Source organism: Poromitra crassiceps, assembly GCF_964638095.1.
Source record: "Poromitra crassiceps genome assembly, chromosome: 9".
NCBI lineage: Eukaryota > Metazoa > Chordata > Actinopteri > Beryciformes > Melamphaidae > Poromitra > Poromitra crassiceps.
Genome location: NC_139630.1, coordinates 27,850,829 through 27,922,917, shown reverse-complemented (window position 1 = coordinate 27,922,917; position 72,089 = coordinate 27,850,829). Strand labels below are relative to the sequence as shown.

The 72,089-nt window shown below is 42.5% G+C and overlaps 2 protein-coding genes and 6 long non-coding RNA genes across 10 annotated transcripts in view; 7 read left to right on the top strand and 1 right to left on the bottom strand.

The window, feature by feature from the left end:
* LOC310781924 (C-C motif chemokine 13-like) overlaps positions 1 to 13,560 on the top strand; it is a 15,934-nt gene extending 2,374 nt beyond the window's left edge. Inside the window, exons 1-3 of one of the 3 annotated variants that reach the window (XR_014552990.1) lie at positions 10,165 to 10,297; positions 11,630 to 11,741; positions 12,405 to 13,560. Coding sequence is in view for 1 of the 3 variants with exons in the window: in XM_083642566.1 (XP_083498692.1) it covers positions 12,405 to 12,492 (88 nt within the window). In the remaining 2 variants the exon portion in view is untranslated. Of the gene's footprint in view, positions 306 to 10,164; positions 10,298 to 11,629; positions 11,742 to 12,404 lie in introns of those variants that run through there. The other 2 variants (XM_083642566.1, XM_083642565.1) reach the window with 2 other exon arrangements.
* A 12,978-nt stretch (positions 13,561 to 26,538) lies between these two features.
* Positions 26,539 to 30,834, top strand: LOC310782525. The gene is made up of 3 exons (XR_014553029.1): positions 26,539 to 26,699; positions 28,039 to 28,150; positions 30,618 to 30,834. It is a non-coding gene; the product is annotated as an uncharacterized lncRNA (long non-coding RNA).
* Positions 30,835 to 30,981: 147 nt separating this feature from the next.
* Positions 30,982 to 40,608, bottom strand: LOC310782526. Its single transcript, XR_014553030.1, has 2 exons — positions 40,237 to 40,608; positions 30,982 to 31,330 (listed from the first exon to the last, which is right to left on the bottom strand). It is a non-coding gene; the product is annotated as an uncharacterized lncRNA (long non-coding RNA).
* LOC310782524 (C-C motif chemokine 3-like) lies at positions 37,774 to 40,022 on the top strand. The gene is made up of 3 exons (XM_083643201.1): positions 37,774 to 37,938; positions 38,482 to 38,596; positions 39,275 to 40,022. The coding sequence occupies exons 1-3, from the start codon at positions 37,851 to 37,853 to the stop codon at positions 39,360 to 39,362; spliced, it is 291 nt and encodes a 96-aa protein (XP_083499327.1). The 5' UTR covers positions 37,774 to 37,850; the 3' UTR covers positions 39,363 to 40,022.
* Positions 40,609 to 45,045: 4,437 nt separating the features above from the next.
* Positions 45,046 to 48,310, top strand: LOC310782711. The gene is made up of 3 exons (XR_014553040.1): positions 45,046 to 45,204; positions 46,493 to 46,604; positions 47,284 to 48,310. It is a non-coding gene; the product is annotated as an uncharacterized lncRNA (long non-coding RNA).
* A 3,099-nt stretch (positions 48,311 to 51,409) lies between these two features.
* LOC310782583 lies at positions 51,410 to 56,072 on the top strand. The gene is made up of 3 exons (XR_014553033.1): positions 51,410 to 51,575; positions 54,627 to 54,738; positions 55,425 to 56,072. It is a non-coding gene; the product is annotated as an uncharacterized lncRNA (long non-coding RNA).
* A 3,274-nt stretch (positions 56,073 to 59,346) lies between these two features.
* LOC310781929 lies at positions 59,347 to 62,964 on the top strand. Its single transcript, XR_014552992.1, has 3 exons — positions 59,347 to 59,512; positions 61,920 to 62,031; positions 62,708 to 62,964. It is a non-coding gene; the product is annotated as an uncharacterized lncRNA (long non-coding RNA).
* A 7,013-nt stretch (positions 62,965 to 69,977) lies between these two features.
* LOC310782033 overlaps positions 69,978 to 72,089 on the top strand; it is a 3,369-nt gene continuing 1,257 nt past the window's right edge. The window contains exons 1-2 of the long non-coding RNA XR_014553009.1: positions 69,978 to 70,138; positions 71,518 to 71,629. This is a non-coding gene — a long non-coding RNA (uncharacterized lncRNA). The remainder of the gene's footprint in view (positions 70,139 to 71,517; positions 71,630 to 72,089) is intronic.

Genomic DNA, 72,089 nt, shown 5'->3' with positions numbered 1-72,089 from the left:
CCTGAGTTTTAGGTGTGTGTAGTCATGCTTATAGTCATGATGTCGGGGGACTCAATATAGATACATTGATTTATTCTATTATGCAAACCCAATGAGTCCTCTATAAGTTTTTAGCTCTTTTTGCAACTGCTGCGCCTGTTGCTTAATGCACTTTTTATACTCTTTTTTAAAGTTTTGTTGTGATGCTTTTAAATGTCCATTTTATTCTCTTCTTTTATTCTTTTATTTTCCTGTCATCCATTTTATGTGAAGCACTTTGAATTGCCTCTGTGTATGAAATGTGCTATACAAATAAACTTGACTTGACTTGACTTGACTATATATATATATATACGGGAGGAAACACACACAACCATGGAGAAGCAAACTTCACACAGAAAGGACCTGGGACGGAACAGGGTTTGAACCCGGGACCTTCTTGCTGTTAGTGTGAGGTAATAGTGCTAACCACTGAGCCACCTTATTAACCTCATATGGGAAAATACATTTCTTATGGAGAAAATCTGGTGCCAAGTCCCTGTGTCTGTTTGCAATACAGAAAATATAAGAATAAAAAAGCTGTCATTTCCAAGGACTATTAGATCTTTTAACATGGCTAATAGCTAACTGACTAATACAGTACATAAACTTCTGATATATAGACTACAATCAAACATTTTGTAATTTCAGTACTTTGATGAAAATTGATTTAGTCTCACAGTTCAAATACAAAATGGAACCCAAGTGCACGACTCAAGAGGCAGAGTTCAAAGTAAATACGGTAGTCTTGTTGATGCCACTTGTTGGTAGAGCTACTGGTGAAGATACAGCTGACTTGGTGTTGGTGAATAACTTGCATTTACAAAAGAAATATGTCAGTTTCCCAAATGTCCCTCCATGAGTTATCCTAGACCTGGTTTCTCTACATTGTTTATAATAATACTGTATAAGTTATGATCCTATTTACCCCCTTCAGTTGGTGGCTTCTTGGCCTTCTCAAATCCATTGAGCTTCCTGGTGTTGAATGTGAAGGATGACACACAAACGCAGTGACAAATAATGTTAAAAACAAAAAGATCTTTATGTAATTGTGATTGAAATGCAGAGAAAAAGAGAAAAAGGAGCCAAAGAAATGCCTTCTCTTCTCACATGTGTCTCTGGCACCACCTAAAGGTTGCTCAGAATAACAGACTTGATCATGTCCAAAAATGTACTGTAGATGCAAACTACATTGTATTTGAGCGTGGATTGATTGTTGTACACATGAATTCACTACATCTACATATCTGTCAGTAAGATGCATAATTATTTTATGTATTGTATTTTTATATTTATTTTACGTATTAATTTACCATGGATCCATTTGGAGATTCTCATGTATTGAATGCATGGAACTGCAAGTGTCATGTCTGTGAAATAGGTCAGCCAAGGGGGACATTTTGTCGTAGCATCAACTGCATGCTATATTCCCCATACAAATGTATCAGCGGTCTCAATAAGCACAACAATGACTTAACGTGCTGCTGAAGGATGCACAATCCATTTCCATAGAGCTCAACAGCTACAGACAGTCTAATGTCCATTTGGTTGAGATGAAAATGGAAAGATTTGCACCTTAGAGCATACATGGGCAACGTGTGGCCCGCGATAGAATTGCAAAAAAAAAAAAAAAAACATTTTTTTTTACAGTCCACTTGAACAATATACCCACTGAATAAGTGTTCAAATGTTCATGTCATTCTGGGTAATACTCTTCTGTTATAGCATTTCAGTCTGAAATATGGAATATTTTTCAATAATATTTATGACTAAAAGGCTAAAAGTTATCTCATGTGTAAGAAATGACTGTTCTACATTGAAGTAGAAATTTAAATAATTAACTTGTTGGTTTTGGATTTATTTAGCTCAGGGGTGGGCAACTATTTTTCATGGGGGGCCACATGAGAAACCCAGATTGTTGCCGGGGGCCGAACAAATATTGTCATGCCGTAACCCATGGATGGGCAACTTTGATGATAGAGAGGGCCACAAAAAAATGTCCTCGCTACCAGATTTTGCTGAGGGCTGAATGGCGCCAGCACGAAAAATTTGGGGCATTTGAAGCCAGGTTTAGAGGAATAACTCATTTTAAATTAACAATTGTGATGTCATTATTCAGTCTTAACCACCATATTTGATCCTTTTCCTCACTCACTCCTATGTCACCACCTGCTCTCCCTGCAGGGCTTGAAATTAACTTTTTTCACCACCTGCCAATATGGCTGCTAGATTTTAAAGTTACCAGCCAATTAGAATTTCCACTAGCCAAAATGTTTTTCTTGAAATAAACCAGAATATGAGTGGGTTAATTTAAGCATAAGTATCAATAAGTGGCCCGGGATTCTCAAAGCCTGTGTTGAGGGTCACACAAGAACAAAAATGCACTTGAAGCTAAATAAATCCAAAACCAACAAGTTAATTATTTAAATTTCTACTTCAATGTAGAACAGTCATTTCTTACACATGAGATTACTTTTAGCCTTTTAGTCATAAATATTATTGAAAGATATTCCATATTTCAGACTGAAATGCTATAACAGAAGAGTATTACCCAGAATGACATGAACATTTGGACACTTATTCAGCGGGTATATTGTTCAAGTGCACTGTAAATTTTTTTTTTTTTTTTTTTTTTTTTTTGCAATTCCATCGCGGGCCACACAGGGGGCGCCCGCGGGCCGTATGTTGCCCATGTATGATTTAGCTTCAAGAGTGCATTTTTGTTCTTGTGTGACCCTCAACACAGGCTTTGAGAATCCCGGGCCACTTACTGATACTTATGCTTAAATTAACCCACTCATATTCTGGTTTATTTCAAGAAAAACATTTCGGCTAGTGGAAATTCGAATTGGCTGGTAACTTTAAAATCTAGCAGCCATATTGGCAGGTGGTGAAAAAAGTTAATTTCAAGCCCTGCAGGGAGAGCAGGTGGTGACATAGGAGTGAGTGAGGAAAAGGATCAAATATTGGTGGTTAAGACTGAATAATGACATCACAATTGTTAATTTAAAATGAGTTATTCCTCTAAACCTGGCTTCAAATGCCCCAAATTTTTCGTGCTGGCGCCATTCAGCCCTCAGCAAAATCTGGTAGCGAGGACATTTTTTTGTGGCCCTCTCTATCATCAAAGTTGCCCATCCATGGGTTACGGCATGACAATATTTGTTCGGCCCCCGGCAACAATCTGGGTTTCTCATGTGGCCCCCCATGAAAAATAGTTGCCCACCCCTGCCTTAGAGCAACGTTCTGGTTCTAAATCTAAACGTTAGAAAGGACATGCAAGTATATGTTCTATCATTCTATGATGCATAAGGTAAGACAAGGTCAACTTTCTTCATCATTTTGCATATTAGACTATTAGAGTCATACTCTATGGAGGTTCATAGCAATGATAAAAAGTGTGTGTACAGCACAGCTACATCTCACACCTGCGTGACTTAACATAGTCAATTTTGTCACGCGTGCACACACACACGCGTTCGCAGTTTTTGATTCTACGCCACCGGATATGAAGTTCCAAACGACTCAATAAACATGCGCAGCTATCGACTGAACGTGTCACACACGCATGCTTTGATGCCTGTGTAGCAAAGCAACGCTTGACGTGTCATGTAGTTTCCCCATTGACTTGTAATGGTCACGCGTGTACGCGTGCGCTTACGCGCTCTGACTGCGCACCCCGCTACATTTACGCGTAAAATTACACGTACATTTACGTGTAAAATTACGCGTTCATGTACGCGCACTGTTGTGCGCAATGCAGAAACACTTCCGGTGGCGTAGCATCAAAAACTGCAAACGGGTGTGTGTGTGAACGCGTAACGAAATTGTTCTATTATCTTCATGCGTGCGTTTACGCGCTCTGACTGCGCAACCCGCGTACATCTACACGTGAGGTCTCCAGACCATAGTTCAAGCAGAAGGCCACTCACGCATAATCCGATCATCCCCTGACGACAGTCAAGTTCTAGCATAACGTGGTCAGTCAAAAGTCCTAGTATGACGTCTGCTATGACGTCAAACATGACGTCAGTTAATCCTCATATATATAGCAAGGGTTCTACGTCACCTCTCTCTCTCTGGCCGATCATAGCAGCAGCAGCTCACGGCAGCCCATCTCCCTTGAAGCCGGCCTCCGAAGCGTTGTTTTGCCCCACCCACCTCCCCAGTCCGCCACCAACGAGTCTTGACTCCTGATCCCCCACGGGGGGGGGGATCTCCTAGCCTATGCAGGCGCCCTCCTCTGCCTCAAGAGCAGCGCCACTGGCCAATGGAGTCAAGCGCCAAAGCATTTGCCATGCATGCCCGTGGATATTCCCATTCCTGGCATGTCGAGTTCCGAGCCAGAGCAGCCCATGGACTGTGACGGCAGCTTAGTCATCGGTCCCCTGTCCCGGACCGGCCACGGAGCGTACTTGCCTTCCGAGGTGTCTGACGAAGACGTTGGCGAAGCGACCGGACCACAGGCTGCCAGCATAGCCCCCCGCGCGCCACTGCGACGGCCCCGGTAGGAGAGCAGAAGACGAAGCGCCGCGCCGTGGACGCCCAAGAACGCGTGCGAGCGTGCCGGAGGGAGAGGCCGATCGGCGAGGACGTGCGAGAGGCCGCGGGCGAAGACCAGTAGAGGCAGCCGCCCGAGAGCCGGGAGCCGCTGGGGAAATGCAGGCCGCGGGGCCGCCGCGAGACGCCACGTACTTCCTGGTCGCACTGACCTCCAGGCCGCCGGGCAGATTCACGGTGATTGACGGGAACCGGCTTGGAGAAGCGCTGAAGCCGGAGCGCCGTGGCATCTCGGGCACTCTGGGCAGACCGAAAGGTCCATGGGGCGAACGGTTCATTCTGGCGGCAACAGCTGAAATGTAGTGCAATTTGCTTCCCTTCCAAATCCAGCGACGTAAAATAATCCATTCACGAAAAGAATGAGCACTCCCAGGAATTCATGGACGATAAAAGTTTAACGTTACATGCAGTTAAGCAGAAAGTCGCACTCGGCAGTAAAACTCGCATCCATGTAACGTTAATCCATCGGGTGTCCTGTTCTTTCTGTCACGAAGACTATAATCCACCAGATCACATGACGTTTTTCATCAAGTCTTTAATCCACCGTCACACTTCAGGACATCCTCTTAATCCAAAACAGAGTGTGAAAAGTAGCTGTCTCTCTTGTGGTGTTTGTGAAACGGAGGTTCACGGTAACCAGAGACCTTTTATCGTAAAGATGCGACAGCACACAGCCAATCCGCCATTTTGGAGACTAAGCTTCTGCCCCAGCAAGGAGCCGTATTTCAGGCCAAAATGGCCGCAGCGCTGTTTTCAAAAAGGCACTATATACTCTTGCCTTCTCATTCTCAATTATCTTTGCTGTTACACGCAGCTGAGTTTGTTTATTTTCCACCTCTGGGTCCCCAGTGACCCCATGTGACTGATGGTGACTGATAAATTAAATTAGGAAGCTTCTGTGATGATGACAATGATAATTTCTTAACTTTAGCCGATCTGAGGGGGTTTATTTGAACAACAATCTTAAAAAAAAAAAACTCCACTATCACCCCCCTTCCTGGAGCCCGACGACACCTTCATAATACCAGACTCGCTCTGTTAGTCGTCTTGGACATGGACGAGGGGACGTTAGGTTTCATAGCGGACGGACATGACCTAGGGGTGGCGTTCGGAGGACTTAAGGGCAGGAAGGTGTACCCCGCAGTGAGCGCCGTGTGGGGACACTGCGAAATACGAATCCGGTACATAAACGGACTCGATCCGGATCCCCTCCCTCTGATGGACCTGTGCAGGCGCCCCGTGCGGGCGGCTCTAGGAAGGGACCGCCTGAGCGGAATCCACGGACTGCCCCTGCCCGCCTCTCTCAAGAGCTACCTGCTCTACCAAGGACGGGGTTGACGACCACAGCACACCGAGCATACCCCGGAGGACCAGTCACCCGTGGACGCGAAAGGACCCGTGAGGAAAGTATCAGTACTTCAGCATTTAAACGGGCAATCTACCAGTCCAGTAAAATCAATTCAATTCAATTAAAAAAAAAAAAAAAAAACTTTATTAGTCCCGCAAAGGGCAATTTAAGGCATGAATACTGCAAACAAGCTGTACTCTGTACACATCCAAAAACAATACAAAAAACAAGACAATAAATACAATAAATGACACTGATAAAGCAAGATCCCTGATTACAGTGTATCCAACACCACAAAGGAATATAGGTGTCAGATCAATACAAATTAATTTCAGTCAATACAATCCAAGTGCATATTAGACTTGTTCAAGGGTTCAAATCAAAAGGTCAAGGTACAGACCTACTCTAGATAAACTGACCACTTCTCGTACTGTGGCTGTTCACCAGTCGAATGGCCTCTGGAACCAAACCAAACTTCCTTCTGCTTGTTTCGCAGGCAGGCTGTCTAAAGCGCTTTCCTGATGGCATTAAGTCAAAACAGACATGAAGGACATGCGTGGAGTCATTGATTACCTCGTGCGCTTTCTTGAGCACTCGTGCACTACTAAACTGTACTAGGGATCTTTGTGTTTTGCCTATAATGCCTATAATCAGACGTATTCTCATCTCTTTAATACTCCGTCTGCCCGCAACGGCCCGCCCCACCAAACAGAAATACTGTCTTACATTGCTCTGAAAACACCACATGTACCGTAGGTGTCCCTCGTGCTTTGACTAAATAAAGCGAAGCTGACTGACAAGTTATTCGGCCTGTGACCTGACTATTCTACCCAGCGGGCATCTCAGCCTGCCTATTTCCGACGCCTAAGCGGAAATCGCTTTCTGGCAAATGGCCAGCGGGAGTCACAATAATAATAATAATAATAATAATTATAATAATAATAATTACAACAATAATAATAATAACCACGCAAGGGGCCATTCTAACACCCCTGGCCCACGGAGCTTGTCTGAGCATCAGCTAGAATGAGTGTTACTGCATAACTTCGGACCGAAGCCAGACGGCCCAGGGAATGCTGACGTCTTTCCGTGTTAAGCTACCCGGTCTTAATACACCACTTCCTGTTCTTAACAAATTTCAAAGTAAAATGCCTCTGGCATTTCTTCAGAAGCAGAATCAGAATGACTTTAATGATCCCCGAGGGGAAATCGGGACAGGTTACAGTAGCTCGCTCTCACTACACACATAGCTTAAAATAAAATAAACAGTAGTAAATGCAACACAAATGCAATATTAAGCAATAAGCAGGGGGAAAACAAAAACAAAACAAAAAAAAAAAACACAACATAGCATAGAATAACTAGTAAATGCGCTAGAAGAAAAAATAAGTGGAATGTCTAAGTAGCAAAATACAAAATACGTCAGGTAAGTATACATTCCGTGTCAATTATCATTATTGCACCCTGGACTATATTAAGTCGGCTTGCCCTATACGCCACACGTGGCTCAGCCAGGCACAGTTAACCTATCGGCTGGCTCAGTCTCAGGGAGACTGAGCGTCTCCGAGGTGCTCTTTAAGAGAGGCCTTAAATAGACCAATGGCCACAGGCAGGAATGATTTCCTGTGCCTCTCCGTACTGCATCTAGGTGGAATCAGTCTCTCACTGAACGTACTCCTGTGTTCGACTAGCACGCCGTGGAGTGGGCGCGAGTCATTGTTCATGATGGAGCGTAGCCTGGACAACGTTCTCTTCTCTGACACCGCAGTCAGAGAGCCCCGCTGCCCCAGCACACAATAGCATACAGGAAGGCACTAGCCCCCTTCTGCCCTTTCTCGTTCATGGCTCACTACGTCAAGCTCAGGCCTCGGACCGGCCCCTCGGCTCCCCTGCTCCTCATCGCACCCTGTCACCACATGACAAGGTCCCGGTTCACCCTGCACCTCAAGCAGACGCTCCAGCAATGCAACCTCCCGACGAAGGACTACTCCAGCCACTCCTTCAGGATCGGAGCGGCCACCTCGGCCGCCGAGCAAGGAGTGCCCTCCGCCTCCCTCCAGCAAATGGGCCGCTGGCCCTAATCGGCATTCTCCAGCTACATCCGCCCGGAGCAGGCGGCCATACTGGCGGCCCAAAGAACCCTCCTCCCTTAATCGGTGAGCATGGCAACAAACAGTGTCCCGGACTTTAAAATGTCTCGTTGGTGGCGGCTCCCCGTAAGCATGGCGCCCAGTAAGGCGCAGTAAATTCCCCGGCTCATTTTTGGGGGGATAGAGTCGGAGAAAGTCAGGGTAGTTGCGCCAAGGCAGCCAAGTAGGCCAAGCCGGGAAGCGCCAAGCTAAACTTTAATGTACCAAGATCGAAGACCCGACTGAGTTGGGAGCGCCAGCCGCAAATAGCTGTAAGTCGCTAAAAAGGTCGAAGGCCGGAAAAGTACAATCGCGAAGCGCCAAGGCGGCCAGGTAGGCCAGGCTGGGAAGCGCTATCGCGAGGTGCCCGACCGAGTTGGGAGCGCCAGCCGCAAATAGCTGTAAGTCGCTAAAAAGGTCGAAGGCAGGAAAAGCACGTACCAAGGCCCGACCGAGTTGGGAGCGCCAGCCGCAAATAGCTGTAAGTCGCTAAAAAGGTCGAAGGCCGGAAAAGTACAATCGCGAAGCGCCAAGGCGGCCAGGTAGGCCAAGCTGGGAAGCGCTGTCGCGAGGTGCCCGACCGAGTTGGGAGCGCCAGCCGCAAATAGCTGTAAGTCGCTAAAAAGGTCGAAGGCAGGAAAAGCATGTACCAAGAACGAAGGCCCGACCGAGTTGGGAGCGCCAGCCGCAAATAGCTGTAAGTCGCTAAAAAGGTCGAAGGCCGGAAAGTACGATCGCGAAGCGCCAAGGCGGCCAGGTAGGCCAAGCTGGGAAGCGCTATCGCGAGGTGCCCGACCGAGTTGGGAGCGCCAGCCGCAAATAGCTGTAAGTCGCTAAAAAGGTCGAAGGCCGGAAAAGTGCAATCAACTACTGGCGCCTGCAGATCTCAATTAACCTCCGGTAATCAGATCTTCCTTTTGGGGGATCTCCTAGCCTATGCAGGCGCCCTCCTCTGCCTCAAGAGCAGCGCCACTGGCCAATGGAGTCAAGCGCCAAAGCATTTGCCATGCATGCCGATTGCTAAATAAAGTTTGTCTAATCCTACCAACTGGCCTCTCCTGATTGAAGTGAGGTCTCCAGACCATCGTTCAAGCAAAAGGCCACTCACGCATAATCCGATCATCCCCTGACGACAGTCAAGTTCTAGCATAACGTGGTCAGTCAAAAGTCCTAGTATGACGTCTGCTATGACGTCAAACATGACGTCAGTTAATCCTCATATATATAGCAAGGGTTCTACGTCACCTCTCTCTCTCTGGCTGATCATAGCAGCAGCAGCTCACGGCAGCCCATCTCCCTTGAAGCCGGCCTCCGAAGCGTTGTTTTGCCCCACCCACCTCCCCAGTCCGCCACCAACGAGTCTTGACTCCTGATCCCCCACGGGGGGGGGATCTCCTAGCCTATGCAGGCGCCCTCCTCTGCCTCAAGAGCAGCGCCACTGGCCAATGGAGTCAAGCGCCAAAGCATTTGCCATGCATGCCGATTGCTAAATAAAGTTTGTCTAATCCTACCAACTGGCCTCTCCTGATTGAAGTAACATTACGCGTACACGCGTGACCATTACAAGTCAATGGGGAAACTACATGACACGTCAAGCGTTGCTTTGCTACACAGGCGTCAAAGCATGCGTGTGTGACACGTTCAGTCGATAGCTGCGCATGCTGCGCACACGCACACGCTCACGCACACACACACACACACACACACACACACAGATGATAATAGTGTTTCCTTTTTTCATAGAACCTGCAACGCTTCCTCCACCCCCCCCCCCCACACACACACACACACATCCGCCCCTTCGGCTGTTTCTCTCCCTCTCATTTTTAGATCAGTGTTGACCACAGTGTGTTTGCAAGTTAACTGTAGCTTCTGGGTTTATGGGTCTTGGTCCTTATTTTGTCATGGAAACAGTCTCGCAAGTTTTACACTACGCAAGAAGGGTACACGGACGCACGCACACACACACACACACACACACACACACACACACACACACACACACACACACACACACACACACTACATGATTGGTCAGAAAATGGTTTTTGCTTATCGCATTACAGAAGATGTTAGGGATGAGGCAGGATAAGAGGCAGGGCAGAAAAGGACATACTGACAGATAGAGCGGCAGACAGACAGAGACAGACATTTATGATGATGATGAAGATGAAGAAGACAGTCCTTCTGGTGGTCTGCAGCATCCTGCTTTTCTCAACCTTGGCTGAATCTAGTGTACCAAGTAAGTTTACTGCCTTGCCTCCACAGGCCAGAGTAATGTCATGATGTCAAATGTCTAGAAACAGCCAAACCTGCTTGCTGGTTGAATATGACATATTGGCAAATGGCAATAGACTTGATGCTATAGAATACATGCACTGTATTGTGGGGAAATTTTGCGCAGCTTTCAATTTTATTTGTTAGCTGTGGTAAACTGATTTGTTTGTTTTTCTGTTCTTGCTGTTCTTACTTATTAATGCCGAAGCAAAAATATTGATTCATGGCATAATCAAATCAAACCAAACCACAGCGAGCCTCAGCAGCCATTGAATATATGAGTCTAAAGCTTATACACCAGGGGTCCCCAATTACTTTTCACCAAGGGCCACATTTTGCTGAGGGTCGGGGGCCGAACCGTGCGACGGCCGCAAGGCGGCGGCGTGAAACATTTGGTGCATTTGAAGCCAGAGGAATAGAGGAATAACTCATTTTAAATGAACAGTTCTGTTGTCATTATTCAGTCTTAACCACCAATTTGATCATTTTCTCGCTCACTCCTATGTCACCACCTGGAGGGCTTGAAATTAACTTTTTTGAACACCTGACAATGGCTGCTAGATTTTAAAGTTACCAGCCAATTAGAATTTCCACTAGCCAACATATTTTTCTTGAAATAAACCAAAATATGAGTGGGTTAATTTAAGCATCAGTAAGTGGCCCGTGTGTCAAAGCCTGTGTTGAGGGTCACACAAGAACAAAAATGCATTCTTGAAACTAAATAAATCCAAAACCAACGAGTTAAGTATTTAAATTTCCACTTCAATATAGAACCGTCATTTCTTACACATGAGATTACTTTAGCCGTTTAGTCATCAAGATTATTGAAAAATATTCCATATTCCAGACTGAAATGTTATAACAGAAGTATTGGCCAGAATGACATGACCATTTGGACACCTATTCAGTGTTGATCAGTAATTTCTTACATTACATTTAGCCTGATTTAATCAGGATGATTGAAAAATATTAACAGAAGTTGACTATTAGAATGACTTGAACATGAACAATTGGACACTTCCTCAGTGTTGAACTGTAATTTATACACATGAGATTACTTTTAGCCAGATCTTGCATGTTGCGTTCAGGTACACTGTAAAAAAAAAAAAAAAAAAGCAATTCCGGCACGGGCCACACAGCTCGCCGGCCGCTATTTGGGAAACCCTGTTATACACTATACTGCTTTGTAAATGTAGCATACATGTATCATAGTATGAACAAGAGAAGCATACGGAAAGGGGAAGAAGACCAAAATAATGGTATTTGTGTTCATGTTGTTTCTCTGTCTGTTTCTCAGGCGGCGGTGGTCCAGGTGCATGCTGTTTCACATTTATCCCCAAACGCGTGCCTAAGCGCCTGTTGGTGAGCTACAGTTACACACACAGTCAGTGTGCCAAGAAGGGTGTAGTGTGAGTGTTGCATCTCCTGTTTTATTGATCTTCAGCCTTACAGACTTTGCTACTCCTGCACAAGTGTAGGAGTTATCATGCAGTTATCATAACCAGGCTTTTAGCCCACATTTTAATTGATCTGTCATTATAGACATACTATACAGTTCATATCAAGTTTCAGAATTAGCTGATAAAATGTAATATCTGCATGATGTTATAGAGACAGTTGTTTTTTTTAGTTTTCAATCACCATAATGGCAACTGCCGTGATTAAAAAGAAATCATCAATAAAATTGGGTTACTGAAACATTTAAGATAACTTGGCAATGAAAAAATAATAATCGAGAGAAAATCTGCAATTAATTAAAACATAATCTACTAAAGGTGCAACGGTTGCGGCAACACATCTGTCACTAAAACAACATTCAGGAGTGTTACTGCAATTGTAAAATGCCCAAGTTGAGCCTGATTGGCTGACTGAGTTGCTATTGGCCGACTTATTGACTGATTGATTATCTGGTTGGTTTGATGACTGTAAATGCAAGGCAAAATGCAACAACAGCAGGAATGATCTGTGTGTGTGTGTGTGTGTGTGTGTGTGTGTGTGTGTGTCTGTGTGTGTGTGTGTCTGTGTGTGTGTGTGTGTGTGTGTGTGTCTCTCTCTCTCTCTCTCTGTTATAGCTTTCAGATGAAGAGGAAGATGCTCTGTGCTGACCCAACTCACGACTGGGTAAAGGACCTCATCAACGTTGTGGATTCCAGACCATAGGCCCAAACTGCTAAAGTGGAGGGTTCTGGCTCCCACTGAGTACCTGTAACCCCGGCAAGCAATCTGATTGGTCCAAATTATGTTTTAACCACACCATATAAAGCAGAATCTCCCCCCAAAAAATGAGTAGTAACCCATGAGTTAGATTACCATCTTCATCGCTTTTCCATTTTTCTTTCCTTTTTCTCTCATTTGAATTGGTTTAAAACTGCAAAATAATTTCTCAGATGAACACTGTTTTAATGTGATGTCATGTGATGTATTGAATGTAACGTTTTCAGTGCTAAAGCCCCACCCCCCTCCCACACACACACACACACACACACACACACACACACACACACACACACACACACACACACACACACACACACACACACACACACACACACACACACACACACACACACACACACACACACACCTTTTTCTTCCATTTGATGATATTGTTTTCTATACAATGAAGTATTACAAATATTTGTTTTCAGGTGGTTTTCCTACACACTTTGGTTATATTTAGGTCTTCAAAATCAAGTTTCCTGTAGTGTCGTCCTCAATAGACAAGACTGAGAACTTCAACTCTGGCCTACAATCCATTGAACATCAGTCTGTTAAAGTCACGGGAGGTCTACCACAAACGCTTTATAGTCAGGCACAAACAATCTATTTATTGATTATTTATTAATATATACCCCCGCAAGGTACAAGCGGGGGTATGCTTGGTGTCCAAACTACAGTATAGAGGAAAAGAGGACACCGTACCCAGACCTGAGTTTTATGTGTGTGTAGTCATGCTTATAGTCATGATGTCGGGGGACTCAATATAGATACATTGATTTATTCTATTATGCAAACCCAATGAGTCATAAGTTTTTAGCTCTTTTTGCAACTGCTGTGCCTGTTGCTTAATGCACTTTTTATACTCTTTTTTAAAGTTTTGTTGTGATGCTTTTAAATGTCCATTTTATTTTCTTCTTTTCTTCTTTTATTTTCCTGTCATCCATTTTATGTGAAGCACTTTGAATTGCCTCTGTGTATGAAATGTGCTATACAAATAAACTTGACTTGACTTGACTTGACTATATATATATATGGGAGGAAACACACACAACCATGGAGAAGCAAACTTCACACAGAAAGGACATGGGACGGAACAGGGTTTGAATCCGGGACCTTCTTGCTGTTAGTGTGAGGTAATAGTGCTAACCACTGAGCCACCTTATTAACCTCATATGGGAAATTACATTTCTTATGGAGAAAATCTGGTGCCAAGTCCCTGTGTCTATAGTTTCTGTTTGCAATACAGAAAATATAAGAATAAAAAAGCTGTCATTTCCAGGGACTATTAGATCTTTTAACATGGCTAATAGCTAACTGACTAATACAGTACATAAACTTCTGATATATAGACTACAATCAAACATTTTGTAATTTCAGTACTTTGATGAAAATTGATTTAGTCTCACAGTTCAAATACAAAATGGAACCCAAGTGCACGACTCAAGAGGCAGAGTTCAAAGTAAATAGTCTTGTTGATGCCACTTGTTGGTAGAGCTACTGGTGAAGATACAGCTGACTTGGTGTTGGTGAATAACTTGCATTTACAAAAGAAATATGTCAGTTTCCCAAATGTCCCTCCATGAGTTATCCTAGACCTGGTTTCTCTACAGTTTATAATAATAATGTATAAGTTATGATCCTATTTACCCCCTTCAGTTGGTGGCTTCTTGGCCTTCTCAAATCCATTGGGCTTCTTGGTGTTGAATGTGAAGGATGACACACAAACGTAGTGACAAATAATGTTAAAACAAAAAGATCTTTATGTAATTGTGATTGAAATGCAGAGAAAAAGAGAAAAAGGAGCCAAAGAAATGCCTTCTCTTCTCACCATGTGTCTCTGGCACCACCTAAAGGTTGCTCAGAATAACAGACTTGATCATGTCCAAAAATGTACAGTACTGTAGATGCAAACTACATTGTATTTGAGCGTGGATTGATTGTTGTACACATTAATTCACTACATCTACATATCTGTCAGTAAGATGCATAATTCTTTTATGTATTGTATTTTTATATTTATTTTACGTATTCATTTACCATGGATCTATCCATTTGGAGATTCTCATGTATTGAATGCATGGAACTGCAAGTGTCATGTCTGTGCAATAGGTCAGCCAAGGGGGACATTTTGTCGTAGCGTCAAATGCATGCTATATTCCCCCATACAAATGTATCAGCGGTCTCAATAAGCACAACAATGACTTAACGTGCTGCTGAAGGATGCACAATCCATTTCCATAGAGATCAACAGCTACAGACAGTCTAATGTCCATTTGGGTGAGATGGAAATGGAAAGATTTGCACCTTAGAGCAACGTTCTGGTTCTAAATCTAAACGTTAGAAAGGACATGCAAGTATTATGTTCTATCATTCTATGATGCATAAGGTAAGACAAGGTCAACTTTCTTCATCATTTTGCATATTAGACTATTAGATATACTGTACTGTATGGAGGTTCATAGCAATGATAAAAAGTGTGTGTACAGCAAAGCTACATCTCACACGTGCAGGTGTTTGTGGTGCATAGCTTTGTATAGCCTACGCCAACAGCTTTGGTTAGACAGTCCTGAATGCTGCTGCGTTGTGACCCCGCCCCTCTCTCAAACCACAGGTTTCCGTTTAGCAGTTGTGTTACTTACAACCCGGCTGAAGGAAGTAACAAAAGGAGGGAGTCAAACTTATAGCAATAATAATTATGACCTCAAACTAAGGACTAAAACGACACAAACCACTAGAAGCCAAAAGAACCGAATAGAATTGTGCACACAGGTGAGGAGGGAATGAGTGGTCTGTGGGCTTTTAAAGCTCAAAGAGCGCACCGGGCCCAGGTACACCCAATCAGCCTAATGACCCAAAGAAACCACCAAGCTCCTGCAAGACAGGGCCAGGAGAGTGGGAGGGTTGTCACAGCAGTCAGGAGGTTGGTTAGTAGCAGTGTATTGTAGTTTCACTCACCCATGTGTTTTTACATGCATATTATTTGCTGTGTTACTGAAGCAAATGTGACTGACATTGATCATCACAATTGCTCAAGTGACATCACTGATGACATCACCACTGCTCATGTGACATCACTGATGACAGAGTGGAGGGGAAGGAGCGAAAAGATAACTTAGAGAGAGGACTATAGGCCTACGTACATAAACCTGTGACAGACTGTCTGTAATCAGACATTTTGTAACTTTATTACTTTGATGACATGACTAACACTGAAAACTGATGCAATTCAAACCATGTCCTTTAAAACCACATGAAGCTGCAAGAAAAGCTCAAAAACACACAACACACACCCACCCACCCACACGCACGCGCACGCGCACGTGCACACGCACACGCACACGCACACGCACACGCACACGCACACGCACACACACACACACACACACACACACACACACACACACACACACACACACACACAGATGATAATAGTGTTTCCTTTTTTCCTCAACACAGAAACTCCTCTGTTGATACGTACTGCAGACTGGTCGAGAGAGAAGTCTCCCAGTTACTAGGTAAGAAACGTGTGTACAAGGTGACAAATAATGTCACTAAGCTCCAACACTCTGCTCTACTCGAGCTCAAACAGGACACCTCTGTAGTAGTTCAATCTGCTGACAAAGGTGGCGCCATAGTTTTACAAGACAGAGAGGCTTATGTTGGTGAAATTAATAGACAACTTGCTAATGCTGATTTTTTATCTCAAATTGAACAGTAACCCCACCTTAGTTTTTTAAGTTAATGTTGATTCTGTACTTAAGGGCTTTTTTGAGACGGGTGACATCCAGAAAAATGAATATGATTATATGAAAGTTGACAGTCCTGTCACACCTGTGATTCATATTTTGCCTAAAATCCATAAAGAATATACCAATTAATGTTCCTCCTGGTCGACCTATTGTCTCTGGGATTGGCTCTCTCACTGAAAATATTTCCTCTGTTTGTTGATTACTTCCTGAAACCACATGTCTTGTCACTTCCTTCTTATGTAAGGGACTCCAGTGATTGTATTCAGGTCATACAAGCCTTAGACTCAGTGGACAAGGACTCGCTCTTGGTCACTCTTGATGTGGAGAGTTTAAATATCCCACATCAAGGTGCAGGGCCGTAACCAGGGTCCCGAAATAGGGGAGGTCCAGCAAGGGGAGGCAGATTAAAATTGAGGGGTTTTTTCCCCTTTTTTAGCCATATTTAGAGTAATATATCATTTTAAATCAACATTAGGATTATACTGTTGTGATGTCATTATTCAGTATATTCTCTTTCATGTCACCACCTGCTCAGCTCTCCTGTCAACATAATTGTAACTAACAAACACAAACTGTTTTAGCCAAATTCATATCAAAATGACACCTACAAACACAGGTACACAACCCAAGCCGTACACAACACACAAAGTCATCATCGATAATAAAAAAAAACATACAGAGGGACATTTATTTATTCCTGATAGGAACGATTGAAAAATAAAATAAAATATATTATGTTGTTTTTAACTTTACACCACCTCTTTTTGTTACTTATTGGGTCATGAAACTGAAACCATGCATATAGCCACCTGCATACCTGACTTCGGGAGCTTGGCAATTGGCATCATGCATGATTAGCCAGTAGCATCCCAATGTGTCACACAGGTAACATTACTTAAGAGACAGACTAGACACTTACTTTCTTGGTTGTTGCTAAAAAATCTGTCAGTGTCACTCACTGTCTGTCGTTCACTCGCTCACTGTCTCGCAGCTCGCTCACCTTCAATTATCTCGCCAGGCAGACAGACAGTCATCACTCACCACCATGCTGCTGCTCTCTCGGAATCAAGTTACCGCGGACGCGGCGTCAGATGACTTCTTGCCTGACCTGCCTTTCGTTTCAAAATAAAAGCTATCCCGTGTTTTTCATGCTTTTCCATGCAGATTGTTTTATTTTTTTACAATCTTCGTTCTCAGGACACTCTACAATTTTCTGTTCCCAAAGTCCGAACTGGGGAAGAAAGCTTTTAGGTTCTCTGCATCCACCGCATGGAACAGTCTGCAGTCTGATCTTAAACTTAATAGCTTAGTAACCTTAAATGGTTTTAAGGCTATGGTAAAATCTCTTGAGAACAGGCTGTCTGTATGCAAATGTTTTATTTGATAATTTTAATGTTTTTCAATTGTATGTGTTTATGTGTTTGTTTGTTGTAACTTTGTGTTGCTGCTGTTTCTTGGCCAGGTCTCTCTTGTAAAAGAGATCTTTGATCTCAATGGGACAAACCTGGTTAAATAAAGGCTAAAAAAAAAAACTCTGAAATATTAGGGGAGGTCCGGACCTCCCCGTCCTCATAGCTAGTTACAGCCATGTCAAGGTGGCCTCGAGGCAATAGAGCACTTTCTCAATCAGAGGACTGCTTGCACCCCCAGTACTGCCTGTCTTAAAGAGCTTACTGAAATAGTACTTACTAATAAATAAAAATATGTTTGAAAAACACTTCTTCTTACAAAAACGTGGGACTGCCATGGGTAGCAAAATGGCTCCCAATTATGCAAATCTGTATGTGGGCCTTCTTGAGACCAATTTTATTCTCAACAAGAATTGTAATCCTTTTCTACCTTTTATCCAAATTTGGAAACGCTACATTGATGACATTTTTTTGATCTGGACTGGGTCTGCCTCAGAGTTAGCTGCTTTTCACACATTTCTAAATGATAGCAGTGAACATCTTAAATTTACCATAGCCTCTGATGCTGTACGTATGAACTTCCTTGACATTTTGATTTACAAAGCCAATGGTAGACTGAGCACGGATTTATATCGGAAACCTACAGACTGTAATTCCCTCCTCCATGCTGACAGTTACCACCCCACACCTCTCAAAAAGGGTATTCCTATTGGCCAATTTAAGCGTATACGTAGGACCTGCAGTTCAGATGTAGCTTTTAAAATGCACTCAAAGGATCTTGAGACACGTTTTCGACGGCGGGGCTATCCTGAACAGTATTGAACCAGCTTCCAATAGATTTCAGCATTGTTCACACGTTGACTGTCTCTCCACTAGAGAGAGACATAACAGAGAACAAGTGAGGTCTCCAGACCATAGTTCAAGCAGAAGGCCACTCACGCATAATCCGATCATCCCCTGACGTCAGTCAAGTTCTAGCATAACGTGGTCAGTCAAAAATCCTAGTATGACGTCTGCTATGACGTCAAACATGACGTCAGTTAATCCTCATATATATAGCAAGGGTTCTACGTCACCTCTCTCTCTCTGGCCGATCATAGCAGCAGCAGCTCACGGCAGTCCATCTCCCCTGAAGCCGGCCTCCGAAGCGTTGTTTTGCGGCCTCCGAAGCGTGTTTTGCTCCACATCTGCAGACCGAATCAGCATCCTCAAGCCTTCTCCACCCGTGGTTATTCACCGCAGATTTCAACGCTCCCCACTCCATTCCGGTACGTCGAGTTCCGAGCCAGAGCTGTCCATGGACAGCGACGACAGCTTAGACATCGCTTCCCTGTTCCGGACCGGCCACGGAGCGTACCTGCTTTCCGAGTCTTCTGATGAAGACGCTGGCGAAGTGGCTGGACCACAGGCTGCACAGGCTGCTAGCATAGCCCCAACGAGAAGGCCCAGCACGCGTTCCCGTGGCACGGGGCGCGCCACTGCGACGGCCCGTGGACGCCCAAGTACGCGTGCGAGCGTGCCGGAAGGAGAGGCCGCTCGGCGCGGACGCGCGAGAGGCCGCGGGCGAAGACCAGTAGAGGCAGCCGCCCCGAGAGCCGGGAGCCGCCGGGGAAACGCAGGCCGCGGGGCCGCCGCGAGACGCCTCGTCCTTCCTGGTCGCACTGACCTCCAGGCCGCCGCCCCGGAAGCGGAAGCGGCCCCATTCGTAGCTCCGCCGAGCCGACAGGGGTCGTCAAGAGCCATCCTGCTGTCTCTGCTAGATGCAAGCAGAGCAGTAGAAGCCCGTCTGAGCGCCCTGGAAACCCCGGCGCAGCAGCCGATCCTACCCCCGCCCATGCAGCAAGCTGATATGCTCCCCACCACCACCCAACCCGCCCAGATGAACACTCTGGCGTCCGCCATGCCTGCCAGCCCATTCGGTATGTCTTTTGTTTCTCCCTGTGCTGATATTTTGCCCAGGCTAAGGTCCCAGATTTTAAAGGGCAGAGACATCAACTTAGTTAGCATACTCCTGCCATCTCCCGAGTGTAAAAGGAAAGCTACGGGTGACCCAGATGGCCCTGTTTATTTAAAGTCGTCCGACCCCCGCCTGCCCAAAGACCTGTCCTTATGTGACTTCCTGAACACGTTCGGCGTCTACCGTGACGTGATCTGCGAAGTGTATCCAGAGCGCCGCCATGAGCTAGACAAATATCTAGCGCTAATAGGGGATCTCTACTCCAGCCACGGTAAACTATTTTACCAATATCATAAAGCATTCTCCGCTAAAGCCGCCCTGATGATCACTCGGGCAAATAGGCGGCTTGACTGGTCCGTCATGGACATGCAGATATTCATGAAGCTGGTTAGCAGGCGGCCGGCGAACACCTGCTACTCATGCGGCGAACCGGGGCACTCCGCACAATTCTGCCCAAAGGCGGCCTTTCAGTCCGGCGCCGCCCCCTCCCAGGCGCCCGGCACCAGCGGGTCCTCCCAGGCAGGCAACCAGGTGCGTAACATTGGCCTCAACACGCTCTGCAAATATTTCAACGAGAACGTGTGCACGGTCCCTAACTGTTCCTTCCTGCACTCATGTAGCTTCTGCGGGGACGCCCACCCCCGCTCCGCCTGCCCGCGAAGGAACCGCCCCCCAAAGCTGACCCTCAAGAGGGAGAGATCGGGCTTTCGGCAATACTAAAACTCCACCCCTCCACCCCCATCGACGTCCCAGCTCTAACACAGGAGCTGTCCCTTCACCCCAACCGCCCTTTCGTCGACTACCTACTGTCCGGCCTCTCCCAGGGGTTCAGGATAGGCGTAGTCTCCCCCCCCCTGGCCCCCCACATATCAAAAAATTTGCAATCCGCCCTCAAGGAACCCGAAGTAGTCTCCCAACTTCTCGCCAAAGAACTATCTAAGGGATTCCTAATCGGCCCCTTCAAGGCCCCCCCCTTCCCGGTGTTCCGGACAAGCCCAATAGGCATTGCCACGCGCAAATATTCCGGCAAGAAAAGAATGATAATCGACCTCTCGGCACCCCGGCACGGCCCCAACCTCCAGCATAAATAGCCTAATTCCCCCCGAACCCTTCTCCCTCCACTACGCCACAGTAGACCACGCCATCCTCCTTATTAAGTTTGCGGGGAGAGGCGCCCAGCTCTCTAAGGCCACATCTCGGACGCCTTCAAAGTCATGCCCATCCATCCCTCCCAATGGCCGCTGTTCGGAATCAAATGGGAGTCGAGGTTCTACTTCGCCGTCAGGCTCACGTTCGGCTGCAGGAGCAGCCCCGCCATCTTCAACTCGAGAGAGCAGAAAGTCAGGGTAGTCGCGCCAAGGCAGCCAAGTAGGCCAAGCCGGGAAGCGCCAAGCTAAATTTTAATGTACCAAGATCGAAGGCCCGACCGAGTTGGGAGCGCCGGCCGCAAATAGCCGTAAGCCGCTAAAAAGGTTGAAGGCCGGAAAAGTACAATCGCGAAGCGCCAAGGCGGCCAGGTAGGCCAAGCTGGGAAGCGCTATCGCGAGGTGCCCGACCGAGTTGGGAGCGCCAGCCGCAAATAGCTGTAAGTCGCTAAAAAGGTCGAAGGCAGGAAAAGCAAGATCGAAGGCCCGACCAAGTTGGGAGCGCCAGCCGCAAATATCCAAATTTGGAAACGCTACATTGATGACATTTTTTTGATCTGGACTGGGTCTGCCTCAGAGTTAGCTGCTTTTCACACATTTCTAAATGATAGCAGTGAACATCTTAAATTTACCATAGCCTCTGATGCTGTACGTATGAACTTCCTTGACATTTTGATTTACAAAGCCAATGGTAGACTGAGCACGGATTTATATCGGAAACCTACAGACCGTAATTCCCTCCTCCATGCTGACAGTTACCACCCCACACCTCTCAAAAAGGGTATTCCTATTGGCCAATTTAAGCGTATACGTAGGACCTGCAGTTCAGATGTAGCTTTTAAAATGCACTCAAAGGATCTTGAGACACGTTTTCGACGGCGGGGCTATCCTGAACAGTGGATTGAACCAGCTTCCAATAGATTTCAGCATTGTTCACAAGTTGACTGTCTCTCCACTAGAGAGAGACATAACGGAGAACAACCAATCAATTGTCTGATCCAATATTCTCCCCTTGGCAGGCAGTTCGAAAAAATTGTTCAAAAACACTGGTCCACTTCTGATCCTGCTCTGAATAAGGTTTTTTCTGTCTCACCACGTGTTGTTTACAGAAGACCTCCCAACCTGAAGAACTTCCTGGTCAGGTCGCATTTGAGGCAACCCACACCCTCACATTTTCTTAATAACATTCCCGATGGTAACTATAAATGTGGTGATTGTGCCCAATGTAAATTCACCCACAAATGTCATACATTCAACCATCCAGTGAGGGGTAAAACATTTAAAATAAAGGGTATCATCAGCTGTACCACATTGAATATTATTTATATGATTAGATGTTTGTGTGGATCAGTCTACATTGGCAAATCTTCCAGAGCTTTAAAAAACAGAATATCTGAACACAGGAGTGATATTAGGACTAAGGATTTTAAGAATCCTGTGGCACTTCATTTCTTCCAGGCCAAACATTGTATCTCTTCACTCAAATATTTTGGTATAGAGCATGTCAAACTGCCACCTAGGGGAGGTGATATTAATAATTTACTCCTTAGGAGGGAAGCTTTCTGGATCTCTACCTTAGACACCTTTGCCAGAGGCTTGAATGAGTCATTTGATATTAGACCATTCCTTTAATTTTTGATAGACTTCTTCACTTACCCTCATCTGTGAGTACAGACTCACTTAGATATTTGTGATCAGCCTACATCCTGTCTGACATTAGCATTGCTCACTTTAGCTGCCCTGGAGGTCATCCCTCCCTTATTTCTTTATTTCTATTTTAATATTTATGTGTGGGCATCTTTATCCTACCCTTTGCAGAGCAACTGCCTTGGCCCCTCCTTTTCTAGATGTTTCTCTATAGATGGTTTTAACTTGACAACAAAAACATTCTGGTGGTCTGTGGGCTTTTAAAGCACAAAGAGCGCACCGGGCCCAGGTGCACCCAATCAGCCTAATGACCCAAAGAAACCACCAAGCTCCTGCAAGACAGGGCCAGGAGAGTGGGAGGGTTGTCACAGCAGTCAGGAGGTTGGTTAGTAGCAGTGTATTGTAGTTTCACTCACCCTGTGTTTTTAGAGGCATATTATTTGCTGTGTTACTGAAGCAAATGTGACTGACATTGATCACAAGTAAATTGAGCCCTTCCCTATAGTTTTAATACACTAGGAGACAGACAGACAGACGCCGCTCACCAACTCTATAGGCTCCATCGTGCAACTGTGCGCCATCGGCTCATACCACATCACAGTTGCTCTAACACTGAAAACTGATGCAATTCAAACCATGTCCTTTAAAACCACATGAAGCTGCAAGAAAAGCTCAAAAACAAACACCCACCCACCCACCCACGCGCACACGTGCACACGCACCCGCACACACACACACACACACACACACACACACACACACGCGCGCGCGCACACACACACACACACACACACACACACACACACACACACACACACACGCGCGCGCACACACACACACACACACACACACACACACACACACACACACACAGATGATAATAGTGTTTCCCAGTTACTAAGTAAGAAACGTGTGTACAAGGTGACAAATAATGTCACTAAGCTCCAACGCTCTGCTCTACTCGAGCTCAAACAGGAGTAGTTCAATCTGCTGACAAAGGTGGCGCCATAGTTTTACAAGACAGAGAGGCTTATGTTGGTGAAATTAATAGACAACTTGCTAATTCTGATTTTTTATCTCAAATTGAACAGTAACCCCACCTTAGTTTTTTAAGCTAATGTTGATTCTGTACTTAAGGGCTTTTTTGAGACGGGTGACATCCAGAAAAATTAATATGATTATATGAAAGTTGACAGTCCTGTCACACCTGTGATTCATATTTTGCCTAAAATCCATAAAGAATATACCAATGTTCCTCCTGGTCGACCTATTGTGTCTGGGATTGGCTCTCTCACTGAAAATATTTCCTCTTTTGTTGATTACTTCCTGAAACCACATGTCTTGTCACTTCCTTCTTATGTAAGGGACTCCAGTGATTGTATTCAGGTCATACTTAGACTCAGTGGACAAGGACTCGCTCTTGGTCACTCTTGATGTGGAGAGTTTGCATACAATTATAAAACGGCTCTCTCAAATCAAGCAATCTGATTGGTTCACAGCCATTGTATAATTCCAGTAACCGAGTTCAATAACCCATGGCCATGGGTTATTGGTTGCCATGGCAACTCTCTTACTAAAAGGCAGCGCTGCGCTCGAGCCAAACAGCTTTCTCCTGATCTGCTGTATGGAGGGTCACTAGTCCTTCAAGTCTTTGTACAATGAGTCATTATGGAAGCATGATGGCGCAACTCACTTACTAAAAGTACCTCAAAAACAAAATGGCGGAGACAGCTTTCAGATCCTTGTGAATCGATCTTCGCTTATAACTTTACTAATACTTCGCAGAAAATGATGTTTTGTACAAGAATAGACGCGGGCTAATGTCTTAACCCCTCTCTCGCGCGCCCTCACTCTTAACCCCGCATTTCTAAATAAGACGTAACGTTACTTGGTGTCGGCATACGGCTCTGGTGTCGGGCTTTGCAAAAAGCTCTCAGCTTCTCAGCAAGCGCCAGGATTGGCCAATGTCGACTTCAGTCTCCAGAACGATCCAATCAAATCACCCGCACGTCTATCTTCTTGCTAGAGGTCCCGCCTTACAGTAGTGTTTCAACTGACTCTATCAGACCATGCCAGTCGGACTTATAGTATTATTATTATTATATTATATTATTATTGGAAACCGTTTTATAAAAGCAATATAGCACTCGAGCTGCGTGGTGTTGTGGAATATATCCCGCTGATAAGCTGTTATCCCACGAGGCCTGCGGCCTCATGGGATAACAGCTTATCAGCGGGATATATTCTCCACAACACACTTGCTTTCATGCTATATTGCTTAAATATCCCACATCAAGGTGGCCTCGAGGCAATAGAGCACTTTCTCAATCAGAGGACTGCACCCCCAGTACTGCCTGTCTTAAAGAGCTTACTGAAATAGTACTTACTAATAATTTTTTTATGTTTGAAAAACACTTCTTCTTACAAAAACGTGGGACTGCCATGGGTAGCAAAATGGCTCCCAATTATGCAAATCTGTATGTGGGCCTTCTTGAGACCAATTTTATTCTCAACAAGAAATGTAATCATTACATACATCATTCTGCTGCTGCGCGAGACTCCCGTCGTTACGCGGCTCATTTGATGCGCTGCACTGCAGGCATTATAGGCTACCAAATACCAACAGTACAGAACCACGAGTATTTGGGGGAAAATGTCACTCATTTATATCACAATGAATGACCAATGAATAAAAAGTTGTTATATCGTAGTTTTGAGCCCCTGCCAGTCAGAGGCTGTAATCTCCTACCTGTCTATCAGCCAGGCAGTGTGGGGGGAAAAGGCATTGCTGCTGCGGGAAGCAATCCAGTCTATCCAAACTTTTGCCGATCTCATGACATGCAGCAGGGAAATATATTTTGGTAGGCCATGTGTTTGTGTTCTCACTTGTACAGACAATAGAGTCGCGTTGTTTACACGCATGCTAACTACCGTGAGATTCATTTGTTTGGCGAGACGGGCATGAAAATGAGGAAACGAGAGAGAGAGGTGAGGTGGGGGCGGAGATAATCTGGGAAGATTCTCCTGTAGTGCGTGTCACAGCCAGATTTCAAAATCGGCTAAAATTGTCAGAATCCTGTAGTCTGAGCCCAGCTTTACCCTCATCTGTGAGTACAGACTCACTTAGCTGCCCTGGAGTTCATCCCTCCCTTATTTCTTTATTTCTATTTTAATATTTATGTGTGGGCATCTTTATCCTACCCTTTGCAGAGCAACTGCCTTGGCCCCTCCTTTTCTAAATGTTTCTCTATAGATGGTTTTAACTTGACAACAAAAACATTCTAAATTGAACCCCCGCTCAATTCCTGTTGCAGTGTTTGCTATGGACATAAAAGAAAAAATAACATTCAAGTGCAGGACTGACCATTCCGTGAAAACCGTCTATACAGCTGAGCAGCGAAAACAAAAGTAACGATGTCGAGTGAATATTTTTGCAGTTTACCGAATGCTGAGAAAAAGGAAGTGCTGTGGGGTTGCGCTCTGGTGAAAACCGTCTATAGAATGTTTTTCTACATAATTGTTTTAGACTTGCCCTTGCTCCTTGTTTACTGTATTTTCTAGTGTACCGACAACTTTGCTTCCTACACTAGGCTATAGGCTACTATCTTAAATTGTACTTTTTTTGTGTATTATGTCTTGAGAATGTCTTTCTCCATTATTTTGTTTTTCATGTGAAGCAAGATGCACCCTGTGATGATTCACCTTAATGGTTGATTGCTTTCACCTGTTTTCTTTCCCCCACGCACATCAGTGGGAGGAGATGTTTGACTTGTATGGGTGCTCTGTCATTTTGTGCAATGTTTCCTTCCCTACCAAAAAACAAAAAACTCGGCTGTTTCTCTCCCTCTCATTTTTAGATCAGTGTTGACCACAGTTTTACACTACACACTATTAGAAGGGTACATGGGTGTGCACACGCACGCACGCACGCACGCACACACACACACACACACACACACACACACACACACACACACACACACACACACACACACACACACACACACACACACACACACTACATGATTGGTCACAAAAGGGTTTTTGCTTATCGCGTTACAGAGGATGTTAGGGATGAGGCAGGATAAGAGGCAGGGCAGAGAAGGACATACTGACAGATAGAGCGAGGCAGACAGACAGAGACGGACAGTTATGATGATGATGAAGATGAAGAAGACAGTCCTTCTGGTGGTCTGCAGCATCCTGCTTTTCTCAACCTTGGCTGAATCTAGTGTACCAAGTAAGTTTACTGCCTTGTCTCCACAGGTCAGAGTAATGCCATGAGGTCAAATGTCTAGAAACAGCCAAACCTGCTTGCTGGTTGAATATGACATATTGGCAAATGGCAATAGACTTGATGCTATAGAATACATGCACTGTATTGTGGGGAACTTTTGCACAGCTTTCAATTTTAATTGTTAGCTGTGGTAAACTGATTTGTTTGTTTTTCTGTTCTTGCTGTTCTTACTTATTAATGCCGAAGCAAAAATATTGATTCATGCCATAATCAAATCAAACCAAACCAAACCACAGCAAGCCTCAGCAGCCATTGAATATATGAGTCTAAAGCTTATACACCAGGGGTCCCCAATTACTTTTCACCAAGGGCCACATTTTGCTGAGGGTCGGGGGCCGAACCGTGCGACGGCCGCAAGGCGGCGGCGTGAAACATTTGGTGCATTTGAAGCCAGAGGAATAGAGGAATAACTCATTTTAAATGAACAGTTCTGTTGTCATTATTCAGTCTTAACCACCAATTTGATCCTTTTCTCGCTCACTCCTATGTCACCACCTGGAGGGCTTGAAATTAACTTTTTTGAACACCTGCCAATATGGCTGCTAGATTTTAAAGTTACCAGCCAATTTGCACTAGCCAACATATTTTTCTTGAAATAAACCAGAATATGAGTGGGTTAATTTAAGCATCAGTAAGTGGACCGAGATTCTCAAAGCCTGTGTTGAGGGTAACACAAGAACAAAAATGCACTCTTGAAGCAAAATAAATCCAAAACCAACAAGTTAATTATTTAAATTTCTACTTCAATGTAGAACAGTCATTTCTTACACATGAGATTAATTTAGCCGTTTAGTCATCAAGATTATTGAAAAATATTCCATATTCCAGACTGAAATGTTATAACAGAAGTATTGGCCAGAATGACATGAACATTTGGACACCTATTCAGTGTTGAACAGTAATTTCTTACATTACATTTAACCTGATTTAATCAGGATGATTGAAAAATATTAACAGAAGTTGACTATTAGAATGACTTGAACATGAACAATTGGACACTTCCTCAGTGTTGAACTGTAATTTATACACATGAGATTACTTTTAGCCAGATATTGCATGTTGCATTCAGGTACTGTAAAAAAAAAAAAAAAAGGCAATTCCGGCGCGGGCCACACAGCTCGCCGGCTGCGGGCCGCTATTTGGGACACCCTGTGTTACACTATACTGCTTTGTAAATGTAGCATACATGTCTAATAGTATGAACAAGAGAAGCATACGGAAAGGGGAAGAAGACCAAAATAATGGCATCTGTGTTTATGTTGTTTCTCTGTCTGTTTATCAGGCGGCGGTGGTCCAGCTGCATGCTGTTTCCATTTTACCCCCAAACCCGTGCCTAAGGGCAGGGTGCTGAGCTACAATTACACACACAGTCAGTGTCCCAAGAAGGCTGTAGTGTGAGTGTTGCATCTCCTGTTTTATTGATCTTCAACCGTACAGACTTTGCTACTCCTGCACAAGTGTATAGGAGTTATCATGCAGTTATCGGTAACCCTTTATTTTACAGGTACCCTAGTTACATATGAACTATTTGTAATTACACATGAACACCAAATGTAATTACACAGTAATTACCAATAGTTATAAATGATGTTCATATGTAGTTACATTGTAACATACCTGTAAAATGGAGTGAGTCTGTTCAACTGCAGTTCATATGTAGTTACATTGTAACGGACCTGTAAAGTGGAGTGAGTGTATTCAACTTTAGTTCATATGTAGTTACATGGTAACAGACCTGTAAAGTGGAGTGAGTCTATTTAACTGTAGTTCATATGTAGTTACATGGTAACAGACCTGTAAAGTGGAGTGAGTATATTCAACGGTAGTTCATATGTAGTTACATTGTAATGGACCTGTAAAGTGGAGTGAGTCTATTCAACTGTAGTTCATATGTAGTTACATGGCACCGGACCTGTAAAGAAGCTCTGGCCTGGGACAGAGATAGCTAAAAGCCAGTGGGGGATTCGAACCACTGAACTTCAGATTGCAAAGCAGGCATCTTTAACCACTCAGCCACAAGGGCTTTCCAACTTGTGGAGTTTGGGATAACTGTATGTCAGTCAGATGTAGTTGTCACTTCCTAGCTTTGGTATTATAAGCATAGACTTTGTTAGATACTTTGTTAGTTGTAGCTTGAAAGACAGGCAATATTGATTAATGTGAATGCATTTCTGCAGTGTGACTGTGCCAGACCCCCCCCCCCCCCCCCCCCATGAGCTGTAAATGGCTCATGGGACTATTTACACCACAATTCAGAAAATTACTAGAATGCATTTTTTTTATTTAAAATCTTTAAATATAACTAAATGTTTCTAGAGCACAGTGCATACAATTTATTTAGCAAATAGGGGGGAGTTCCCCCCTTATGCGGATTAGGGGATTTATAGACTTGGGGGGGGGGGGGGGGGGTATAGACTTTGGGGAGAGATGATCCGGGGGTCTGCTGACCAAAGGGGTCTTTGAGGGGCTTCGACTGGGTCCCCAACAAATTGAGAAATTGGGAAATTGATGGGGAAATGACTCATTTACAATAAGCTAACAATTAGAATGTAGAAGAATGGCTATTTTGATTATAGTTTCACTGTTACCTCTATATCTACAATACTTTTATTATAATTTTTGTATTGGAATTCTGGACAAAATCATACCTACAACTAAATAAAGTATCAATATTTTCCCCCAAGTCTCTGTGTATAATAACAAAGCTATGAAGTGACAGCAACTACATCTGACTCACATACAGTTATCCTCTTAAACTCCACCATGAAATTTGGAAAGCCCTCGTGGCTGAGTGGTTAAAGCCGCTTGCTTTGCAATCTGAAGTTCAGTGGTTCGAATCCACCACTGGGTTTTAGCAATCTCTGTCCCAGCCGGGAGCTTCTTTACAGGTCCGCTACCATGTAACTACATATGACCTACAGTTGAAAAGACTCACTCCACTTTACAGGTCCGGTACCATGTAACTACATATGAACTACAGTTGAACAGTCTCACTCCACTTTAGAGGTCCGGTACCATGTAACTACATATGAACTACAGTTGAACAGTCTCACCCCACTTTACAGGTCTGTTACAATGTAACTACATATGAACTACAGTTGAACAGACTCACTCCATTTTACATGTCTGTTACAATGTAACTACATATGAACTACAGTTGAACAGACTCACTCCATTTTACAGGTCTGTTACAATGTAACTACATATGAACGTAATTTAGAACTATTGGTAATTACTGTGTAATTACATTTGGTGTTCATGTGTAATTACAAATAGTTCATATGTAACTAGGGTACCTGTAAAATAAAGGGTTACCCAGTTATCATAACCAGATTTTAACCACATTTTAATTGATCTGTCATTATAGACATACTATACAGTTCAAATCAAGTTTCAGAATTAGCTGATAAAATAATATCTGCGTGATGTTATAGAGACAGTTGTTTTTTTGAGTTTTCAATCACCATAATGGCAACTGCAGTGATTAAAAAGAAATCATAAAAAAATTGCTTTACTGAAACATTTAAGATAACTTGGCAATCAAAAAATAATAATCGAGAGAAAATCTGCAATATATTAAAAAATAATCTGCTAAAGGTGCAACGGTTGTGGCAACACATCTGTCACTAAAACAACACTGAGGATTTACTGCAATTGTAAAATGCCCAAGTGGAGCCTGAAGGCTGATTGGCTGATTTAGTTGCTATTGGCCGAATTATTGACTGATTGATTATCTGGTTGGTTTGATGACTGTAAATGCAAGGCAAAATGCAACAACAGCAGGCATGATCTGTGTGTGTGTGTGTGTGTGTGTGTGTGTGTGTTTCTCTCTCTCTCTCTCTCTCTCTCTCTCTGTTATAGCTTTCAGATGAAGAGGAAGAGAACGGATGGTAGCCATTTTATGGTCTGTGCTGACCCAATTCACGACTGGGTCAAGAACATCATCAACCTTGTGGATTCCAGACCATAGGCCCAAACTGCTAAAGTGGAGGGTTCTGGCTCCCACTGAGTACCTGTAACCCCGGCAAGCAATCTGATTGGTCCAAATTATGTTTTAACCACACCATATAAAGCAGAATCTCCCCCCCAAAAATGAGTAGTAACCCATGAGTTAGATTACCATCTTCATCGCTTTTCCATTTTTCTTTCCTTTTTCTCTCATTTGAATTAGTTTAAAACTGCAAAATAATTTCTCAGATGAACTCTGTTTTAATGTGATGTCATGTGATGTATTGAATGTAACGTTTTCAGTGCTAAAGCCCCCCCCCCCCGCCCCCCCACACACACACACCTTTTTCTTCCATTTGCTGATATTGTTTTCTATACAATAAAGTATTACAAATATTTGTTTTAAGGTGGTTTTCCTACACACTTTGGTTAAATTTAGGTCTTCAAAATCAAGTTTCCTGTAGTGTCGTCCTCAATAGACAAGACTGAGAACTTCAACTCTGGCCTACAATCCATTGAACATCAGTCTGTTAAAGTCACGGGAGGTCTACCACAAACGCTTTATAGTCAGGCACAAACAATCTATTTATTAGGTATATGTATATATACAGTATATATATATCTCTCTATAAGTATATCTCTCTAATATATATATAAACTCTATAAGTTTTTAGCTCTTTTTGCAACTGCTGCGCCTGTTGCTTAATGCACTTTTTATACTCTTTTTTTAAAGTTTTGTTGTGATGCTTTTAAATGTCCATTTTATTCTCTTCTTTTATTCTTTTATTTTTCTGTCATCCATTTTATGTGAAGCACTTTGAATTGCCTCTGTGTATGAAATGTGCTATACAAATAAACTTGACTTGACTTGACTTGACTATATATGATGTCTTGGACTATTTTCAATAATGTAGACTACATAGACAATCCCCCATATTGTATCATTCATTCATTAAATTACATGGTCCCTTTATTTCTCTCTCCTTCCTGCAGCCTCACCCCTAACTGTTACGTCATTAATATACACGCCCCCTCATTCCTTGTCCAATCACTGTCCCCCACGGTTTCCCTCTCTCTGGTCTATACCCAATCAGCTCATTTCCCTCGTCTTTTCTGTTGGCCAATCATCTGAATGAGTTGTATAAAGATGCCCATGTATCTCACTGTGTTGTAACTCACCTATGTGCTGTCACCTCTCAGTTGCTGAACCTCATCGAAGCAGTGTTTCGCCCCACCTCCTCCCCTGATCACCACCATTGTCATGGCTCCTGATTAATTCCCTATGGGGGAATTCTCTATCCTATAAATCGCTGACGTCTTCCGCTCATCTCAGGAAGATCCGTCATCATATCATGGAGCCATTCGCCAAATCTAATTACTATCATTAAAAGTTTATCTGTACCTTCTACCTGTCTCTAGTCTCTCATTATTGAAATATATATATATGGGAGGAAACACACACAAGCATGGAGAAGGAAACTTCACACAGAAAGGACCTGGGACGGAACAGGGTTCGAACCCGGGACCTTCTTGCTGTTAGTGTGAGGTAATAGTGCTAACCACTGAGCCACCTTATTAACCTCATATGGGAAAATACATTTCTTATGGAGAAAATCTGGTGCCAAGTCCCTGTGTCTGTTTGCAATACAGAAAATATAAGAATAAAAAAGCTGTCATTTCAAGGGACTATTAGATCTTTTAACATGGCTAATAGCTAACTGACTAATACAGTACATCAACTTCTGATATATATAGACTACAATCAAACATTTTGTAATTTCAGTACTTTGATGAAAATTGATTTTTTTCAATGTAAAAAAATTGATTTTTTTCAATGTAAAAAACGTGTGTACAAGGTGACAAATAATGTCACTAAGCTCCAACGCTCTGCTCTACTCGAGCTCAAACAGGACACCTCTGTAGTAGTTCAATCTGCTGACAAAGGTGGCGCCATAGTTTTACAAGACAGAGAGGCTTATGTTGGTGAAATTAATAGACAACTTGCTAATGCTGATTTTTTTTTTAATCTCAAATTGAATAGTAACCCCACCTTAGTTTTTTAAGCTAATGTTGATTCTGTACTTAAGGGCTTTTTTGAGACGGGTGACATCCAGAAAAACGAATATGATTATATGAAAGTTGACAGTCCTGTCACACCTGTGATTCCTATTTTGCCTAAAATCCATAAAGAATATACCAATGTTCCTCCTGGTCGACCTATTGTCTCTGGGATTGGCTCTCTCACTGAAAATATTTCCTCTTTTGTTGATTACTTCCTGAAACCACATGTCTTGTCACTTCCTTCTTATGTAAGGGACTCCAGTGATTGTATTCAGGTCATACAAGCCTTAGACTCAGTGGACAAGGACTCGCTCTTGGTCACTCTTGATGTGAAGAGTTTGTATACAAATATCCCACATCAAGGTGGCCTCGAGGCAATAAAGCACTTTCTCAATCAGAGGACTGCTTGCACCCCCAGTACTGCCTGTCTAAAGAGCTTACTGAAATAGTACTTACTAATCATTTTTTTATGTTTGAAAAACACTTCTTCTTGCAAAAACGTGGGACTGCCATGGGTAGCAAAATGGCTCCCAATTATGCAAATCTGTATGTGGGCCTTCTTGAGACCAATTGTATTCTCAACAAGAATTGTAATCCTTTTCTACCTTTTATCCAAATTTGGAAACGCTACATTGATGACATTTTTTTGATCTGGACTGGGTCTGCCTCAGAGTCAGCTGCTTTTCACACATTTCTAAATGATAGCAGTGAACATCTTAAATTTACCATAGCCTCTGATGCTGTACGTATGAACTTCCTTGACATTTTGATTTACAAAGCCAATGGTAGACTGAGCACAGATTTATATCGGAAACCTACAGACCGTAATTCCCTCCTCCATGCTGACAGTTACCACCCCACACCTCTCAAAAAGGGTATTCCTATTGGCCAATTTAAAGAGCATGGGGCAGGTTAGAGACCCCAATCAGTCAATGTGTAGGTGAATTATGGAGGAACTCGATTTTCACATTAAGACACTTACATATACACTACAGTGACTTCTGGGGTCGTTTTACTTTTTGAACTTTTATTTTGACATCTTGGATCCCAAAACTCTGACGTCACAGTGGGGAGTCGCCAGGCATGCTCGTCTGTCCCTCTGTCTGTCGTCACTTAGGTCAGGGCTGTCAGTCACACACTATGGATGCTAACGCCGGTTTTCAGGAGGAAGAGGAGGTAGCAAATGTTTATGCACATGCGTGTGATGGTCCTCAGCCTAATTTTGACAGTGAAAGAGAGCAGGAACAGCCCACAACGGACCGCGGAGAGAGAGTTGTGGAGAAGCCTGAAAGCAAGCAGCGGAGGCGGGCCGAGGTGCGGTCTGTAATTCGACGCACACACACACACACAAGCGAGCGGAGGCGGGCCGAGGTGCGGACTGTAATTCGACACACACACACACACACACACACACACACACACACACACGCGCACACACACACACACACCGAGTGAGAGTGAGAGAGAGAGAGAGAGAGAGAGAGAGAGATAGAGAGAGGGGGACTGACGGAGGGCCCCTCCACTCGCTCTTTCCCCTCCCTCCCTCCCGGAGCGAGTGAGAGAGACGAGAAAGAGAGAGATAGAGAGCGTGTCACCGCGCAGACAGGTACACAAACACACACACACACACACACACACACACCGAGTGAGAGAGAGAGAGAGAGAGAGAGAGAGAGAGAGAGAGCAGAATTAGGACGATACCCACTAATCATCAAGATTCAGAAGAGAGCGTCTAAATTTTACGACCACCTTAAAAAAAGTGCCCCTGATACGCTCCATAGCAAAACCCTCACCCACAGAGAGAGCCTAGGAAGATGCCCTCTCAGCCAGCTGGTCCTGGGGCTCCGCTCACAAGCAGAGTCACCAGACAGACGACACCCCTATAGATTAAACCAAATTATAAGAAATCAAAAAGAAAAATATCTGACACACTGGAAAGAGTCAACCAAAAAGCAGAGCAAACTGGAATGCTACCTGGCCCTAGACAGAGACTACAGAGTAGCAGAATACCTTAGCACTGTGACTGACCCCAAACTTAGGAAAACCCTGACTATGTACAGACTCAGTGAGCACAACCTGGCCATTGAGAGAGGCCGCCACAGGCAGACCTGGCTCCCAAGGGAAGAAAGACTGTGCACCCACTGCACCCAACAGGAAGTGGAAACTGAGTTGCACTTTCTAACCTCGTGCAGTCTGTACCAGGACATCAGAGACACATACTTCCCTCAGATAACAAACACTCATAAGGACTTTGAGAACACGAGTGATACCAAAAAACTTCCATATCTGCTGGGCGAATTACAACAGTGAGCTAACACAGCAGCAAGGTTTGTGAGCTGTTGTGACAGGAAAAGGATAAATGGGACACAACCACTCTAAAGCTTAGGGTCCGCCCTCTGCACATCTTGTACATAGACACATACTGTACAGATATCTTCAACTCCTTTTATCCTATTTTTAAACATTTAAACTTTGTCACCTAGCCTATGTACATATTTGTTTGCAAGACCGAAATGTTTACATATCTCTGTATTATAACAGGCTAACATTATAGTTTATATTATTGTTATTATCGTTATTATTATAGTTTTGTGCTAACCTTTCGGTTATAATTGTGTTACTTTTTGTTTTGTTGCACTCTTGCTTTGGCAATGTAAACTTATGTTCTCCATGCCAATAAAGCCTTTTTGAATTGAATTGAATTGAATTGAGATAGAAAGAGAGTGTCACGCAGACAGGCAGCAGCAGCAGAGTGGAGCTGACAGCTTGTTATCTGCATGCAGTAACCTGGCGACACCCGACCCAAAACTCACTGACAACGACTTACTACAGGCAGCTACTGACTAAATGACTAACTATATACTAAAAACTAACTAGTGATTAACCTACCAACTGACCGACCGACTAACTGGCTGACTGATTGACTTTGACTAGCATACGTACCTGACCTGACTATCTGTCCTGAAATGCGACTGATTTGACCACGGAATTGACGACAGTGGGAGGGGAGAGGGAGACACGCACGCGGGAGCCACTCCCCACTGTGACGTAGCAGGCTTTTTCTTGTCAGATTAAAAGTCTGTTATTTCCTTCTGAAAAAGGAAGGTGTTTTTCTCCATTTTTTTTTTCAAACTTTTTTTTTTTTTTTTTTCCAATGCTGCATTAACTTTTCAAATGGACATAGGGACAAGGTTAAGTATACATTTAGCAAAGGAATTACCCTGCTCCATGCTCTTTAAGCGTAGCCTATACGTAGGACCTATGTAGCTTTTAAAATGCACTCAAAGGATCTTGAGACACGTTTTCGACGGCGGGGCTATCCTGAACAGTGGATTGAACCAGCTTCCAATAGATTTCAGCATTGTTCACAAGTTGACTGTCTCTCCACTAGAGAGAGACATAACGGAGAACAACCAATCAATTGTCTGATCCAATATTCTCCCCTTGGCAGGCAGTTCGAAAAAATTGTTCAAAAACACTGGTCCATTTTAAGTTCTGATCCTGCTCTGAATAAGGTTTTTTCTGTCTCACCACGTATTGTTTACAGAAGACCTCCCTACCTGAAGAACTTCCTGGTCAGGTCGCATTTGAGGCAACCCACACCCTCACATTTTCTTAATAACATTCCCGATGGTAACTATAAATGTGGTGATTGTGCCCAATGTAAATTCACCCACAAATGTCATACATTCAACCATCCAGTGACGGGTAAAACATTTAAAATAAAGGGTATCATCAGCTGTACCACATCGAATATTATTTATATGATTAGATGTTTGTGTGGATCAGTCTACATTGGCAAATCTTCCAGAGCTTTAAAAACCAGAATATCTGAACACAGGAGTGATATTAGGACTAAGGATTTTAAGAATCCTGTGGCACTTCATTTCTTCCAGGCCAAACATTGTATCTCTTCACTCAAATATTTTGGTATAGAGCATGTCAAACTGCCACCTAGGTGATATTAACAATTTACTCCTTAGGAGGGAAGCTTTCTGGATCTCTACCTTAGACACCTTTGCCAGAGGCTTGAATGAGTCATTCGATATTAGACCATTCCTTTAATTTTGTTTTACGTTTGATAGACTTTTTCACTTACCCTCATCTGTGAGTACAGACTCACTTAGATATTTGTGATCAGCCTACATCCTGTCTGACATTAGCATTGCTCACTTTAGCTGCCCTGGAGGTCATCCCTCCCTTATTTCTTTATTTCTATTTTAATATTTATGTATGGGCATCTTTATCCTACCCTTTGCAGAGCAACTGCCTTGGCCCCTCCTTTTCTAGATGTTTCTCTACAGAATGTTTTTCTACATCATTGTTTTAGACTTGCCCTTGCTCCTTGTTTATTGCATTTTCTAGTGTACCGACAACTTTGCTTCCTACACTAGGCTATACTATCTTAAATTGTACTTTTTGTGTGTATTATGTCTTGAGATTATGTCTTAATGGTTGATTGCTTTCACCTGTTTTCTTTCCCCCACGCCCATTAGTGGGAGGAGATGTTTGACTTGTATATATGGGTGCTCTGTCATTTTGTGCTTCATTCTGATGAAGGTCTCACGACCGAAACGTCAATAATATAACAAATAAACTGTGAGTTAAGTGGATGCAGTGTGCGGACTTCACTTCTTTTTGATCCTTTTTTCATAGAACCTGCAACGCTTCCTTCCCTACCAAAAAACAAAAAACACCTCCGCCCCTTCGACCGTTTCTCTCCGTCTCATTTTTAGATCAGTGTTGACCACAGTGTGTTTGCAAGTTTTACACCACACACTATTAGAAGGGTACATGGGTGTGTACACGCACGCACGCACGCACGCACGCACACACACACACACACACACACACACACACACACACACACACACACACACACACACACACACAGACACACACACACACACACACACACACACACACACACACACACACACACACACACACACTACATGATTGGTCACAAAAGGGTTTTTGCTTATCGCGTTACAGAAGATGTTAGGGATGAGGCAGGATAAGACGCAGGGCAGAGAAGGACATACTGACAGATAGAGCGAGGCAGACAGACAGAGACAGACAGTTATGATGATGATGAAGATGAAGAAGACAGTCCTTCTGGTGGTCTGCAGCATCCTGCTTTTCTCAATCCTGGCTGTATCTCAGGATCAGAGTAAGTTTACCACCTTGTCTCTAAATGTCATGATGTTTATGTCTAGAAACAGCCAAACCTGCTTGCTGGTTGAATATGACATATTGGCAAATGGCAATAGACTTGATGCTATAGAATACATGCACTGTATTGTGGGGAACTTTTGCGCAGCTTTCAATTTTATTTGTTAGCTGTGGTAAACTGATTTGTTTGTTTTTCTGTTCTTGCTGTTCTTACTTATTAATGCCGAAGCAAAAATATTGATTCATGCCATAATCAAATCAAACCAAACCACAGCAAGCCTCAGCAGCCATTGAATATATGAGTCTAAAGCTTATACACCAGGGGTCCCCTGGAGTATAAAAAAAAAAAGAAGCAATTCCAGTGCGGGCCACACAGCTCGCCGGCCGCGGGCCGCTATTTGGGAAACCCTGTTATACACTATACTGCTTTGTAAATGTAGCATACATGTCTAATAGTATGAACAAGAGAAGTATACGGAAAGGGGAAGAAGACCAAAATAATGGTATCTGTGTTCATGTTGTTTCTCTGTCTGTTTCTCAGGCGGCGGTGGTCCAGCTGCATGCTGTTTCAATTTTATCTTCAAAGCGCCTAAGCGTATTGCCAGGGTGCTGAGCTACAATCACACAGACAGTCGGTGTGCCAAGAAGGGTGTAGTGTGAGTGTTGCATCTCCTGTTTTATTGATCTTCAACCTTACAGACTTTGCTACTCCTGCACAAGTGTAGGAGTTATCATGCAGTTATCATAACCAGGCTTTAGGCCACATTTTAATTGATCTGTCATTATAGACATACTATACAGTTCAAATCAAGTTTCAGAATTAGCTGATAAAATAATATCTGCGTGATGTTATAGAGACAGTTGTTTTTTTTAGTTTTCAATCACCATAATGGCAACTGCAGTGATTAAAAAGAAATCATAAAAAATTGGTTTACTGAAACATTTAAGATTACTTGGCAATCAAAAAATAATAATCGAGAGAAAATCTGCAATTAATTAAAAAATAATCTACTAAAGGTGCAACGGTTGCGGCAACACATCTGTCACTAAAAGAACACTGAGGATTTACTGCAATTGTAAAATGCCCAAGTTGAGCCGGCCTGATTGGCTGACTGAGTTGCTATTGGCCGAATTATTGACTGATTGATTATCTGGTTGGTTTGATGACTGTAAATGCAAGGCAAAATGCAACAACAGCAGGCATGATCTGTGTGTGTGTGTGTGTGTGTGTGTGTGTGTGTGTGTGTGTGTGTGTGTGTGTGTGTCTGTGTGTGTGTGTGTGTGTGTGTGTGCGTGTGTCTCTCTCTCTCTCTCTCTCTCTCTCTCTGTTATAGCTTTCAGATGAAGAGGAGGAAGCTCTGTGCTGACCCAATTCACGACTGGGTCAAGAACATCATGAACATTGTGAATTCCAGACCATAGGCCCAAACGGCTAAAGTGGAGGGTTCTGGCTCCCACTGAGTACCTGTAGCCCCGGCAAGCAATCTGATTGGTCCAAATGATGTATTAACCACACCATACAAAGCAGAATCTCCCCCCCAAAAATGAGTAGTAACCCATGAGTTAGATTACCATCTTCATCGCTTTTCCATTTTTCTTTCCTTTTTCTCTCATTTGAATTGGTTTAAAACTGCAAAATAATTTCTCAGGTGAACTCTGTTTTAATGTGATGTCATGTGATGTATTGAATGTAACGTTTTCAGTGCTAAAGCCCCCCCCCCCCCCTCCCCCCCCCCCCCCCACACACACACACACACACACACACACACACACACACACACACACACACACACACACACACACACACACACACACACACACACACACACACACACACACACTTTTTTCTTCCATTTGCTGATATTGTTTTCTATACAATAAAGTATTACAAATATTTGTTTTAAGGTGGTGTTCCTACACACTTTGGTTAAATTTAGGTCTTCAAAATCAAGTTTCCTGTAGTGACGTCCTCAATAGACAAGACTGAGAACTTCAACTCTGGCCTACAATCCATTGAACATCAGTCTGTTAAAGTCACGGGAGGTCTACCACAAACGCTTTATAGTCAGGCACAAACAATATATATATATATATATATATATATATATATATATATATATATATATATATATATATATATATATATATATATATATATATACATATATATATATATATATATACATATATATATATATATACATATATATATATATATATATATATATATATATACATATATATATATATATATATATATATAAACCGGCCTGTTTGTCGACGGGCAACAGATGACGCAAGCTACAAGTGGGGGTATGCTTGGTGTCCAAACTGCAGTATAGAGGAAAAGAGGACACCGTACCCAGACCTGAGTTTTATGTGTGTGTAGTCATGCTTATAGTCATGATGTCGGGGGACTCAATATAGATACATTGATTTATTCTATTATGCAAACCCAATGAGTCATAAGTTTTTAGCTCTTTTTGCAACTGCTGCGCCTGTTGCTTAATGCACTTTTTATACTCTTTTTTAAAGTTTTGTTGTGATGCTTTTAAATGTCCATTTTATTTTCTTCTTTTCTTCTTTTATTTTCCTGTCATCCATTTTATGTGAAGCACTTTGAATTGCCTCTGTGTATGAAATGTGCTATACAAATAAACTTGACTTGACTTGACTTGACTTGACTATATATATATATGGGAGGAAACACACACAACCATGGAGAAGCAAACTTCACACAGAAAGGACATGGGACGGAACAGGGTTTGAACCCGGGACCTTCTTGCTGTTAGTGTGAGGTAATAGTGCTAACCACTGAGCCACCTTATTAACCTCATATGGGAAATTACATTTCTTATGGAGAAAATCTGTAGTTTCACTCACCCTGTGTTTTTAGAGGCATATTATTTGCTGTGTTACTGAAGCAAATGTGACTGACATTGATCATCACAATTGCTCAAGTGACATCACTGATGACATCACCACTGCTCATGTGACATCACTGATGACAGAGTGGAGGGGAAGGAGCGAAAAGATAACTTAGAGAGAGGACTATAGGCCTACGTACATAAACCTGTGACAGACTGTCTGTAATCAGACATTTTGTAACTTTATTACTTTGATGACATGACTAACACTGAAAACTGATGCAATTCAAACCATGTCCTTTAAAACCACATGAAGCTGCAAGAAAAGCTCAAAAACACACAACACACACCCACCCACGCGCACGCGCACGCGCACACGCACACGCACACGCACACGCACACGCACACACACACACACACACACACACACACACACACACACACACACACACACACACACACACACACACACACACAGATGATAATAGTGTTTCCTTTTTTCCTCAACACAGAAACTCCTCTGTTGATACGTACTGCAGACTGGTCGAGAGAGAAGTCTCCCAGTTACTAGGTAAGAAACGTGTGTACAAGGTGACAAATAATGTCACTAAGCTCCAACGCTCTGCTCTACTTGAGCTCAAACAGGACACCTCTGTAGTAGTTCAATCTGCTGACAAAGGTGGCGCCATAGTTTTACAAGACAGAGAGGCTTATGTTGGTGAAATTAATAGACAACTTGCTAATGCTGATTTTTATCTCAATTTGAACAGTAACCCCACCTTAGTTTTTAAAGCTAATGTTGATTCTGTACTTAAGGGCTTTTTTGAGACGGGTGGCATCCAGAAAAATGAATATGATTATATGAAAGTTGACAGTCCTGTCACACCTGTGATTTATATTTTGCCTAAAATCCATAAAGAATATACCAATGTTCCTCCTGGTCGACCTATTGTGTCTGGGATTGGCTCTCTCACTGAAAATATTTCCTCTTTTGTTGATTACTTCCTGAAACCACATGTCTTGTCACTTCCTTCTTATGTAAGGGACTCCAGTGATTGTATTCAGGTCATACAAGCCTTAGACTCAGTGGACAAGGACTCGCTCTTGGTCACTCTTGATGTGGAGAGTTTGTATACAAATATCCCACATCAAGGTGGCCTCAAGGCAATAGAGCACTTTCTCAATCAGAGGACTGCTTGCACCCCCAGTACTGCCTGTCTTAAAGAGCTTACTGAAATAGTACTTACTAATAATTTTTTTATGTTTGAAAAACACTTATTCTTACACGTGGGACTGCCATGGGTAGCAAAATGGCTCCCAATTATGCAAATCTGTATGTGGGCCTTCTTGAGACCAATTTTATTCTCAACAAGAATTGTAATCCTTTTCTACCTTTTATCCAAATTTGGAAACGCTACATTGATGACATTTTTTTGATCTGGACTGGGTCTGCCTCAGAGTCAGCTGCTTTTCACACATTTCTAAATGATAGCAGTGAACATCTTAAATTTACCATAGCCTCTGATGCTGTACGTATGAACTTCCTTGACATTTTGATTTACAAAGCCAATGGTAGACTGAGCACGGATTTATATCGGAAACCTACAGACCGTAATTCCCTCCTCCATGCTGACAGTTACCACCCCACACCTCTCAAAAAGGGTATTCCTATTGGCCAATTTAAGCGTATATGTAGGACCTGCAGTTCAGATGTAGCTTTTAAAATGCACTCAAAGGATCTTGAGAAACGTTTTCGACGGCGGGGCTATCCTGAACAGTATTGAACCAGCTTCCAATAGATTTCAGCATTGTTCACAAGTTGACTGTCTCTCCACTAGAGAGAGACATAACGGAGAACAACCAATCAATTGTCTGATCCCCTTGGCAGGCAGTTCGAAAAAATTGTTCAAAAACACTGGTCCATTTTAAGCTCTGATCCTGCTCTGAATAAGGTTTTTTCTGTCTCACCACGTATTGTTTACAGAAGACCTCCCAACCTGAAGAACTTCCTGGTCAGGTCGCATTTGAGGCAACCCACACCCTCACATTTTCTTAATAACATTCCCGATGGTAACTATAAATGTGGTGATTGTGCCCAATGTAAATTCACCCACAAATGTCATACATTCAACCATCCAGTGACGGGTAAAACATTTAAAATAAAGGGTATCATCAGCTGTACCACATCAAATATTATTTATATGATTAGATGTTTGTGTGGATCAGTCTACATTGGCAAATCTTCCAGAGCTTTAAAAACCAGAATATCTGAACACAGGAGTGACTAAGGATTTTAAGAATCCTGTGGCACTTCATTTCTTCCAGGCCAAACATTGTATCTCTTCACTCAAATATTTTGGTGAGGTGACATTAGCAATGTTCACTTTAGCTGCCGGAGGTCATCCCTCCCTTATTTCTTTATTTCTATTTTAATATTTATGTGTGGGCATCTTTATCCTACCCTTTGCAGAGCAACTGCCTTGGCCCCTCCTTTTCTAGATGTTTCTCTACAGAATGTTTTTCTACAGAATTGTTTTATGGCTCATTTCCACCGCAGGTAGTAGCGCGATCCCGCTCCGCTCGACTCGATAAATTGTCTCATCCCACCGGTTTACACTGTCCCAGCCCGGGTTGTATTGGAGTCGAGTCGTGCTACTTTTCGTACCTGCCTCGTCGGGGTTCTATTCTGTCAACCCGGGTTCATACGGTGACGTGAAAACATTGTAGACGACTGATTGGCCAGGCAGAATCGTGTTTACTCTATCTACTGACTGTCAATGCGCTGCATACCAGTTTAGTGGGCTTACATTCTCTTCTGTTATGTTATTTCCATCAGCCTTTGTGTTGCTGCCTTCGCCTTTGTGAAATAAAGTCGTGGCGGTGGTTTCAATTGTTTTCAGAGTGAAAAAAGTCCGCTGCTCAGCAAGCTCCTGTAGTTAGTTGAGCTGCAGCGCTCCGCTAGACCGCAGCGGGTGTTTGGTGAAGCCGCGTCTTGCCTGAGAGGCCGCGGGGTACAGGGCAGGCTTCACTCTGTTGCGCCTCTTCCGTCCGCGCGCAGCGCAGCGCATGCCTGAGTTTGACTAACTACAAAGTGATATCCATTTTCCTGGCCGATTGTCACATTCGCCCATGTCCACTGTAGGTCATTTAGAGGCACCAGTATTTCTTAAACAGTTTAAAAGTTCTGTGGATGGATTTAATTGTAACGTTATGTCTACTTCGGCTATAAGCGAAGGACAGATATGCGGGGGCGGGGGTGGGTGGGGGCAGATGATCCGCGGTGGAAGCAAAACGTCCATCGAGTCGAAACGATTAGAGCCGAGTGGGGACGAGCTGTGCAGGGCTGTTAAATGTGGTGGAATTAAGCCATTAGACTTGCCCTTGCTCCTTGTTTACTGTATTTTCTAGTGTACCGACAACTTTGCTTCCTACACTAGGCTATACTATCTTAAATTGTACTTTTTGTGTGTATTATGTCTTGAGATTATGTCTTAATGGTTGATTGCTTTCACCTGTTTTCTTTCCCCCACGCCCATTAGTGGGAGGAGATGTTTGACTTGTATAAATGGGTGCTCTGTCATTTTGTGCTTCATTCTGATGAAGGTCTCACGACCGAAACGTCAATAATATAACAAATAAACTGTGAGTTAAGTGGATGCAGTGTGCGGACTTCACTTCTTTTTGATCCTTTTTTCATAGAACCTGCAACGCTTCCTTCCCTACCAAAAAAACAAAAACACCTCCGCCCCTTCGACCGTTTCTCTCCGTCTCATTTTTAGATCAGCGTTGACCACAGTGTGTTTGCAAGTTTTACACTACACACTATTAGAAGGGTACATGGGTGTGTACACACACGCGTGCACGCACACACGCACACACACACACACACACACACACACACACACACACACACACACACACACACACACACACACACACACACACACACACACACACACACACACACACACACACACACACACACACCTTTTTCTTCCATTTGCTGATATTGTTTTCTATACAATAAAGTATTACAAATATTTGTTTTAAGGTGGTTTTCCTACACACTTTGGTTAAATTTAGGTCTTCAAAATCAAGTTTCCTGTAGTGTCGTCCTCAATAGACAAGACTGAGAACTTCAACTCTGGCCTACAACACACACACACACACACAAACACACACTACATGATTGGTCACAAAAGGGTTGCTTATCGCATTACAGAGGATGTTAGGGATGAGGCAGGATAAGACGCAGGGCAGAGAAGGACATACTGACAGATAGAGCGAGGCAGACAGACAGAGAGAGACATTTATGATGATGAAGATGAAGATGAAGAAGACAGTCCTTCTGGTGGTCTGCAGCATCCTGCTTTTCTCAACCTTGGCCCAAGACCCAAGTAAGTTTAGCAGCCAAACCTGCTTGCTGGTTGAATATGACATATTGGCAAATGACAATAGACTTGATGCTATAGAATACATGCACTGTATTGTGGGGAACTTTTGCGCAGCTTTCAATTTTAATTGTTAGCTGTGGTAAACTGATTTGTTTGTTTTTCTCTTCTTGCTGTCCTTACTTATTAATGCCGAAGCAAAAATATTGATTCATGCCATAATCAAATCAAACCAAACCACAGCGAGCCTCAGCAGCCATTGAATATATGAGTCTAAAGCTTATACACCAGGGGTCCCCAATTACTTTTCACCAAGGGCCACATTTTGCTGAGGGTCGGAGGCCGAACTGTGCCGACGGCCGAAAGGCGGCGGCGTGAAACATTTGGTGCATTTGAAGCCAGAGGAATAGAGGAATAACTCATTTTAAATGAACAGTTCTGTTGTCATTATTCAGTCTTAACCACCAATTTGATCCTTTTCTCGCTCACTCCTATGTCACCACCTGGAGGGCTTGAAATTAACTTTTTTGAACACCTGCCAATATGGCTGCTAGATTTTAAAGTTACCAGCCAATTTCCACTAGCCAACATATTTTTCTTGAAATAAACCAGAATATGAGTAGGTTAATGTAAGCATCAGTAAGTGGACCGAGATTCTCAAAGCCTGTGTTGAGGGTCACACAAGAACAAAAATGCACTCTTGAAGCAAAATAAATCCAAAACCAACAAGTTAATTATTTAAATTTCTACTTCAATATAGAACAGTCATTTCTTACACATGAGATTAATTTAGCCGTTTAGTCATCAAGATTATTGAAAAATATTCCATATTCCAGACTGAAATGTTATAACAGAAGTATTGGCCAGAATGACATGAACATTTGGACACCTATTCAGTGTTGAACAGTAATTTCTTACATTACATTTAACCTGATTTAATCAGGATGATTGAAAAATATTAACAGAAGTTGACTATTAGAATGACTTGAACATGAACAATTGGACACTTCCTCAGTGTTGAACGGTAATTTATACACATGAGATTACTTTTAGCCAGATCTTGCATGTTGCATTCAGGTACACTGTAAAAAAAAAAGAAAAAAAAGCAATTCTGGCGCGGGCCACACAGCTCGCTGGCCGCGGGCCGCTATTTGGGAAACCCTGTTATACACTATACTGCTTTGTAAATGTAGCATACATGTCTAATAGTATAAACAAGAGAAGCATACGGAAAGGGGAAGAAGACCAAAATAATGGTATCTGTGTTCATGTTGTTTCTCTGTCTGTTTCTCAGGCGGCGGTGGTCCAGATGCATGCTGTTTCGATTTTACCCCCAAACGCGTGCCTAAGCGCCTGGTGGTGAGCTACAATTACACACACAGACAGTGTGCCATGAAGGGTGTAGTGTGAGTGTTGCATCTCCTGTTTTATTGATCTTCAACCTTACAGACTTTGCTACTCCTGCACAAGGGTAGGAGAGTTATCATGCAGTTATCATAACCAGGCTTTAGGCCACATTTTAATTGATCTGTCATTATAGACATACTATACAGTTCAAATCAAGTTTCAGAATTAGCTGATAAAATAATATCTGCGTGATGTTATAGAGACAGTTGTTTTTTTGAGTTTTCAATCACCATAATGGCAACTGCAGTGATTAAAAATAAATCATAAAAAAATTGGTTTACTGAAACATTTAAGATAACTTGGCAATCAAAAAATAATAATCGAGAGAAAATCTGCAATATATTAAAAAATAATCTACTAAAGGTGCAACGGTTGTGGCAACACATCTGTCACTAAAACAACACTGAGGATTTACTGCAATTGTAAAATGCCCAAGTTGAGCCTGATTGGCTGACTGAGTTGCTATTGGCCGAATTATTGACTGATTGATTATCTGGTTGGTTTGATGACTGTAAATGCAAGGCAAAATGCAACAACAGCAGGCATGATCTCTGTGTGTGTGTGTGTGTGTGTGTGTGTGTGTGTGTGTGTGTGTGTGTCTCTCTCTCTCTCTCTCTCTCTCTCTCTCTCTCTCTCTCTCTCTCTCTCTCTCTCTCTCTCTCTCTCTCTCTTTTATAGCTTTCAGATGAAGAGGAAGAAGCTCTGTGCTGACCCAATTCACGACTGGGTCCAGAACATCATCAAAGTTTTGGATTCCAGACCATAGGCCCAAACGGCTAAAGTGGAGGGTTCTGGCTCCCACTGAGTACCTGTAGCCCCAGCAAGCAATCTGATTGGTCCAAATGATGTTTTAACCACACCATACAAAGCAGAATCTCCCCCCCAAAAATGAGTAGTAACCCATGAGTTAGATTACCATCTTCATCGCTTTTCCATTTTTCTTTCCTTTTTCTCTCATTTGAATTGGTTTAAAACTGCTAAATAATTTCTCAGATGAACTCTGTTTTAATGTGATGTCATGTGATGTATTGAATGTAACGTTTTCAGTGCTAAAGCCCCCCTCCCACACACACACACACACACACACACACACACACACACACACACACACACACACACACACACACACACACACACACACACACACACACACACACACACACACACACACACACACACACACACACACCTTTTTCTTCCATTTGCTGATATTGTTTTCTATACAATAAAGTATTACAAATATTTGTTTTAAGGTGGTTTTCCTACACACTTTGGTTAAATTTAGGTCTTCAAAATCAAGTTTCCTGTAGTGTCGTCCTCAATAGACAAGACTGAGAACTTCAACTCTGGCCTACAATCCATTGAACATCAGTCTGTTAAAGTCACGGGAGGTCTACCACAAACGCTTTATAGTCAGGCACAAACAATCTATTTATTAGCTATATGTATATATATATATATCTCTCTATAAGTATATCTCTCTAATATATATATAAACTCTATAAGTTTTTAGCTCTTTTTGCAACTGCTGCGCCTGTTGCTTAATGCACTTTTTATACTCTTTTTTTAAAGTTTTGTTGTGATGCTTTTAAATGTCCATTTTATTCTCTTCTTTTATTCTTTTATTTTCCTGTCATCCATTTTATGTGAAGCACTTTGAATTGCCTCTGTGTATGAAATGTGCTATACAAATAAACTTGACTTGACTTGACTATATATATATTTATATACGGGAGGAAACACACACAACCATGGAGAAGCAAACTTCACACAGAAAGAACCTGGGACGGAACAGGGTTTGATCCCGGGACCTTCTTGCTGTTAGTGTGAGGTAATAGTGCTAACCACTGAGCCACCTTATTAACCTCATATGGGAAAATACATTTCTTATGGAGAAAATCTGGTGCCAAGTCCCTGTGTCTATAGTTTCTGTTTGCAATACAGAAAATATAAGAATAAAAAAGCTGTAATTTCAAGGGACTATTAGATCTTTTAACATGGCTAATAGCTAACTGACTAATACAGTACATAAACTTCTGATATATATAGACTACAATCAAACATTTTGTAATTTCAGTACTTTGATGAAAATTGATTTAGTCTCACAGTTCAAATACAAAATGGAACCCAAGTGCACGACTCAAGAGGCAGAGTTCAAAGTAAATAGTCTTGTTGATGCCACTTGTTGGTAGAGCTACTGGTGAAGATACAGCTGACTTGGTGTTGGTGAATAACTTGCATTTACAAAAGAAATATGTCAGTTTCCCAAATGTCCCTCCATGAGTTATCCTAGACCTGGTTTCTCTACATTGTTTATAATAATACAGTATAAGTTATGATCCTATTTACCCCCTTCAGTTGGTGGCTTCTTGGCCTTCTCAAATCCATTGGGCTTCCTGGTGTTGAATGTGAAGGATGACACACAAACGCAGTGACAAATAATGTTAAAAACAAAAAGATCTTTATGTAATTGTGATTGAAATGCAGAGAAAAAGAGAAAAAGGAGCCAAAGAAATGCCTTCTCTCCTCACCATGTGTCTCTGGCACCACCTAAAGGTTGCTCAGAATAACAGACTTGATCATGTCCAAAAATGTACAGTACTGTAGATGCAAACAAACTACATTGTATTTGAGCGTGGATTGATTGTTGTACACATGAATTCACTACATCTACATATCTGTCAGTAAGATGCATAATTCTTTTATGTATTGTATTTTTATATTTATTTTACGTATTAATTTACCATGGATCTATCCATTTGGAGATTCTTATGTATTGAATGCATGGAACTGCAAGTGTCATGTCTGTGCAATAGGTCAGCCAAGGGGGACATTTTGTCGTAGCGTCAACTGCATGCTATATTCCCCCATACAAATGTATCAGCGGTCTCAATAACCACAACAATGACTTAACGTGCTGCTGAAGGATGCAGAATCCATTTCCATAGAGATCAACAGCTAGAGACAGTCTAAAGTCCATTTGGGTGAGATGAAAATGGAAAGATTTGCACCTTAGAGCAACTTTTTGGTTCTAAATCTAAACGTTAGAAAGGACATGCAAGTATATGTTCTATCATTCTATGATGCATAAGGTTAGACAAGGTCAACTTTCTTCATCATTTTGCATATTAGACTATTAGAGTCATACTCTATGGAGGTTCATAGCAATGATAAAAAGTGTGTGTACAGCACAGCTACATCTCACACCTGCGTGACTTAACATAGTCAATTTTGTCACGCGTGCACACACACACGCGTTCGCAGTTTTTGATTCTACGCCACCGGATATGAAGTTCCAAACGACTCAATAAACATGCGCAGCTATCGACTGAACGTGTCACACACGCATGCTTTGATGCCTGTGTAGCAAAGCAACACTTGACGTGTCATGTAGTTTCCCCATTGACTTGTAATGGTCACGCGTGTACGCGTGCGCTTACGCGCTCTGACTGCGCACCCCGCATACATTTACGCGTAAAATTACGCGTACATTTATGCGTAAAATTACGCGTTCATGTACGCGCACTGTTGTGCGCGATGCAGAAACACTTCAGGTGGCGTAGCATCAAAAACTGCGAACAGGTGTGTGTGTCAACGCGTAACGAAATTGTTCTATTATCTTCATGCGTGCGTTTACGCGCACTGACTGCGCAACCCGCGTACATTTACACGTAACATTACGCGTAAATGTACGCGTAATTTTACGCGTAAATGTACGCGGGGTGCGCAGTCAGAGCGCGTAAGCGCACGCGTACACGCGTGACCATTACAAGTCAATGGGGAAACTACATGACACGTCAAGCGTTGCTTTGCTACACAGGCGTCAAAGCATGCGTGTGTGCAGGGGCGGACTGGGATCATAATTCAGGCCGGGCATTAGATACCAAGCAGGCCAGGCTGATATGGGCCGACGCGCGTGCCGGCGTCCGAAGGGCGGCGGCGAAAAATTTGGGGCGTTTGAAGCTCAATTTGGGGCGTTTGAAGCCCAATTTGGGCCGTTTGAAGCCAGATTTGGGTCGTTTAAAGCCCGATTTGGGCTGTTTGAAGCCCGATTTGGGCCGTTTGAAGCCCAATTTGGGCCGTTTGAAGCCCAATTTGGGCCAAGTCCAATTTTACAATGAGATGCACCCACTTTAAACCTGAATAAAGTAATAAAACCACTAGTAAACCAGTAGGCGGCGCCTGGCCTGCTGTTCAGTGAGTGGCCTGGCCTGGCCTGCAATTATTATTATTATTATTTTTTTTTTTGCCAGGCCAGGCCAGGCCAGGCCAGGCCAGGCCAGGCCAGGCCAGGCCACCGGGCATTTGCCCGACGTGCCCGATTATGCAGTCCGCCACTGCGTGTGTGACACGTTCAGTCGATAGCTGCGCATGTTTATTGAGTCGTTTGGAACTTCATAGCGCACGCGCACACGCACACGCACACACACACACACACACACACACACACACACACACACACACACACCTCCGCCCCTTCGACCGTTTCTCTCCATTTCATTTTTAGATCAGTGTTGACCACAGTGTGTTTGCAAGTTAACTGTAGCTTCTGGGTTTATGGGTCTTGGTCCTTATTTTGTCATGGAAACAGTATCGCAAGTTTTACACCACACAAGAAGGGTACACGGACGCACGCACACACACACACACACACACACACACACACACACACACACACACACACACACACACACACACACACACACACACACACACACACACACACACACACACAAACACACACTACAGTACATGATTGGTCAGAAAATGGTTGTGGCTTATCGCGTTACAGAAGATGTTAGGGATGAGGCAGGATAAGAGGCAGGGCAGAGAAGGACATACTGACAGATAGAGCGAGGCAGACAGACAGAGACAGACAGTTATGATGATGATGAAGATGAAGAAGACAGTCCTTCTGGTGGTCTGCAGCATCCTGCTTTTCTCAACCTTGGCTGAATCTAGTGTACCAAGTAAGTTTACTGCCTTGTCTCCACAGGTCAGAGTAATGTCATGAGGTCAAATGTCTAGAAACAGCCAAACCTGCTTGCTGGTTGAATATGACATATTGGCAAATGTCAATAGACTTCATGCTATAGAATACATGCACTGTATTGTGGGGAAATTTTGCGCAGCTTTCAATTTTAATTGTTAGCTGTGGTAAACTGATTTGTTTGTTTTTCTGTTCTTGCTGTTCTTACTTATTAATGCCGAAGCAAAAATATTGATTCATGTCATAATCAAATCAAACCAAACCACAGCGAGCCTCAGCAGCCATTGAATATATGAGTATAAAGCTTATACACCAGGGGTCCCCAATTACTTTTCACCAAGGGCCACATTTTGCTGAGGGTCGGGGGCCGAACTGTGCCGACGGCCGAAAGGCGGCGGCGTGAAACATTTGGTGCATTTGAAGCCAGAGGAATAGAGGAATAACTCATTTTAAATGAACAGTTCTGTTGTCATTATTCAGTCTTAACCACCAATTTGATCCTTTTCTCGCTCACTCCTATGTCACCACCTGGAGGGCTTGAAATTAACTTTTTTGAACACCTGCCAATGGCTGCTAGATTTTAAGCATTTTACCAGCCAATTAGAATTTCCACTAGCCAACATATTTTTCTTGAAATAAACCAAAATATGAGTGGGTTAATTTAAGCATCAGTAAGTGGCCCGTGTGTCAAAGCCTGTGTTGAGGGTCACACAAGAACAAAAATGCACTCTTGAAACTAAATAAATCCAAAACCAACGAGTTAAGTATTTCAATAATGAGAGACTAGTAGAAAGTATAACAAGCTTTAATGATACAACACATTTAATTTGGCGTATGACTCCATGATATGATGACGCTCTCCTGAGATGATGAGAGGGCGTCGTCAGTGAAGAATAGGATAGGAAATCCCCCCATAGGGAATTCTTCAATCAGGAGTCATGACCGATGGTGGTGGTCAGGGGAGGAGGTGGGGCGAAAACAACTGCTTCAGCGATGATGATCAGCAACTGAGAATTACACATACACAGCACATAGCAAACAGAGTAAACATGGACCCTGATATACTACGCTGATTAGGTGATTGGGATCAGCTGGAGAGGAATACCTTGGGCTGATTGGTTATTGCCACATGTGTGGTAAACTGTGAATGGGTGAGGAGACAGCATCAGAGAAAGGGGGCGAGCCTAACAATGAATGGGTTATACATCCTCAAAGAAAGGGGGCGTGCACTGTGATATGACGAGACTGGGCGTTGGCTGTTAAGTAGTCTTCATTATTGAAAATAGTCCAAGACTTCATTTAAATTTCTACTTCAATATAGAACCGTCATTTCTTACACATGAGATTACTTTAGCCGTTTATTCATCAAGATTATTGAAAAATATTCCATATTCCAGACTGAAATGTTATAACAGAAGTGAAGTATTGGCCAGAATGACATGAACATTTGGACACCTATTCAGTGTTGATCAGTAATTTCTTACATTACATTTAGCCTGATTTAATCAGGATGATTGAAAAATATTAACAGAAGTTGACTATTAGAATGCCTTGAACATGAACAATTGGACACTTCCTCAGTGTTGAACTGTAATTTATACACATGAGATTACTTTTAGCCAGATCTTGCATGTTGCGTTCAGGTACACTGTAAAAAAAAAAAAAAAAAGCCATTCCGGCGCGGGCCACACAGCTCGCCGGCCGCGGGCCGCTATTTGGGAAACCCTGTTATACACTATACTGCTTTGTAAATGTAGCATACGGGCTCTATTCTCCCACAGGCCATCGGCGCTATTACGGGCCTTAACCGCAAAAAAACGTGCCTTGCGCCTGTTTCGGCAAGATAGCAATAGGCTTTAGGCTGCCAAATGCGCTTTAGGCCGAATGGGCGTGGCGCAGTCCCAAAGTGGGCGTGTCGGCGCTAAATACCAGCCTAGTTATATCTTGGGAGCTGGCCTACATTTAGCGCTTTGCGCTTTTGAAAAGCAGGCCTATTCTTTGCCTTCACTGCTTCTTCTCTGTCACCCTTCTCTCTCTCTCTCTCTGAGTTCCCAGCATGTATTGTGTTTCTTCATTTCGCTACTAAATAGCCACCAAATGAGCCAAAATAGATATAAAAGGTAGTTCTAAATTAATGTGTAATGGTAACACAGCCTGCCATTGTCAACATTTCAATATTGGACCAAATAAAACCTCGAAATGAAAACACCACCCTATGTGAAACATATATGTCCTCCTGGGCATATATATACCCCTTGTCGAGTTAACGTGATTTAGAGAAGTAACAGCGGAACGCGCTTCGGAAGGCGCTTCTAATGGCATCTGCTATACTGTGATGTTCCTCCAATAACTTGGCCCTATTTCACATTTAGTTTTACAATAAAAACACATTTATGCAATGACTTGACATAATGTAGGGTATATTTATGTGCATCATCCTTCCTGCAGCAGGCGAGAGAAAATTATATCTTTCTGGACAAACTTTCACCAATCTAATAGGCTATATTTTTCTAGCTGATGCATAGAACATTATTTTCACTTTGATCTTGCTATAGTGTAGCGTATTTACATGCTTGCAGTATTGAAACTGCAGTTAGATTGGTTTGAGAAGCATAATAATATGGAATAATAGCCTATAATGCAGACAGACAGGCTGGATGAAGGGAGGGGGGGGGGGGCAGAGCGTTTGGCTTTCATCTGGTTTTGCGGGATCACTGGAATTGGAGCTAAAAAGGCAAGCGTGCGATTCGTTTATTGCACTTATCCAATGAGCATGACGGTGCATAATTTTACGCCTAAAAGGCGTGGTTGTAATGCTTTGGGCTGCATCTAGCGCCAGCACGACGATATCAAGTGCGCCTTTCCACGCCCACTGCTTTGATCTGCGCCTGCCGCTCGGCCTAGAAACTGCGCCGATGCAACGATAGGGGCCTACATGTCTAATAGTATAAACAAGAGAAGCATACGGAAAGGGGAAGAAGACCAAAATAATGGTATCTGTGTTCATGTTGTTTCTCTGTCTGTTTCTCAGGCGGCGGTGGTCCAGATGCATGCTGTTTCAATTTTATCTTCAAACGCGTGCCTAAGGACCTGTTGGTGAGCTACAGTTACACACACAGTCAGTGTGCCAAGAAGGGTGTAGTGTGAGTGTTGCATCTCCTGTTTTATTGATCTTCAACCTTACAGACTTTGCTACTCCTGCACAAGTGTAGGAGTTATCATGCAGTTATCACAACCAGCTTTAGGCCACATTTTAATTGATCTGTCATTATAGACATACTATACAGTTCATATCAAGTTTCAGAAATAGCTGATAAAATGTAATATCTGCATGATGTTGTAGAGACAGTTGTTTTTTTTAGCTTTCAATCACCATAATGGCAACTGCCGTGATTAAAAAGAAATCATCAATAAAATTGGGTTACTGAAACATTTAAGATAACTTGGCAATGAAAAAATAATAATCGAGAGAAAATCTGCAATTAATTAAAACATAATCTACTAAAGGTGCAACGGTTGCGGCAACACATCTGTCACTAAAACAACATTCAGGAGTGTTACTGCAATTGTAAAATGCCCAAGTGGAGCCTGAAGGCTGATTGGCTGACTGAGTTGCTATTGGCCGACTTATTGACTGATTGATTATCTGGTTGGTTTGATGACTGTAAATGCAAGGCAAAATGCAACAACAGCAGGAATGATCTGTGTCTGTGTGTGTGTGTGTGTGTGTGTGTGTGTGTGTGTGTGTGTGTGTGTGTGTGTGTGTGTGTGTGTGTGTGTCTGTGTGTGTGTGTGTGTGTGTGTGTCTCTCTCTCTCTCTCTGTTATAGCTTTCAGATGAAGAGGAAGATGCTCTGTGCTGACCCAACTCACGACTGGGTAAAGGACCTCATCAACGTTGTGGATTCCAGACCATAGGCCCAAACTGCTAAAGTGGAGGGTTCTGGCTCCCACTGAGTACCTGTAACCCCGGCAAGCAATCTGATTGGTCCAAATTATGTTTTAACCACACCATATAAAGCAGAATCTCCCCCCAAAAAATGAGTAGTAACCCATGAGTTAGATTACCATCTTCATCGCTTTTCCATTTTTCTACACACACACACACACACACACACACACACACACACACACACACACACACACACACACACACACACACACACACACACACACACACACACACACACACACACACACACACACACACACCTTTTTCTTCCATTTGATGATATTGTTTTCTATACAATGAAGTATTACAAATATTTGTTTTCAGGTGGTTTTCCTACACACTTTGGTTATATTTAGGTCTTCAAAATCAAGTTTCCTGTAGTGTCGTCCTCAATAGACAAGACTGAGAACTTCAACTCTGGCCTACAATCCATTGAACATCAGTCTGTTAAAGTCACGGGAGGTCTACCACAAACGCTTTATAGTCAGGCACAAACAATCTATTTATTAGCTATATATATATATATATATATATATATATATATATATATATATATATATATATATACCCCCGCAAGGTACAAGCGGGGGTATGCTTGGTGTCCAAACTGCAGTATAGAGGAAAAGAGGACACCGTACCCAGACCTGAGTTTTATGTGTGTGTAGTCATGCTTATAGTCATGATGTCGGGGGACTCAATATAGATACATTGATTTATTCTATTATGCAAACCCAATGAGTCATAAGTTTTTAGCTCTTTTTGCAACTGCTGCGCCTGTTGCTTAATGCACTTTTTATACTCTTTTTTAAAGTTTTGTTGTGATGCTTTTAAATGTCCATTTTATTTTCTTCTTTTCTTCTTTTATTTTCCTGTCATCCATTTTATGTGAAGCACTTTGAATTGCCTCTGTGTATGAAATGTGCTATACAAATAAACTTGACTTGACTTGACTTGACTTGACTATATATATATATGGGAGGAAACGTTGTGTTTATTAAAAGTTTTTTTTGCAAGTAATTGACAGTGTGCGGGACTCCTCTTTATCTCTCATACGTACTGCATCTCCGACGCACCTGCCTTTAAGAGATTGAAGGTGTGCATCAGCTTCTCTCTGACTTTAGGAAACACACACAACCATGGAGAAGCAAACTTCACACAGAAAGGACATGGGACGGAACAGGGTTTGAACCCGGGACCTTCTTGCTGTTAGTGTGAGGTAATAGTGCTAACCACTGAGCCACCTTATTAACCTCATATGGGAAATTACATTTCTTATGGAGAAAATCTGGTGCCAAGTCCCTGTGTCTATAGTTTCTGTTTGCAATACAGAAAATATAAGAATAAAAAAGCTGTCATTTCCAGGGACTATTAGATCTTTTAACATGGCTAATAGCTAACTGACTAATACAGTACATAAACTTCTGATATATAGACTACAATCAAACATTTTGTAATTTCAGTACTTTGATGAAAATTGATTTAGTCTCACAGTTCAAATACAAAATGGAACCCAAGTGCACGACTCAAGAGGCAGAGTTCAAAGTAAATAGTCTTGTTGATGCCACTTGTTGGTAGAGCTACTGGTGAAGATACAGCTGACTTGGTGTTGGTGAATAACTTGCATTTACAAAAGAAATATGTCAGTTTCCCAAATGTCCCTCCATGAGTTATCCTAGACCTGGTTTCTCTACATTGTTTATAATAATACTGTATAAGTTATGATCCTATTTACCCCCTTCAGTTGGTGGCTTCTTGGCCTTCTCAAATCCATTGAGCTTCCTGGTGTTGAATGTGAAGGATGACACACAAACGTAGTGACACATAATGTTAAAAACAAAAAGATCTTTATGTAATTGTGATTGAAATACAGAGAAAAAGAGAAAAAGGAGCCAAAGAAATGCCTTCTCTTCTCACCATGTGTCTCTGGCACCACCTAAAGGTTGCTCAGAATAACAGACTTGATCATGTCCAAAAATGTACAGTACTGTAGATGCAAACTACATTGTATTTGAGCGTGGATTGATTGTTGTACACATTAATTCACTACATCTACATATCTGTCAGTAAGATGCATAATTCTTTTATGTATTGTATTTTTATATTTATTTTACGTATTCATTTACCATGGATCTATCCATTTGGAGATTCTCATGTATTGAATGCATGGAACTGCAAGTGTCATGTCTGTGCAATAGGTCAGCCAAGGGGGACATTTTGTCGTAGCGTCAACTGCATGCTATATTCCCCCATACAAATGTATCAGCGGTCTCAATAAGCACAACAATGACTTAACGTGCTGCTGAAGGATGCAGAATCCATTTCCATAGAGATCAACAGCTACAGACAGTCTAATGTCCATTTGGGTGAGATGAAAATGGAAAGATTTGCACCTTAGAGCAACGTTCTGGTTCTAAATCTAAACGTTAGAAAGGACATGCAAGTATTATGTTCTATCATTCTATGATGCATAAGGTAAGACAAGGTCAACTTTCTTCATCATTTTGCATATTAGACTATTAGAGTCATACTGTATGGAGGTTCATAGCAATGATAAAAAGTGTGTGTACAGCAAAGCTACATCTCACACCTGCAGGTGTTTGTGGTGCATAGCTTTGTATAGCCTACGCCAACAGCTTTGGTTAGACAGTCCTGAATGCTGCTGCGTTGTGACCCCGCCCCTCTCTCAAACCACAGGTTTCCGTTTAGCAGTGTGTTACTTGCAACCCGGCTGAAGGAAGTAACAAAAGGAGGGAGTCAAACTTATAGCAATAATAATTATGACCTCAAACTAAGGACTAAAACAACACAAACCACTAGAAGCCAAAAGAACCGAATAGAATTGTGCACACAGGTGAGGAGGGAATGAGTGGTCTGTGGGCTTTTAAAGCTCAAAGAGCGCACCGGGCCCAGGTGCACCCAATCAGCCTAATGACCCAAAGAAACCACCAAGCTCCTGCAAGACAGGGCCAGGAGAGTGGGAGGGTTGTCACAGCAGTCAGGAGGTTGGTTAGTAGCAGTGTATTGTAGTTTCACTCACCCTGTGTTTTTAGAGGCATATTATTTGCTGTGTTACTGAAGCAAATGTGACTGACATTGATCACAAGTAAATTGAGCCCTTCCCTATAGTTTTAATGCACTAGGAGACAGACAGACAGACATCGCCCACCCACCCTATAGGCTCCATCGTGCAACTGTGCGCCATCGGCTCATACTCAAAGGAGTGACATCACCGATGACATCACAATTGCTCAAATTACATCACTGATGACATCACTGGTGATGACATCACAATTGCTCATGTGACATCACTGATGACAGAGTGGAGGGGAAGGAGCGAAAAGATAACTTAGAGAGAGGACTATAGGCCTACACGTACATAAACCTGTGACAGACTGTAATCAGACATTTTGTAACTTTATTACTTTGATGACATGACTAACACTGAAAACTGATGCAATTCAAACCATGTCCTTTAAAACCACATGAAGCTGCAAGAAAAGCTCAAAAACACACACCCACCCACATACACCTACCCACCCACCCACCCACCCACCCACACACACAAACACACACACACACCCACCCACACACACACACACACACACACACACACACACACACATGTGCACGCGCACACGCACACGCACACACACACACACACACACACACACACACACACACACACACACACACACACACACACACACACACACACACACACACACACACACACACACACACACACTACATGATTGGTCACAAAATGGTTTTTGCTTATCGCGTTACAGAGGATGTTAGGGATGAGGCAGGATAAGAGGCAGGGCAGAGAAGGACATACTGACAGATAGAGCGAGGCAGACAGACAGAGACAGACAGTTATGATGATGATGAAGATGAAGAAGACAGTCCTTCTGGTGGTCTGCAGCATCCTGCTTTTCTCAACCTTGGCTGAATCTAGTGTACCAAGTAAGTTTACTGCCTTGTCTCCACAGTCAAGTCAAAGTCAAGTCAAATTTATTTATACAGCACCTTTCATACACAAAGGCAATTCAAGGTGCTTTACAAAAAAATTATTGAAAAAACAAGCAGCAAAGCAATGCATATATAAAAAAACACAGCCGACAGTTTTAATTAGAATATATACTCAAATTAACAAACATGAAACATTATTTCTGTTTTAAATAAGTTACAAGGCATTCTTCAGTCTTATTTTTGGTTGTTTGTTTGTTACATGTTGTGGAAATTTAAAAAATGCATCAAACATTTTGAGCTTTACCAGTTACAATCGGCTAACTTGGTTCTGCTCCAATTTGGTCTTGTTACAATGTGCCTAACATGGACCTTACTTTTGAACATAATGAGCTTTACCAGTTACAATCGGCTAACTTGGTCCTGCTGCAAAAGTGGTAAAGCTTTACCAGTTACAATCGGCTAACTTGGTTCTGGCTACAATTTTACCACTGATTATCCACATGTCATTTTTGACACACCCACAATATGCAAACATTTCATATTCATAGGTCAGAGTAATGTCATGAGGTCAAATGTCTAGAAACAGCCAAACCTGCTTGCTGGTTGAATATGACATATTGGCAAATGTCAATAGACTTCATGCTATAGAATACATGCACTGTATTGTGGGGAAATTTTGCGCAGCTTTCAATTTTAATTGTTAGCTGTGGTAAACTGATTTGTTTGTTTTTCTGTTCTTGCTGTTCTTACTTATTAATGCCGAAGCAAAAATATTGATTCATGTCATAATCAAATCAAACCAAACCACAGCGAGCCTCAGCAGCCATTGAATATATGAGTATAAAGCTTATACACCAGGGGTCCCCAATTACTTTTCACCAAGGGCCACATTTTGCTGAGGGTCGGGGGCCGAACTGTGCCGACGGCCGAAAGGCGGCGGCGTGAAACATTTGGTGCATTTGAAGCCAGAGGAATAGAGGAATAACTCATTTTAAATGAACAGTTCTGTTGTCATTATTCAGTCTTAACCACCAATTTGATCCTTTTCTCGCTCACTCCTATGTCACCACCTGGAGGGCTTGAAATTAACTTTTTTGAACACCTGCCAATGGCTGCTAGATTTTAAGCATTTTACCAGCCAATTAGAATTTCCACTAGCCAACATATTTTTCTTGAAATAAACCAAAATATGAGTGGGTTAATTTAAGCATCAGTAAGTGGCCCGTGTGTCAAAGCCTGTGTTGAGGGTCACACAAGAACAAAAATGCACTCTTGAAACTAAATAAATCCAAAACCAACGAGTTAAGTATTTCAATAATGAGAGACTAGTAGAAAGTATAACAAGCTTTAATGATACAACACATTTAATTTGGCGTATGACTCCATGATATGATGACGCTCTCCTGAGATGATGAGAGGGCGTCGTCAGTGAAGAATAGGATAGGAAATCCCCCCATAGGGAATTCTTCAATCAGGAGTCATGACCGATGGTGGTGGTCAGGGGAGGAGGTGGGGCGAAAACAACTGCTTCAGCGATGATGATCAGCAACTGAGAATTACACATACACAGCACATAGCAAACAGAGTAAACATGGACCCTGATATACTACGCTGATTAGGTGATTGGGATCAGCTGGAGAGGAATACCTTGGGCTGATTGGTTATTGCCACATGTGTGGTAAACTGTGAATGGGTGAGGAGACAGCATCAGAGAAAGGGGGCGAGCCTAACAATGAATGGGTTATACATCCTCAAAGAAAGGGGGCGTGCACTGTGATATGACGAGACTGGGCGTTGGCTGTTAAGTAGTCTTCATTATTGAAAATAGTCCAAGACTTCATTTAAATTTCTACTTCAATATAGAACCGTCATTTCTTACACATGAGATTACTTTAGCCGTTTATTCATCAAGATTATTGAAAAATATTCCATATTCCAGACTGAAATGTTATAACAGAAGTGAAGTATTGGCCAGAATGACATGAACATTTGGACACCTATTCAGTGTTGATCAGTAATTTCTTACATTACATTTAGCCTGATTTAATCAGGATGATTGAAAAATATTAACAGAAGTTGACTATTAGAATGCCTTGAACATGAACAATTGGACACTTCCTCAGTGTTGAACTGTAATTTATACACATGAGATTACTTTTAGCCAGATCTTGCATGTTGCGTTCAGGTACACTGTAAAAAAAAAAAAAAAAAAGCCATTCCGGCGCGGGCCACACAGCTCGCCGGCCGCGGGCCGCTATTTGGGAAACCCTGTTATACACTATACTGCTTTGTAAATGTAGCATACATGTCTAATAGTATAAACAAGAGAAGCATACGGAAAGGGGAAGAAGACCAAAATAATGGTATCTGTGTTCATGTTGTTTCTCTGTCTGTTTCTCAGGCGGCGGTGGTCCAGATGCATGCTGTTTCAATTTTATCTTCAAACGCGTGCCTAAGGACCTGTTGGTGAGCTACAGTTACACACACAGTCAGTGTGCCAAGAAGGGTGTAGTGTGAGTGTTGCATCTCCTGTTTTATTGATCTTCAACCTTACAGACTTTGCTACTCCTGCACAAGTGTAGGAGTTATCATGCAGTTATCACAACCAGCTTTAGGCCACATTTTAATTGATCTGTCATTATAGACATACTATACAGTTCATATCAAGTTTCAGAAATAGCTGATAAAATGTAATATCTGCATGATGTTGTAGAGACAGTTGTTTTTTTTAGCTTTCAATCACCATAATGGCAACTGCCGTGATTAAAAAGAAATCATCAATAAAATTGGGTTACTGAAACATTTAAGATAACTTGGCAATGAAAAAATAATAATCGAGAGAAAATCTGCAATTAATTAAAACATAATCTACTAAAGGTGCAACGGTTGCGGCAACACATCTGTCACTAAAACAACATTCAGGAGTGTTACTGCAATTGTAAAATGCCCAAGTGGAGCCTGAAGGCTGATTGGCTGACTGAGTTGCTATTGGCCGACTTATTGACTGATTGATTATCTGGTTGGTTTGATGACTGTAAATGCAAGGCAAAATGCAACAACAGCAGGAATGATCTGTGTCTGTGTGTGTGTGTGTGTGTGTGTGTGTGTGTGTGTGTGTGTGTGTGTGTGTGTGTGTGTGTCTGTGTGTGTGTGTGTGTGTGTGTGTCTCTCTCTCTCTCTCTGTTATAGCTTTCAGATGAAGAGGAAGATGCTCTGTGCTGACCCAACTCACGACTGGGTAAAGGACCTCATCAACGTTGTGGATTCCAGACCATAGGCCCAAACTGCTAAAGTGGAGGGTTCTGGCTCCCACTGAGTACCTGTAACCCCGGCAAGCAATCTGATTGGTCCAAATTATGTTTTAACCACACCATATAAAGCAGAATCTCCCCCCAAAAAATGAGTAGTAACCCATGAGTTAGATTACCATCTTCATCGCTTTTCCATTTTTCCACACACACACACACACACACACACACACACACACACACACACACACACACACACACACACACACACACACACACACACACACACACACACACACACACACACACACACACACACACACACCTTTTTCTTCCATTTGATGATATTGTTTTCTATACAATGAAGTATTACAAATATTTGTTTTCAGGTGGTTTTCCTACACACTTTGGTTATATTTAGGTCTTCAAAATCAAGTTTCCTGTAGTGTCGTCCTCAATAGACAAGACTGAGAACTTCAACTCTGGCCTACAATCCATTGAACATCAGTCTGTTAAAGTCACGGGAGGTCTACCACAAACGCTTTATAGTCAGGCACAAACAATCTATTTATTAGCTATATATATATATATATATATATATATATATATATATATATATATATATATATATATATATATATATATATATATATATATACCCCCGCAAGGTACAAGCGGGGGTATGCTTGGTGTCCAAACTGCAGTATAGAGGAAAAGAGGACACCGTACCCAGACCTGAGTTTTATGTGTGTGTAGTCATGCTTATAGTCATGATGTCGGGGGACTCAATATAGATACATTGATTTATTCTATTATGCAAACCCAATGAGTCATAAGTTTTTAGCTCTTTTTGCAACTGCTGCGCCTGTTGCTTAATGCACTTTTTATACTCTTTTTTAAAGTTTTGTTGTGATGCTTTTAAATGTCCATTTTATTTTCTTCTTTTCTTCTTTTATTTTCCTGTCATCCATTTTATGTGAAGCACTTTGAATTGCCTCTGTGTATGAAATGTGCTATACAAATAAACTTGACTTGACTTGACTTGACTTGACTATATATATATATGGGAGGAAACGTTGTGTTTATTAAAAGTTTTTTTTGCAAGTAATTGACAGTGTGCGGGACTCCTCTTTATCTCTCATACGTACTGCATCTCCGACGCACCTGCCTTTAAGAGATTGAAGGTGTGCATCAGCTTCTCTCTGACTTTAGGAAACACACACAACCATGGAGAAGCAAACTTCACACAGAAAGGACATGGGACGGAACAGGGTTTGAACCCGGGACCTTCTTGCTGTTAGTGTGAGGTAATAGTGCTAACCACTGAGCCACCTTATTAACCTCATATGGGAAATTACATTTCTTATGGAGAAAATCTGGTGCCAAGTCCCTGTGTCTATAGTTTCTGTTTGCAATACAGAAAATATAAGAATAAAAAAGCTGTCATTTCCAGGGACTATTAGATCTTTTAACATGGCTAATAGCTAACTGACTAATACAGTACATAAACTTCTGATATATAGACTACAATCAAACATTTTGTAATTTCAGTACTTTGATGAAAATTGATTTAGTCTCACAGTTCAAATACAAAATGGAACCCAAGTGCACGACTCAAGAGGCAGAGTTCAAAGTAAATAGTCTTGTTGATGCCACTTGTTGGTAGAGCTACTGGTGAAGATACAGCTGACTTGGTGTTGGTGAATAACTTGCATTTACAAAAGAAATATGTCAGTTTCCCAAATGTCCCTCCATGAGTTATCCTAGACCTGGTTTCTCTACATTGTTTATAATAATACTGTATAAGTTATGATCCTATTTACCCCCTTCAGTTGGTGGCTTCTTGGCCTTCTCAAATCCATTGAGCTTCCTGGTGTTGAATGTGAAGGATGACACACAAACGTAGTGACACATAATGTTAAAAACAAAAAGATCTTTATGTAATTGTGATTGAAATGCAGAGAAAAAGAGAAAAAGGAGCCAAAGAAATGCCTTCTCTTCTCACCATGTGTCTCTGGCACCACCTAAAGGTTGCTCAGAATAACAGACTTGATCATGTCCAAAAATGTACAGTACTGTAGATGCAAACTACATTGTATTTGAGCGTGGATTGATTGTTGTACACATTAATTCACTACATCTACATATCTGTCAGTAAGATGCATAATTCTTTTATGTATTGTATTTTTATATTTATTTTACGTATTCATTTACCATGGATCTATCCATTTGGAGATTCTCATGTATTGAATGCATGGAACTGCAAGTGTCATGTCTGTGCAATAGGTCAGCCAAGGGGGACATTTTGTCGTAGCGTCAACTGCATGCTATATTCCCCCATACAAATGTATCAGCGGTCTCAATAAGCACAACAATGACTTAACGTGCTGCTGAAGGATGCAGAATCCATTTCCATAGAGATCAACAGCTACAGACAGTCTAATGTCCATTTGGGTGAGATGAAAATGGAAAGATTTGCACCTTAGAGCAACGTTCTGGTTCTAAATCTAAACGTTAGAAAGGACATGCAAGTATTATGTTCTATCATTCTATGATGCATAAGGTAAGACAAGGTCAACTTTCTTCATCATTTTGCATATTAGACTATTAGAGTCATACTGTATGGAGGTTCATAGCAATGATAAAAAGTGTGTGTACAGCAAAGCTACATCTCACACCTGCAGGTGTTTGTGGTGCATAGCTTTGTATAGCCTACGCCAACAGCTTTGGTTAGACAGTCCTGAATGCTGCTGCGTTGTGACCCTGCCCCTCTCTCAAACCACAGGTTTCCGTTTAGCAGTTGTGTTACTTACAACCCGGCTAAAGGAAGTAACAAAAGGAGGGAGTCAAACTTATAGCAATAATAATTATGACCTCAAACTAAGGACTAAAACAACACAAACCACTAGAAGCCAAAAGAACCGAATAGAATTGTGCACACAGGTGAGGAGGGAATGAGTGGTCTGTGGGCTTTTAAAGCTCAAAGAGCGCACCGGGCCCAGGTGCACCCAATCAGCCTAATGACCCAAAGAAACCACCAAGCTCCTGCAAGACAGGGCCAGGAGAGTGGGTCACAGCAGTCAGGAGGTTGGTTAGTAGCAGTGTATTGTAGTTTCACTCACCCATGTGTTTTAACATGCATATTATTTGCTGTGTTACTGAAGCAAATGTGACTGACATTGATCACAAGTAAATTGAGCCCTTCCCTATAGTTTTAATACACTAGGAGACAGACAGACAGACACCGCCCACCCACCCTATAGGCGCCATCGTGCAACTGTGCGCCATCGGCTCATACTACATCACAGTTGCTCGACTGACATCACCGATGTCATCACAATTGCTCAAGTGACATCACTGATGACATCACTGGTGATGACATCACCACTGCTCATGTGACATCACTGATGACAGAGTGGAGGGGAAGGAGCGAAAAGATAACTTAGAGAGAGGACTATAGGCCTACGTACATAAACCTGTGACAGACTGTAATCAGACATTTTGTAACTTTATTACTTTGATGACATGACTAACACTGAAAACTGATGCAATTCAAACCATGTCCTTTAAAACCACATGAAGCTGCAAGAAAAGCTCAAAAACACACACCCACCCACCCACCCACGCGCACGCGCACGCGCATGTATGGGGTCCTATCAAAGTCAATATTCAAGGACACACGCGCAGCAACGTGTGTGTGCCTGCGTGACTTAACATAGTCAATTTTGTCACGCGTGCACACACACACGCGTTCGCAGTTTTTGATTCTACGCCACCGGATATGAAGTTCCAAACGACTCAATAAACATGCGCAGCTATCGACTGAACGTGTCACACACGCATGCTTTGATGCCTGTGTAGCAAAGCAACGCTTGACGTGTCATGTAGTTTCCCCATTGACTTGTAATGGTCACGCGTGTACGCGTGCGCTTACGCGCTCTGACTGCCTACCACATTTACGCGTAAAATTACGCGTACATTTACGTGTAAAATTACGCGTACATTTACGTGTAAAATTACGCGTACATTTACGTGTAAAATTACGCGTTCATGGCCCCTATCGTTGCATCGGCCTAGTTTCTACCCCGAGCGCCTGGCGCAGTGGGCGTGGACCAGCGCACTTGATATCTTGGTCTTGGCGCTACACGCAGCCTAAAGCATTACAACCACGCCTTTTAAGCGTAAAATTATGCACCGTCATGCTCATTGGATAAGTGCAATAAACGAATCGCACGCTTGCCTTTTAACACATTGAATGCCAGCCATGTTTTCATTCCTGTAGGTAAGTTGTGCCAGGGGTGTTTTTGACGATTCTGGCTCATTTTAGAACAGCCGAGGATTCTTTTCTGTTAAGAATTCATGAACATCAATCATCTAAAAATAACTAATAGAATGTGTGCTTTCTCTGTCTAAAAGAGTTAGTTTGCAGAGTTAGTAGTTATGTAGATATTAGCCGTTGAGTACAGCATGGTTTCAGCGTCTGGAAATTTATTCAGAGATAAATGGCTTTTTGTGAAACAGTCACTTTAACCATTCATTTTTGGCATCAGTAAGACCGTCAGACATTCTAAACAATAGTTTTGAACAGTAATTTCCTCCATAACAACAGGAAACACCCCTCTCATTCAAACTCCTCCCTCCGTGTGTCTTCTCCTCCTTCCTCCTAACAGCGGGCGTGTCAGAAGCGCGTTGCTGCTGCCTGCCTGCCTGTCTGCCTGTCGGGCAAGACGAGTCTGAAATGGATTACTGTAAAATCGCGTCGCCATTTCCTTGAATGGCTGGCTTGCTCCCGCGGTGTGTGTGTGTGTGTGTGTGTGTGTGTGTGTGTGTGTGTGTGTGTGTGTGTGTGTGTGTGTGTGTGTGTGTGTGTGTGTGTGTGTGTGTTCGCGCGTTGCTGCGCGGCTCTGGGGGGAAGGGATCTCTGTCCGTTCTGTGTGTGTGTGTCCGGGCTTCTGACTGTAAAATCGCCAAGCCATTTCCGCGGGAGGCGGCTGCTTTTGTGGCTTTTGGGTCCCGTGGCTGTGACTTCTCTCGGTCTCTGTCGCCACTTAGTGGTCGGTAAAATAGATTACACACATGCTCTTGCTCCAAATAGTTATCTCGAAGATGTAAAAGGGGTTGATTGATGTCCCACCGTCAAAAAAAAAAAATCTTTATGTAAGACGAGTTAGTCCGTCCTTGGCACTTAAGCGCTGGATTATGTAAGACGAGTTAGGTCGTCTATGGCACTTAATGAGTTAAGCTCCAATTCCAGTGGTCCAGCAAAACCAGACAAAAGCCAAGCGCTCTGCCCCCCCCCCTCCCTTCATCCAGTCTGTCTGTCTCCATATATAGGCTATTATTCCATATTATTATGCTTCTCAAACCAATCTAACTGCAGTTTAAATACTGCAAGCATGTAAATACGCTACACTATAGCAAGATCAAAGTGAAAAGAATGTTCTAAAGGCATCAGCTAGAAAAATATATCCTATCCCTATATGATGAGATTAATTTTATATTGGTGAAAGTTTGTCCAGAAAGATATCGTTTTCTCTCCCCTGCTGCAGGTAGAATGATGCACATAAATATACCCTACATTATGTAAAGTCATTGCATAAATGTGTTTTTATTGTAAAACTAAATGTGAAGTAGGGCCAAGTTATTGGAGCGGACATCACAGTATAGCACATGACAGTAGATGCGCGTTCCGCAGCGCGTTCCGCTGTCACTTATCTAAATCACGTTAAATCCACAAGAGATATATATAGGCCCAGGAGGACATATATGTTTCACATAGGGTGGTGTATTCATTTCGATGTTTCATTTGGTCCAATATTGAAATGTGTACAATTGCAGGTTGTGTTACCATTACACATTAATTTAGATCGACCTTTTATATCTATTTCGCCTCATTTGGTTGCTATTTAGTAGCGAAATGGAGAAGCACAATGCATGCTGGGACATTCCAGGCAACTTACAACTTATTTTTCCTATATGGGAAGTGTGTTGTGCCTGTCTAAGCGAGGGAGTCAGAGAGAGAGAGAGAGAAGGGTGACAGAGAAGAGGCAGAAGAGCACTGGCGCACTGAATAGGCCTGGTTTCAGAGAGAGACAGAGAAGGGTGACAGGGGAGAGGCAGAAGAGCGCTCCTTGCAACTGGCGCACTGAATAGGCCTGGTTTTCAAAAGCGCAAAGCGCTAAATTTACGCCAGGTGGGAAGATATCATTACGCCGAGATTTAAGGCCGACACGCCCATTCTAGCCCATTCTGGGACTGCGCCACGCCCATTCGGCCTGAAGCGCATTTGGCAGCGTAAAGCCATATTGATATCTTCCCGAGGCAGGCGCAAGGCAAGTTTTTTTGCGTTTAAGGCCCGTTTTAGCGCCGAAGGCCTGTGGGAGAATAGGGCCCCATGTACGCGCACTGTTGTGCGCAATGCAGAAACACTTCCGGTGGCGTAGCATCAAAAACTGCGAACGGGTGTGTGTGTCAACGCGTAACAAAATTGTTCTATTATCTTCATGCGTGCGTTTACGCGCTCTGACTGCGCAACCCGCGTACATTTACACGTAACATTACGCGTAAATGTACGTGTAATTTTACGCGTAATTTTACGCGTAAATGTACGCGGGGTGCGCAGTCAGAGCGCGTAAGCGCACGCGTACACGCGTGACCATTACAAGTCAATGGGGAAACTACATGACACGTCAAGCGTTGCTTTGCTACACAGGCGTCAAAGCATGCGTGTGTGACACGTTCAGTCTATAGCTGCGCATGTTTATTGAGTCGTTTGGAACTTCATAGCGCACGCGCACACGCACACACACACACACACACACACACACACACACACACACACACACACACACACACACACAGATGATAATAGTGTTTCCTTTTTTCATAGAACCTGCACACACCCCCCCAGCCACCCACCCACCCACACCTCCGCCCCTTCGACCGTTTTTCTCTATTTCATTTTTAGATCAGTGTTGACCACAGTGTATTTGCAAGTTAACTGTAGCTTCTGGGTTTATGGGTCTTGGTCCTTATTTTGTCATGGAAACAGTCTCGCAAGTTTTACACTACAGAAGAAGGGTACACGGACGCACGCACACACACACACACACACACACACACACACACACACACACACACACACACACACACACAACACACACTACATGATTGGTCAGAAAATGGTTTTTGCTTATCGCATTACAGAAGATGCAGGATAAGAGGCAGGGCAGAGAAGGACATACTGACAGATAGAGCGAGGCAGACAGACAGAGACAGACATTTATGATGATGATGAAGATGAAGAAGACAGTCCTTCTGGTGGTCTGCAGCATCCTGCTTTTCTCAACCTTGGCTGAATCTAGTGTACCAAGTAAGTTTACTGCCTTGTCTCCACGGTCAGAGTAATGTCATCACGTCAAATGTCTAGAAACAGCCAAACCTGCTTGCTGGTTGAATATGACATATTGGCAAATGGCAATAGACTTGATGCTATAGAATACATGCACTTTATTGTGGGGAACTTTTGCGCAGCTTTCAATTTTAATTGTTAGCTGTGGTAAACTGATTTGTTTGTTTTTCTGTTCTTGCTGTTCTTACTTATTAATGCTGAAGCAAAAATATTGATTCATACCATAATCAAATCAAACCAAACCACAGCAAGCCTCAGCAGCCATTGAATATATGAGTCTAAAGCTTATACACCAGGGGTCCCTAATTACTTTTCACCAAGGGCCACATTTTGCTGAGGGCCGGGGGCCGAACTGTGCCGACGGCCGCAAGGCGGCGGCGTGAAACATTTGGTGCATTTGAAGCCAGAAGAATAGAGGAATAACTCATTTTAAATGAACAGTTCTGTTGTCATTATTCAGTCTTAACCACCAATTTGATCCTTTTCTCGCTCACTCCTATGTCACCACCTGGAGGGCTTGAAATTAACTTTTTTGAACACCTGCCAATATGGCTGCTAGATTTGAAAGTTACCAGCCAATTAGAATTTCCACTAGCCAACATATTTTTCTTGAAATAAACCAGAATATGAGTGGGTTCACTCATATTCGACTCATAGCATCAGTAAGTGGCCCGTGTGTCAAAGCCTGTGTTGAGGGTTACACAAGAACAAAAATGCACTCTTGAAACTAAATAAATCCAAAACCAACGAGTTAATGATTTAAATTTCTACTTCAATATAGAACAGTCATTTCTTACACATGAGATTACTTTAGCCGTTTAGCCATCAAGATTATTGAAAAATATTCCATATTCCAGACTGAAATGTTATAACAGAAGTGGAGTATTGGCCAGAATGACATCAACATTTGGACACCTATTCAGTGTTGAACAGTAATTTCTTACATTACATTTAGCCTGATTTAATCAGGATGATTGAAAAATATTCCAGAATTCAGACTGAAATGTTACAACAGAAGTTGACTATTAGAATGACTTGAACATGAACATTTGGACACTTCTTTAGTGTTGAACGGTAATGTATACACATGAGATACTTTTAGCCAGATCTTGCATGTTGCATTCATGTACACTGTAAAAAAAAAAAAAAAAGCAATTCCGGCGCGGGCCACACAGCTCGCCGGCCGCGGGCCGCTATTTGGGAAACCCTGTTATACACTATACTGCTTTGTAAATGTAGCATACATGTCTAATAGTATGAACAAGAGAAGCATACGGAAAGGGGAAGAAGACCAAAATAATGGTATCTGTGTTCATGTTGTTTCTCTGTCTGTTTCTCAGGCGGCGGTGGTCCAGGTTCATGCTGTTTCGATTTTACCCCCCTACCCGTGCCTAAGGGCAGGGTGCTGAGCTACAATTACACACACAATCAGTGTCCCAAGGAGGGTGTAGTGTGAGTGTTGCATCTCCTGTTTTATTGATCTTCAACCGTACAGACTTTGCTACTCCTGCACAAGTGTAGGAGTTATCATGCAGTTATCATAACCAGGCTTTAGGCCACATTTTAATTGATCTGTCATTATAGACATACTATACAGTTCAAATCAAGTTTCAGAATTAGCTGATAAAATAATATCTGCGTGATGTTATAGAGACAGTTGTTTTTTTGAGTTTTCAATCACCATAATGGCAACTGCAGTGATTAAAAAGAAATCATAAAAAAATTGGTTTACTGAAACATTTAAGATAACTAGGCAATCAAAAAATAATAATCGAGAGAAAATCTGCAATATATTAAAAAATAATCTACTAAAGGTGCAACGGTTGCGGCAACACATCTGTCACTAAAACAACACTGAGGATTTACTGCAATTGTAAAATGCCCAAGTTGAGCCTGAAGGCTGATTGGCTGA

Bases quoted from the DNA above. Each gene is read 5' to 3' on its own strand.
- LOC310782524 (XM_083643201.1), top strand. From the start codon at position 37,851: ATGATGATGATGAAGATGAAGAAGACAGTCCTTCTGGTGGTCTGCAGC. The intron at 37,939-38,481 runs GTAAGTTTACCA...TCTGTTTCTCAG, and splicing joins GGCTGTATCTCAGGATCAGA to GCGGCGGTGGTCCAGCTGCA. The intron at 38,597-39,274 runs GTGAGTGTTGCA...TCTCTGTTATAG, and splicing joins TGTGCCAAGAAGGGTGTAGT to CTTTCAGATGAAGAGGAGGA.